General features: G+C 40.6%; 2 protein-coding genes and 1 long non-coding RNA gene across 6 annotated transcripts in view; 2 read left to right on the top strand and 1 right to left on the bottom strand.

The window, feature by feature from the left end:
• Nucleotides 1-13,387, top strand: part of OXTR (oxytocin receptor) — a 21,936-nt gene extending 8,549 nt beyond the window's left edge. The window contains exon 3 of the mRNA XM_072989470.2: nt 7,965-13,387. Within this exon, the coding sequence (XP_072845571.2) occupies nt 7,965-8,212 (248 nt within the window). The 3' untranslated portion in view covers nt 8,213-13,387. The remainder of the gene's footprint in view (nt 1-7,964) is intronic.
• A 19,175-nt stretch (nt 13,388-32,562) lies between these two features.
• On the bottom strand, nt 32,563-45,427 carry LOC144586670 (uncharacterized). The gene is made up of 2 exons (XR_013541616.1): nt 41,585-45,427; nt 32,563-40,982 (listed from the first exon to the last, which is right to left on the bottom strand). It is a non-coding gene; the product is annotated as an uncharacterized LOC144586670 (long non-coding RNA).
• Nucleotides 45,428-52,464: 7,037 nt separating this feature from the next.
• Nucleotides 52,465-69,838, top strand: LOC110077867 (protein SSUH2 homolog). 4 transcript variants are annotated; one of them, XM_072989468.2, is made up of 13 exons: nt 52,465-52,520; nt 53,669-53,727; nt 54,636-54,725; nt 56,717-56,795; nt 58,144-58,273; nt 59,295-59,355; nt 61,614-61,738; nt 64,117-64,179; nt 64,981-65,063; nt 65,817-65,909; nt 66,375-66,480; nt 66,955-67,062; nt 68,951-69,838. In XM_072989468.2, the coding sequence occupies exons 2-13, from the start codon at nt 53,697-53,699 to the stop codon at nt 69,089-69,091; spliced, it is 1,110 nt and encodes a 369-aa protein (XP_072845569.1). In that variant the 5' UTR covers nt 52,465-52,520; nt 53,669-53,696; the 3' UTR covers nt 69,092-69,838. The 4 variants fall into 4 exon arrangements, with proteins under 4 accessions (XP_072845569.1, XP_020647069.3, XP_072845570.2 ...); XM_020791410.3 differs by lacking the exon at nt 52,465-52,520 and adding an exon at nt 52,709-52,859; XM_072989467.2 differs by lacking the exon at nt 52,465-52,520 and adding an exon at nt 52,886-53,057.
• Nucleotides 69,839-72,089: the final 2,251 nt, after the last annotated feature.

Raw genomic sequence — 72,089 nt, 5'->3', positions numbered from 1 at the left:
TGTGTATGTATATGTATATATGTATATATATATATGTATATGTATATGTAGTATATATATATACTACAAGGTGATGGAGAAGGAGGGGGAAGTGTGGCCCTTGTACAAAATTAGAAACAAGTATGAGTAACACTTTCATTGATTATTAAAACTCAGGGAAGCTTGTGAGTCCTTCTTCAAGCTAGGCATTACAATTTGCACACAGGATGAATAGAAAAGTCCAAAAATCCTCCTTGCTGGGATGATATTTGAATTTTTCTCCTCTTGCTTTCTGCCAAGTTATGGAATGGCCAGCCTACAAAAGAGTCCTGCAGGCCTCAAAAATGTTTGCCTGTTTTTGATTTTTCAGTGGTCAATAAAGATATCATCCACCCTCAGGTTATGCATTGACAGTAAACTGTCTTTTTATTGCTTCACCGATGTAAAAATGGCTTCACATTTGCAGGGTAAGCTGAGGTAAGGTGATGGTGCTACAAAATTTTGCCAGTCCTGGAAAAAAAAGGTCTTTCTAACTATTGATTGGGTCGGAGATGTTTATGGCTCCATTTTTGGATACTTTAGTGGCCACGTTTCTGGGATTTGTTAAAAAAATTATGGAAGAATTCTTTACTATTGCTTTATTTACGTTACAAGTATGTGCACCCATCCATAATGAATTAGTTGTATTTGGTTGACAATATGAGGATGCTGAAGAGCCATTCAAGAAATTCATTCAAGGAGCTCAACCAGTGAAGAGAAGTCTCTTAAAACAGCACTACTATCTGTGCAGTAAGTCCTTCAGACTTAACAACAATTAACAATAATTATAAGTTCTGACTTACGGTGACCCTCCTCAAATTTTTCTAAGGGTGCTCAGAAGTGGTTTACTAGTGCCTTCTTCCAAGTGGATTCTGGGATCATGTAGTTTGCCCAAGGTCACACAAGCTGGCTCCTAGGAAGCAGGGTGGGAAATTAAATTCTCAGTGCTCTAACTCAGTAGTTCTTAACCTTTGTTACTCAGATGTTTTTGAACTGCAACTCCCAGAAACCCCAGCCAGCACAGTTGGTGGTGAAGGCTTCTGGGAGTTGCAGTCCAAAACTTCTGAGTAACCCAAGGTTAAGAACCAGTGCTCTAACTCACTGAGCTTCTTGCTATGGGCTCAATCCAGTGGTGCTCAGTAGAAATGTTTGCTGTGAAAGCTAACTTTGGATTCTGTTATTCTTTTCATTAGAGCACTCATTAAGTGGTGCTACGCAGAATTCCCCCAAAAACATTTTGCTGCCTGAGGCAAAACAATAAATGTGTCTCTCTTTATCTTCTTCAGTCAGGCCCCAGAGGCCCAAGAACCACTCAAGTTCTCCTGCCACATGAAACAGAAACCCCCATAAGCGCTTCTCTCCCACTGGCAGTATAAATTTTCATAGCCATCAACATTCCTATCAATTCATACAAATTCACAGTCTCTTCATAACAATATGAAGTTCCCTCTGCATAATGGTAGAGCTGGCACTAGCGCTGTGCAGTCAGATAAAAAGGTGTATGTATAAAGGGCACAGGCTAAAAATCCACCTGGCAAAGCATTTAAATTGAAAGCAGCTTGGCTGCGTCTGATGTTTGGAACACAAAAACACATTTAAGAGAGCAACAGGAGGAAAAGTTTCCTAGGGTGTGCTACCGTAATGTTTATCTTCCTCTACATGTGGAGCCAGCAAGAACCTTTCTGGACAGCGTTGTTGTCCTATATTAATGAATGTGCGTCAGAAATGTTTTTATCATCTCCTCTGCCCACTTCACATACACATTATCTGCCTCTCCGTTTTTGTTAATGGAGCCTCAGATTTTTTTTCCTGTTTGTTTGGTTTTCACTGTGACTAAGTCATATGAGCTTTTAGTCTGTAATAATATTTGCCCCAGCTACACACGACATGTGTAAAATGCCCCATGAGTGACATTTTACGAGATGGTACTCCTACTCAAAGGAAGGGAGGTGAGATAGGATGCCAAGACTTCCTCTTCCCCTGGACCCCCTTTACATCCTCAAAAGCCGATACAGAGTATTTGGGGACCTTCTTGAACAATGTGGTTGGTGGTAGGAGACGCTTCAGGTTCAGGGCCTGAACTGAAAGGATGCCCTGGATCCAGCCCTATGTGTTACATAATAAAGCAGGGGTTGATTGTGAGCATTCCTGTTAAAAGATGTGGCCATTCTGATTTTAGCTATTCCTGTTCTTAGCCATAGAGAAGTCACAAAATTCATGTCCATCATCTGGCTGTTTTGAATGCTCACCAACATATAGTACAGCAGAATGTTTGAAGCCTTTTGTGTACATTATGCTTAAAGCAAGTGATATGGGCAGTGGTAAGGGGTGATAGGAACTGCAGTCTAGCAACAGATGAGATCCAGAAGTTGTTCCCCATCACTGCTTAAAGTCATGTGATCAGTACACTTTATGGTGGACACGAGCTCTGAAGGAACTGAGATCTAGAGTATTTTGTTGTGGGTTTTTTCCCCCTACAAATATCATAATTCTCTTTCCAGGTGTCCCACTTACAGGACCCAGATCTTATAGACAACTAAATTGGACTCATCAAAGGAGAAGATCCAGATGGCAGACTTCTTGCCTTGGCTAGATCTACCTTCCTGTTTGAAAAGGAAGCTGCCTTAATGGTTGACGGGAAGTCCCCCTTTCAAAGTCTATCCAAGGCATGAAGCTTGGCACTTGGGCTTTCTTTCCAGGTGAGCAGAATTTAAGTGTCTGTATGGACTGGGTCCTGCAGATGGGACTCCCAAAAAGGAAAATTATGTAATTTTTAGTATAGTACAAGAAAAAAAATGCACATCCCTAGTACATTTAGGGTGCATCTTTAGGGTGACGCTATTCCGAATTCCTAACTATTTCATTATATCTGCTCTTTTCAACCTTTTGAACAGAAAATTAAGTTTTGCAATGGGAATGGGGCAGTTTGGAGGCAATTGTCAGTTCTTGTGACACTCTGGGAATCCATGGATCTAAAAAATGCAAAAAGGGAGGAAGACAGAACTAGACGTCACTCACTGCATGGATGCCATCAACATGGGCTGAGTAAGGGACAAAATCAGAGGTCCATTTATTTCCATTTAAATAAAGGTTTTTCTTTATGTAAAATGCTCAGAAAGCTTAAATTTTGCCAAAAAAATTTTTTGCCAAGAATTTGGGGGGAGGGGGAGGGTGTTTGAAGGACCCACAGAATGCAAAAACATCGATCAATCGTCTATGCTGTGCTGTACCTTTTTTCCACATGAAGTTTTCTGCGTCCCACACTATCGCATTGTCTCCCTGCCACAGTTATCCAATGATTTGGAAATAAACCTGACGGCCATAATCATAACAGCTTCAAACACCCTGTTTTAGAAGAGGTCACCATGTTAGTCTGTGCTAATGTATCAGAAAAAAACAAAAATTTTACAAAATAAATAAATAAGGCAAAAAACATTATGGCACCTTAAAGACAAACTGCTATATTTTAGCTTTGGAAGAAGTAGGCGTGTGCAATCTTTGGATTTGGCCTAATATGCTATATTTTAATGTGAGCTTTCATGGAACCAGTCCACTTCCTCAGACAGAAGAGTGGAACACTATAACATTGTTGTTCAAAGTAGCTTGGCATTTGCTCCTTCTGGAAATATTTATATTCACCAATATTGACTGACATGATATTAAATATTTCTAAAAAGCCCTTTTGTGCAGAAGTCTGCTTATAGCAGTGTATATGTGTGGAAGATTTCTGATAACCTGTAAATATTACTTAATACTTTCACTATAAAACATGCATAAACTTTGGTAAAGAGAAGTAACCGGTTATGAATTTGGTTCAGCATTGTTAACATTATATTTGTCCAGATATTGTGCTGTTTTCCTTTGTTATGTAACTGACTGAAGTTAGTTGTCATTGCCATACTAATGAAAATGCATGAGCTGTGTATATCCGTTTCTGCTGGGTCAAGCAACAATGCGATGAAAAGCCATCCTCTTATGGGTCACTGAAACATTAATAACTATCTATCCATCCGCCTGTCTGAGTAAATTTCAGAGCTTCAGGACTCAAATGTCACACTCCTGTGTCATCATGAAACAAGCAGAAGGGCAACTTATATATATTGAAAAGGCATGCCCCTGCAAACAAAGCAGATCTGACTCCAGAACAATGGTGACCCTGCATATACATGTTGCTTTTTTTCACATATTAAGGGAAATGAAAACACTTCACTTAAAGAATATAGTCCTCCACCCGGTCACTAAATGGCCAAATTCTCATTTACAGTTTATAAATATGATATAGTGGCCTCACAGGATCAAAAGCCTATTTTTTTCAAGCTATCCCTGTTGTAATACAATGTACTTAGGAGTGGTTTGGTCTTGAATGGGTAGTTAAGAGCCATTGTCTTTACAAAAGCCTTGTCTGTCAATTGCTAACGTGGACTGATCCAGACAGCCTTCTTCTTGTGCAAAGTCATCCTTCATTTGAAGGGCTGGCCAGCCCATATCTGATTTAAAGATTTAAAAAATCATAAAGGGGGGAGATTGCAGTGCACACCTGCAGTGAGCAGCACCTGGACAACAGCCTCAGAAGGCATACAAGTCATTTTGTCACAGTCCTTGGATGAGAAGCACTGTAATTTTGTTTAAATGATTAAAAATAACTTTTAATTTCGTACTTGGTATAAATAGGTTGAAGCATAGTGACTGCGGTGTCAGAACAAGACTTAGGGGGCCTTGAGTTCAAATCCCTGCTCACCTACCTTGAAAACATTTGGGTAGCCATATGTAGGAGGCAACTTGACAGCAGTGTTTTGCCCTTTCCGTTGGTGATGCATGTCTTCCTTTTTGGTCTTGTGTCAATGGCCAGATAAGCTGTTTTCTGAAAACTGAAAATAATTTTTACAAGGCTCTTTCCTTTTTGTTGTGTGAGTAGATTTTACTTACATACAATCAATTCCTTCTGTTGTTAGAAATCTTTAGCTTTAATGCAGTTTTTTGAAATCTCGGACCTGGGCAATTGCTTAAAGGCGTGAGGAATTTACTTTCATTATATCTCCACTGTTGTTGTTTTTAATCTGTGTACTGAGTGTTGAACAGTTCTTTGTGAGTGTGGAGAACAGGCAATTTCACACCTCTGTCCCTCAGTGTGTACCATGGAAGACTTGATGTTAGCTGTCCCAAACACCCTCAATCTTGCCTGTTACGGGGTGTGTGTGTGTGGAATCTGCTATATTTATAAATTGTTCAGTGGTGCTTCCAACATGATCAAAGAAAATAAATGTATTTGCAAAGGCTTTCACGGCCGGATCTAGTGGTTGTCATGGGTTTGTCGGGCTCTTTGGCCGTGTTCTGAAAGTTGTTCTTCCTGACGTTTCGCCAGTCTCTGTGGCCGGCATCTTCAGAGGACTGGAGTAGGAACTCTGTCCATGCTCTGTTGGTGTTTGTTGGTATCATTAGCTGGTCTTTTTTGTGCAATGATCTCCGGCCCTTGTGGCTGGGTAAGAGTTCGCTGACCTTTTGCAGGTTGTATTTTTCAGAATGGGGTGCCAGGCCGTGTTTAGTTTCAGGCCTTCTTCTTTCCTGTTGAAGTTTTCTTTATGTTTATGGATTTCAATGGCTTCCCTGTGCAGTCTAACATACAGATTGCTGTTGTTGTCCAGTACTTCAGTATTTTGAAATAGAATTTCAGAACACGGCCAAAGAGCCCGAAAAACCCACAACAACCAAAAGAAAATAAAGCAATAGTTTTTAGTTCAATTGGTTGTGAATGGGCTTTAGTTTGGCTTTACATAATAGTTTGTCCATGTTTTTCCCTTTGTGGATATGAGTATCCCTTATTAAGCTTTTGAGTTTAAGTGGGCATGCTTAGAAAATAGGATGTCACAGAAAATATAAGTTATTGCTGGGTTGACAAAATGGCTCCAAGGCTTAAATTTGTCATGGACAAGGACATTCCTTCTTTTGATGGTTGTTGTGGGTTTTTTTGGGCCCTTTGGCCGTGTTCTGAAGGTTGTTCTTCCTAATGTTTTGCCAGTCTCTGTGGCCGGCATCTTCAGAGGACAGGAGTAGCACTCTGTACTCTGGTCTACTCTTGTCCTCTGAAGATGCCTGCCACAGAGACTGGCAAAAATGTTAGGAAGAACAACCTTCAGAACACGGCTAAAAAGCCCGAAAAACCCACAACCACCAGTAGATCCCGGCCATGAAAGCCTTCACGAATACATTCCTTCTTTTGCTTTTTTAATTTTTCTCTCTCTGGGATGCATATATAGTGTTTCAAAGAGGCCTGCTTTCCTTGAACATTAAACTGTAGAAAGGGTTCATCCTGTAATTGCTTGTTAGTGATTTTATACTGTTACTGCACTGCAAGCAAACAAATAAGTCATATATTCTGAGATATTGTATAAACATTGTTTTGGCGTTGCAGTAAAAGTTTATTGCAGGGCTATTCAAATACAGGTTTTTGGTTCATCTTATTATTTAATGTGGGTTGTTTATACAATACCCTACTGTGCGCTTGCTAAGGCTGCATATCGGAATAAGACCTAGGATTTCCTGGTCTCTAGGGCACCAGCTGAAATTTCAGGGAATGGCCCTGCTTCTTTGAATCTCTAGGTAGTGTGGCCAATTTCATGGTGAAGTATAATGGATGCAGATATTTTTTAACATGAAGTGGTTTAAAAAGCTGGGCACCCATCTCTCCAACTATTTCCAGTTGGCACCACAGCATACAGACACTGTGTGAAGACATTTATACATGCACTTTCTCTACAGAAAGTCAGCTCATCAAAAAGCCAGAACAAGGGAAGGGTGCTGGGCAGAAGAAAGAGCTGGTGGGTGTATGTAACTGTGCCTATCAAGTCAGTTCTCACCTTCGTTCCCTTCCCTTGCATCTGACTTTTTGGTATGCTGACATGGTACAGACAAAATGCTGAGTGCATGTAACTGAGCCCAAGAAAGCACCATGTTCTGACTCATCCTGTTACAGATGGCCTTGCATCACCAGCGCAGGGCCCATTTTGAGAAATAGTTGACCAAGAAGCTGTTTTAGCACACTTCTGTACCATCTTGCTACCCTACCTGAGTGACATCAAAAGAAGCCTCCTTCTGTGATGTCTGAAACCCCCAATCCCATGATCTTTGTCCCCAATCCCATGATCTGGCATTGAAATCTCATGTAGTAGGATGTTGCTGACTTAGCAACTTTAGTTGGATGTCAGTTTTGGGAACCAGAGCCAGGGGATTTCCAAAGGAGAGGCCATATATCTATAGATTGATTTTGTTGTCTTTGTTGTTCCCTGATGCTCTGTGTTCTTGTGGTGCCAAGAGTCATTAGCTGTTTCATACTGTCACTCTTTGCTTCTTGCTACCACTTAGGCCATAGTTCCTATCATTTTGAAATTCATGAACATATATAGAAGAGTGAGTAAGCAGGCAAGTTTGCAGATCAAACAGAGGTGAGAGTACTTTCCTCTCATTAATAACACTAGATTACATGCAACTTTCCTCTCATTAATAACACTAGATTACATGTTAGGTGCCTGACACAAAATATCCAGACAGCACACCTGTTTGGCACACCTTTGAGTGAAGGCATCATTATCCATCAGAGGACAAGTTCTTGCACTTTAAAGATAATGTGCAAATGTTTCTGTTTTGGTTACATAGCCTCATCGTGTCAGTTCTCCTGTCACAAATGCTACAGAGTCACTGTATTCTGGCATCCTAGATCGGCTTTTATAATTTTTCTTGTCTTCAGCTTTTGTCATTATTGAAAATGCTGTAGGACATGGAGATAATGTTGGAAAGCCAAATCTAGACCTATTTATTCACTCCAAGTTTGTCTCTCACCTTCAGAGCACTGGCGAGATGTGGGTGAGATTCTTTTCTGTGGCAAGTCTGTCAACCTTAAAAATCCACAGAACCAGACCCTTTTCATTTTACCATTTTTCTTTCTCCCACAGAACTGCCGTTCATCATCACGACACTCCTCGCAAGTCTGAACAGCTGCTGTAATCCCTGGATCTACATGCTTTTCACAGGTCATCTTTTCCATGACCTCTTGCACCGGTTTCTCTGCTGCTCCTCACGGTACTTAAAATCTCGGCAAGGGTGCGATCTGAGTGTCAGCAAGAAAAGCAACTCCTCCACTTTTGTCTTGAGTCTTAAAAGCTCCAGCCAGAGGAGCTTCACCCAGCCATCCACAGCATGAAGAACAACCCAGTTCTCCATAAACTCTGCCAAAGTGAATCGAGTAGACTGATTTCAGTATGTACATAGTGAATGTTGTGAGGCAGATATATACAGGGATGTTTGGATGTAAATATGTATATACATATCATATATATAATATGAGCTATACAATGTATTTATAATGTGTGTGTGTGTGTGTACACGTGCCTATTTCTTATTTCACAGAGAGGAACAGTTTGTGGATCAGGTGGATGAAGGCCCTGCCTCAAAATTTCAGAGAAAGTGTGTTCCCTGTCCTGGTCACGAGCACCTATGAAGGCAGGATTGACAGAAAGTCAACTTTCTGTGAGTAACAGGAATAAAATGAATAACCACATAATTCAAGGCTCTAATAGTGTAGTTTCCAAACACACATTAGGTTCCACAAATCAGTGAAGTTGTGAGTGTAGTACCTGCCTTCACAAAGAGCAGGAATGGAGGGAGAGAGGTTTCTTCTATTGCAGTGATAACAGAGTATGGATCCGATGGCTGTGGTGGAGTTTTTGTTTTCTTTTCTTTTTGAGCCAATTCATAAGTGCAGCAAAATAATAATGTATTTTTTTCTCCTGGACTGAAGCATTCAGACTGCAATGGTTGAGCTGAAATGTTGAATGCCCCACTCTAAAAGAAGCTTCCAGAAAAATACTAGTTGTGCAAATATCATAATCTAGCCCCAGACATTAGCTTTGGAAAGTACAGAAGCTACATGCCAGGAGGATGTTTTTTAAAAAGTACATCCGGTGAGCTGAAATGAATGGTCACAAAGTTTCAAATATTTAAGAACTTTTCCAGTCACACTATTTCTATTATTCAGGGTTTTAAAAATGAATTGAAATTTCTGTCCAACTCCCAGACCTTGTCAGTATAATTCCAGGTGTAAAAATAAATACTGTACTAAATACCAAGCATTGAATTTGCCAAATATGATACACCAGTTCCCTAATTATGAAAACATGGAAACCTATCTAAGGGTCCTCGATTAGAAGAGCAGCCGCTTGCTGGCTAGTATTGAAGTGTCCTTGGCATATACAACTCACATATTAATGCTGAGGGTTTTAGGAGCAGGAGTTAGGACACATTTTCAGTTCACAATAGGCAACAAGAAGGCCCAACAAAGCTCATGACAATTGTGTCGTTAGTATATAAAATGATCCTGCATCCTTTTCAACATAAGGTTTTTCTGTTGTTTCATATTTTAAAAAGCACTATGTATCTACTATCAAATATCATGATAGCAGTCTTCAGATACATTATGTGTATTTGTTACAACATTTTGGGGCCTCTGGATGCCTTCTCCCGAACCAGCATGCTGAAGATACTGTAGAACATAGGAAGCTGCTTTATATCAAGGCAGCCCACTGGTCCATCTAACCAAATATTGTCAACTCTGATTGGCAGCTGCTCTCTAAGCTGTTAGGCTGGACTTTATAATACTTTCAGCCAAGGATGAAGGGGAAGAAACCTGGTTCAGTGCTTTGGACATAGAGCTGTACTGTGGGTTCCCTGGCTTTTGTGGGTGCTCCGGTGGGCACACACTCAGAAACCAGGGCACCTGCAGAATAGCTGTGGGTCTGAAGTGCTGAACTGGCACAAACATCCGAACCGGTGGTTCGTGCCCATCTCTTAATGTAAACCATTGTAAACGTGTATAATCAGACACTCTCATTTTAAAAGTAAATTAGGTGGGGTTTTTTGTGTGTGTTCATTTTCTAAGAAAGGAGACAGACGACACACACTGATAGAATTATTGATGAATGGCAGGAAAGATGTGCCATGTCATGTCAATTCTGTGTGAACTTCTTATATGACGACAGTCCCAGGACATTCTGAAAGCGTTGTCCAGACCATTCCTCTGACATAAATGGTTGTTTCCTAGCTAGATATTTCAGCATAACTACAGTGATTTCTGTTTATTTTCTTTCCATACACTTTCATTTTCAGTAAACTGCAGGAAATACATGGTACAGAACATTTCAAATCGTTGCTAAGCATGATGTCTTATTTATTCGTTTGATTTACTTTTTTTTTTTTTTTTGCTTAGTGCTGTGTCCCACGGTGGTTACCAAGTACAGTCTTGTGCAATATGGTGAACAGTAGTGTTTTTCTATAAAATTATAGTAATAATGGCTAATTGTGATATCTTTGCATATATTGGTTTAAATGAGCACATGCAAATGTCACCCTTTTTTTGTGTAAAGCATCCTTTAAAAAAAAAAGTCCCCTGTCATCCACATCATCCTTTTTGGTGATGTCTTATCTTCATTTTGGCAATCAAGCTGTAGCCACCCTAGTTAACAAACACACCTAGAAATGTTTATTTTCTCATTGTCTTTCCCTAAACTTGTAGAGTAGATAAGTGTGTAGACACCGAACCCAGCATGAAAGCTTAGCTTAGGAGTTCATTGGCATTCCCAACGTAGTTCGTTCATGAAGATTTAGAACACAGGGACAGACTACAGATGAAAGTGGACTTTCTTTAGATGTAAACAAAGTCATATTTTTGAGCCTTTCATATTTGGAAGGAAAACATATATAAAAGGGGAAGACAATTCACCAAATGACATTTCATTCACATCTGAAGAACAGTGACGGGTGTAATTTTGAGCAAGAACGGTTACAGAAATATACGTAAATGGTTGAGGAATTCTCTGTCAGCTGTTACAGCGTTCTACTATGCTTCATTGAAATTTCTATTCACATTTGTCAAAAAGAGCTGTCTTTATTTGAACAAATTTCAAGGACTGGAAACTTGAAGAATAAAAAGCCCAGTGCCTCCCTATTGACATTCCCCAGCTGTCAATGGGGATCCTTCACCTAACAAATGGTTACAGGGCTGCATTCAACCCTAATTGCAGATCTGCAATGCTATGAAAGATCAGATATCACAGCCTGCTAAATCCATCATTCAGACACTATATGGAGAATATCTGAACATCTTAACAAAGTTTGCAAACATGAATGTTGAGAACAATTTTTGGATGCAAAATTGTTTCTGTTCTGGGGCTTCTCCATCTTCAGACTGGTATGGTACAGATCTGTAGAATCTGAATCTTGTGATTGTGCGATGGACTCTTTCATCTTCACAAGCATGAGCCTCTTAATGGCCAGAGCTCAGAACCATTACTTTTTTTAGACTAAAACTACCAACAGTGGCAGGGGGATTCTGGCAGTACAAAGTGATAACATTTCTGAGCTCTGTTATTTGCTTGGAACAAGGCTGAAGATAGCATAGTTGTTCATTTTTACCTGCATTTCTGTAGGTTTCCTCTTGTTTTGTATTGTAAAAGACTATTAAGGATGGAACAGGACAGCCAAGTAGCAATAAATAAATAATGCTAATAGTGAAATAGTTATCTTGTTTGAAAGGATCCCAGCAACAAATTCAGAGGCAAATGCTTCCCATCTGGCTCCAAAGTACCACAGTTCAAGCTTACCACATCAGTAAAAAATTGATTTAGAAATCTGTCTTGTAATCTTTGTTTTTATCAATGGAAGTTTGTATTGAAAGGCATGTACATTGCGTAAGGTTGAATCGTACGAAACCTAAATTGAGGTAATGCATATGATACCTTGGGCAACAGATCTACTGTGCTTTTCAGGTGCCGCATACGACAATATCACCATAATTATTCGGGATAATCAGCTATATCTGAATAGGAGCAATTTCACTGACTGCTACTATCAGCAGTAACAATTTGGAGATCATTCCTTATACATCCATACATTTTTGAAAAATCTGAAAAACCTTTATAAAATATGCAACATTATCCATTGATTTCAGCAAATGGTTGTGCATGGTTCCGATGTGGTTGTGTTTTCAAATTTACAGTTGTGGTAGGGATCTTGACATGTCCAAGCAGAAGACAGCAGAAGGAATGGTACCCATGTCTTTCTTCCCTGCACCGTGCATCCCTTAAATTTATCTTCTGAGGATTTGGGGAAGCCCAGAATTATCAGGGAATCAGCCTGGGGCATTGCAACATGAAGAAAGATTGGCTAAAGTCTCAGAGATAAAAAGGTTAGGTCATGGCATTTTCGTGCCAAGGGTGAAGGACGAGACAGTGCCCCTTCCTCAGTCTACAAGCAAAAGCTGAGTGACTGGTGGTTGGATCTTCTCTGAACGCTGGTGATGGGATGAAGTTCTCTAGCACAATTGAGGACAATAGCTTTGTTGGGATGTTTTTTAAAGCAACCTAGGGAGTTTGGGACACCATTCCCTGAGATTTCAGTGCCAAAGCCTGAGACCTAAGGAAAGGCCCTCGGTATGTTCACAGGACACAGATGCTTGTGATGTAACTGGGGGATGGAGCCTTATGCAACAATTCTCAAACAATACATATACAGTACAGCACACACAGAGTCTATGTAGCTCTATAGCAAGCAACATAATGACAAAAACAAGGGTGCTTCTGAGCATGTCTAAATGGCATGCCCTGAAAGCCATGAAATAGGTCCCCCTAAATTTTCCCAATTGGCAGCATCCCAGTCTTGGAGATTTCACCTTGAAAGACTGCGACTGAGAAAATGCACACCAAACCTAGGTTCTCAGGGCTAAAATCTGAGAGCTGCCAACCTGGAAGGAGCTGCAGGGGGATTTGAGACCAGTGCAGTCACCTTTCTGTGAATTTCCTTCTGCTCATGGTTTCTTAGGATCCTGCTCTCCTTATAAGTGAATGGTTAACTACATTTTAAAAGCTCCATGTGAAATGGTTTCTTCTTTTATTGTAAATACCTTTGATAAATATCCAATGGATGTATTTTCCTTGTTGTGTAACTCACGAACTACTTTAAAAAGATATTACGTGAATAAATGGTGACATTTTAAAAGGAAAACAGGTCAAATAAAAGAAATGAGCAGAAGCCTAAGAAAAGCAAACAAATGGCATTGCACACAAAATGTAAAGGAAATGTAAACTGAAAATGTAAAACAGTCGTGCAGCAGGCATACATGTTACCATTTCCTTCTTACAGATGCACTCATTTTTAAGTGATATATTAGCAGTTGCGCTTCCCCCCCCCCCTTCCTGGTCACTTTTCCAGAGAGATGTCCAAGTGCTATATTTGCTGGGAAGGGTGCAAAATATTAATTCTTCTGACCACCATAAAAGAGGGGGAATGAGTGGATATCACCAATAAAGAAATCGAACATATTCCAGTACAGTTGCATCTCGTCTTATTTGGCCTACAGCTTTTAAAGTTATCCTATATCTCAGTCACTCAATATGGGATCCAGGTTGTACCCATGAGTGGCTTGTGGTAACGTACCTGACTGGGCACCTCACTCCAAAACTCTGGAGAACCACATTATCTATAACTAGTGTTGAACAGCCTTGTTTATGCAAATTGACATCCGTCCCTTCCATGTAGCAGGATTCAAATGACAAAAATAACCTCTAATCCTGAAGATTAATTATTATACAAAAAGTGTCATATACATTTGTGATGTGGGTTTTTAATCCTACGATGATTCTAGGATTTAAGGCCCATGGCATCTGACCACCAATGATGCTGTTGAAGTGCTCCTCATGAACTTGAGATGTTGTAACATTAGATGTAATGCTACCTGCTGTTCTTTCTCACTCCTGCTACTACTTGTTTCATCAGGAACAGCAGGAGAAACGGTCCGAGTAGCAACATGGACAAGAACCAGCGAGGATCTCCGGGAGCTGTCAGTGAGTCCCCTGTTAAGGCACGAGCCTTGACAGGTGGTGAGTCCTACTGATCACTCTAAGACTTGAGCCTTTTTGTCAGGCCTCTGGTAGTCCGTGGCTCAAAGTAGATTACACATTTATAATGTCTTCGTTCTGTCTTCTTTGTCAAGTTGCTTCCACAAGTGATGAAAGATGTTTTTTTCACCTCTGTATCTTGCATTCACCATGCTTTATTTTGTGATTGACCATAGGAAAGTAACAGGCCTAATTAGTGTGTGGGTTTGCTGAGGCATGGTAATCCTATTGGCATGAAATAAAATGGGTTAATTGTAGGAAATACTGATGTCCTTTAATATCCAGCTTGATATTGAGCAAAAAGGTTTTTTTTGTATGGTTTACATGCATGCATTGCACTGTACTTCAGGCCAGAAAGCAAATTCATCACTAGGCCATCATTTTAACCATCTCTGAATTTATTCAGGTTATAATAAGGTTGTGATAAAGCTCCTTTGGATTTAAATTTTGGATTTAATTTTCATCTATCTAGCCTGATGCCTCAAGGCACTTTTATCAGTAAGCTTCTCACAGCAACTGGTCTGCCCTTGAAGGAGTGTGCCAGCAACATTAGGTATACCCACAAACAGGAAATAATAATCTTCCTAAAATTCAGAGCATGTCTTGTTTTTGAGCTACTTGAAGACATTCCCAGGTGTTGTCAATGCTCATTTTCAGAACTCTTCTTGATTACCATGAAGACAGTACAGTACATGCATTTCCTTGCCAGTTGGTCAAAGCAGAACAATTACCAATCAATTAACATTTGGTGTGCCACTACCACAGAATACTGGCATTCAGTTACATTCTTAATCTCTTCATTCTCAAGTCCTTCTTGCTGGTGAAAGCCTCCATTTTGTTAAGTCAGCTGAAGGTAATAAAGGGAAGTGGTTAAAAAAATTCACAAAATATAACTGTCCATAGTTGTCATTAGGCAGGCATGGTTCAAATGCCATATCACAAAAACTTTGGTCATCCAGAAGAACCATTTGCATGAACTAATAACTGCATACCATGAAGTCAATACTGACTTATGGTGACCATTTTCAGGGTTCTAGGCTGAATGCTCAGCTGTCAAGGTTTCCCATCTGTCCATTCCAAAGGCCTTCAGATCCCGCTTGCAGATCTCCTTGTATCACAGCTGTGGTCTCCCTCTGGGGCGCTTTCCCTGCACTAATTCTCCATACAGGAGATACAGTTGTGTTCAAAATTATTCAACCCCCACTGAAATTGAATGTTTTGGCCATTTTGACATTGATTTTGATCATTCAGTCATCTTGCTTACATTTACATGAAAGAGGCACTTGTAGGTCAGAGAAATATAACCTTAAGTTTATAATGAAATAACCACAAATGTCTTTTCTGTGCTCACATCATTATTAGTTTTTATTCAACCCCCAAGTGACATTCAATCTTAGTACTTAGTACAACATCCTTTTACAGTTATAACAGCTTTTAAACGTGAAGCATAGCTTGACACAAGTGTCTTGCAGCGATCTACGGGTATCTTCGCCCATTCTTCATGGGCAAAAGCCTCCAGTTCAGTCAAATTCTTAGGCTTGCGCACTGCAACTGCTTTCTTTAAGTCCCACCAGAGGTTCTCAATCGGATTTAAGTCTGGTGACTGCGATGGCCACTCCAAAATGTTCCAGCCTTTCCTCTGCAACCATGCTCTAGTGGACTTGGAGGTATGCTTGGGATCATTGTCCTGTTGAAAGGTCCAACGTCTCCCAAGCCTCAGGTGTGTGACGGACTGCATCACATTTTCATCCAATATCTCCTGGTACTGAAGAGAATTCATGGTACCTTGTACACGCTGAAGCTTCCCTGTACCTGCAGAAGCAAAACAGCCCCAAAGCATTATTGACCCTCCGCCATGCTTCACAGTAGGCAAGGTGTTCTTTTCGTCATATGCCTTGTTCTTCCTCCTCCAAACATAGTGTTGATCCATGGGCCCAAACAGTTCTAATTTTGTTTCATCAGTCCACAGAACACTATCCCACAACTTTTGTGGTTTGCCCACATGACTTTTGGCATACTGCAGTCGACTCTTCTTATTCTTGGGAGACAGCCTGGGGGTTCTGGCATGGAGACCTTCATTACGCAGTGTGCGCCTTATTGTCTGAGCTGAAACTTCTATACCCACATCTGACAAATCTTTTTTCAGTTCCTCAGCAGTCACACGGGGACTTTTCACCACTCTACGCTTTAGGTAGCGCACAGCAGTCGAAGTCAGCATCTTCTTTCTTCCACGACCAGGTAGCATTTCAACAGTGCCCTTTGCCTTGAATTTGTGAATGATGCTTCCTATGGTGTCTCTTGGTATGTTTAACTTCTTTGCAATCTTCTTATAGCCATTGCCCTTCCTGTGAAGACAAATCACCTCTTCTCTTGTCTTCCTGGACCATTCTCTTGACTTCACCATGTTTGTAACCACACCAGTAAATGTCTAGAAGGAGTATCACAGTCATTTTAAAGCTGCCTAATTGGTGCTTATTATGCTTGATTGGTGCTCGGTGACATCCACAGGTGTTTTCAATACCTGATCGAAAACACCTGAATGAACCTCTCTTCTTCAGAGTGGTAGTCTTTAAGGGGTTGAATAATTGTGGCAATGAAGAAACCACAAAAGAAACATTTACTACTGTATTACATAAACAATTGATGTTATTTTAGTTGCATTTGGTTCTTTAAAACGTCCTTGTAGGATTTCATTCTGAATACAATTCCAAATGTACACTATAGTCCCTAAACCCCTTTACAGCATTGGGGGTTGAATAATTTTGAACACAACTGTATTTTGGAATCCGACCGTCAGCCATTCTCACGACAAATATACACGTGCAGTTTCCCCACATACCCTGGACAGATGGCCACATATATAGGAGCACAGGAGTAAAGGGGAATGCTTTGGTCACCATTAGAGAGGGAGATTAATTTATGTCTGCTATGGGGAGCTGGACCTATGGGTTCCATAGAGTTTGGACAAAGAGCAGAGAACTTGTCTGCCATATGCATGACCCCTCACATGGCTCTGCCATTATTTCCTCAGTTTTCTTAACTCACTGTGACAATGCAGTGAAACTCTAGGAGAGTTTTTAAAAATACAGTTAGCACACAGAATTCAGCTATTGGAAGAGATACTTAGGAGCCTCGTGGCGCACTGCTTAAATGCTGTACTGCAGTAAAGACTGCTCATGATCTGGGCTTGATCCTGATGGGCTCAGGTACCTGGCTCAAGGTTCACTCAGCCTTCTATCCTTCTGAATTTGCTAAATTGAGTATCCAGCTTGCAGTAGGGGGCAATATGTAGCCTGCATAATTAAGTTGCAAAACCATCCAGATAATGCTTTAAGCACTATGGGGAGGCATATAAAGCAGCGCACTTCGCTTTTGCTTTGCTTTCCCACCACAAACTACTGATACATACTCAATGAGAAAAAAAAATCCATCTGTTTGGGTAGCTCAATAAGCTGTAGCACGCAGGCTTGATGATTAGGATCACCAATTTCTTATACGACAGCTGATATATTTTATTTGCTTTAGAGACTCTCTTTATTACATTCAATTTGGCGAGACATAATTAAAGTCATTTTTATGTGTGTTTATTGTGATGCGTGAATCCATCTTCTGCGCTAATGTCTTCCCTAGTGCTTTTGGTAACTCTGTATCTTTTGTGTACTGTGTATGTATATGAAAATGAGAAAGGTGGCAGGGGAGGGTTCTGGACAACATTAGCATTTGTTGTACATAATGAATAAAATTTGCCTCAATGCAATGTTTAGATCGATTTCAACAAAGTCAGTATTTTTCAGACCAAAAGAACACATTAGCAAGTCAAAGGCTTCAAGATATTGCTTTGGGTGACATACAAAGGCATCCATTTTTAAAGTTACCGATTCAGTAACAGTGAATATTTTGGATGGGTGGAAATAAAGGTGGGGAGATGGGAGTGGAGGAGATCAAACATATGTTCGAAACTCTTGATGAACAAAAGCCAGTGAAAATAGAAATGATTCTATTTATTTGGTGGAGCCCATGCATTTAGGAGCTAGCTTCAAAGCGAGGTAATTAGGATGAAATGCAATCGTAAGGCGGACCTACCAACAGAAGGGGAGCTGCAGGGAATTGCTGATCTGAAGATTATACTTGAAAGGCAAGGTGGGGAGAGGAAAAGCTTGGCGGTTTTCTTTTTAGAGGGAAGCCATCCTTGAAGTTTAAAGTGTATTAAAGGTGGTGCAAAGTTTTGAAGATTTTATCAGATCACAGCCAGATTAAGAGATTTTGCTGCTCAAAGGAAAGTATTCTGCTTATATACCACCCCATAGTGCTTAAAGCAATCTCTGGGTGGTTTACATTTTAATTATGTAAGCTACACACTGGCCCCACCCCAGTGAGCTGAGTACTCAGTTTACTGACTTCAGGAGGATAGAAGGCTGAGTCAACCTTGAACCAGCTACCTTGAATCCATTGCGATCAAACTCAGGTTGTGAGCAGAGTTTTCACTCCAGTACTGCAGTTTAACCAATGTGGCAAGAGAGGTACCTCCCCTTTTTTCACAGAAGCTACAGACAGTCAATTCTTACTTCAGCACTAGCAAAGGATGTGGGGTAGGTACAGTAGGGCAGCTTGCCGGCTTTTTTATCTGGATTACCCACTTTTTCCTTTCTGTTGAAGGGCAACACAACCATTCTTTGTGCTGCCTCAACTATTCTACTACCTGAGGAAAGGTGGTGTTAGACACCGTTCCACCACTACTCTTGAAGTCAGATGAAATGGCCACTCCAGCTGTTATGTGGAAGATGTGCCCTCTTATCCTTTGGATTAGGCAGCAAAATATCTTTAGCTAGCCCTAATGCTGCTCAAAGAAAGGAACTCCAATCCCTTTCAGCCAACAAAGTTTGAAAATGGCTAGCAAACCGTCCAAAGAATCATTTCTACCTGCAGAGTAAGGGTGCAGTTGTAGTTAGCCAAGATTATTGTGTGTGGGAGGTTACCTCTGACAGAAGTAGGCCAGCTGAATTTGTGTTGAATCCAAAGCTCTTCCAATGAAGGATGTGGAAAATTATTTAGAACCTCACATAGCCCTAACTTTGTGCTGGCCTAGTGATTGGGTCCCTGAGGGGAAGGAGGTTTGCATCTGATGTACTTCAGTTTTACGCTCATCCTGCCCCTTCACACTTCCTCCCTTTTTTGGTACTCTGACTGGCTGATCTTCACATTTGTCATGGATATGCCACCTCCATTCTGAAGTGCTATCTTCTTATGAAAACTTCACTATTTGCTTCTTTTCTGAGCTTGTGGCTTGACCCTGATGTGCAAGCTGGTTTGTAACTGCAGGTTTCATATCTGCATATTGAATCTAAACTTTCTTTTGGCATAGCTTTATGGGAGTTACCCCAAATAAACAATTTCAATTCTGTTCCTCAAGGTTAAGCAATCCACTTTTAAAACATTCCCTCGTGAGTTATGTTAAATCAATGGTCCTCTCACAGGCTGTAGCCCTCGGATGAATCACTTGATCTGGAAATGGCCCTGGACTCAAGCGGTGTTGTTGATTTTTATTGGCACTTTAAGGAGAATATTGTGGTATCAATGGCTTGAGCGTTAACATGCAATGTGATTGCAGCTCAGGCTATTGAATATAGATGAAAGCTGTTTGTAATCTCTTTAAACAAGAGGACTGAATTGGCTTCATCTAACAGATTCATTTTATCATGACTGTGGATTAGATTTTGAGTCTTTTCTTCCAGTTGTGACTGAAAGCCCTGAGATTTCTGGTTTAATGTACAGTGGCGCCTCGCTTTACGATTGCCCCACATTACAACGAATCTGCTTTATGACAATCTTTTTGCAATTGCAATTGCAACCACAAAACGATGGTCTAAATGGGGGAACGGATTCTTCGCAAAACAATGATTTTTCAAAAGCTGATCGGCGGTTTCAAAATGGCCGCCGGGTAAATAAAATGGCTCCCCGCTGTGTTTAGGGACGGATTCCTCGCTATACAGGCAGCGAAAATGGCTGCCGTATGGAGGATCTTTGCTAGACGGTCAGTTTTAAGCCCATTGGAACACATTGAAAGGTTTTAAATGTGTTTCAATGGGTTTTTTATTTTCGCTTAATGAATGTTCGCTTAACGATGTTTTCGCTTAACGGCGATTTTCCTGGAACGGATCATCGCTGTTAAGCGAGGCACCACTGTAATATTTTGGAGTTCATAAACATGGCAAAAAAGACAGGAAGGAAGGAAGAAAAGTAGTAGGCCAAAAACTGCTTTATTCTCCAGAGTGTCCAGAATCTTCACTGACAACCATCCTTTCTGTGGGGATTGAACACCACCACTCCAGGGCAGTTTCAAAACAATTCCCTACAGGAAATTCCCCAACATCCTCTTAGGACTGGGGTGGGCTCAGCATAACTGCAACTGCAGCACTACTTTGTTTTGTTTGTTTGTTTGTTTGTTTTCTTTTGGCTCCAAAATATTTTTTGGGTTTTTTTTTTTTGCACTGCTATCACTAAGTGGAAATGACAGCAATACTATTAACATCCTAGCTACCATTTTTTTGTATTGTCTATTCCCTTTTACAGTGGTACTGTGGTGATGATGGCAGGGAGACAGTAATTCTGCAAAAGTGGCCTTTTGTTTTTAAGGGAATAAGAAAAAGAAGAAATATCGATGCTTCTTAGGAAAATGTTTTCTGAGACATTCTGGCTCACCACCTTCCCCAGGCAGGCCCTCCTAAATATTACAGTGCAGAGATACACACGGTCTTTCCTGCCATTGCATATGGTGCAGCTTATTTGGGTGAATGTATATCAGGCATGAGGAAGGGCACTGTTATATTTACCAAAGAAGGAGACAGGACTGCAGCTGGAGATAAATGAACAAATAGTCAAGGAATACTTTGCCACCTTGAATGTGTTCAACTCTCCAGGGCCAGATGAACTGCATCCAAGAGTACTGAAGGAATCGGCTGAAGAACTTTCAGAACCGCTATCCATTATTATCTTGAAATCATGGGAAACGGGTGAGGTGCCAGAGGAATGGAGGAGGGCTAATGTTGTCCCTATCTTCAAAATTGGCAAAAAGAGGAACCGGGGAACTACAGGTCCATAGGTCTGACATCACTCCCAGGCAAAATTCTGGAATAGATCATAAAGTGGTCATTGTGCAAGCATCTAGAAAACAAAGCAGTAATAACTAGAAGCCAGCACGGATTTGTCAAGAAAAAATCCTACCAAACTAATTTGATCTTGTTTTTTGATCAGGTCACCTCCCTGATAAACAGAGGGAATGCTGTAGATGTCGTATATCTTGATTTCAGCAAAGCTTTTGACAAAGTGCCCCATGATATCCTGATTAGCAAGCTAACTAGGTGTGGGCTGGACAGATCAAGTGTCAGGTGGATACACGATTAGCTACAGAATCATATTCAGAGGGTGATGATTAATGGGTCCTTCTCAAACTGGGAGGAGGTCACAAGTGGGGTACCCCAAGGATCAGTACTGGACCCAGTGACTTGGATGAGGGAGTGCAGAGAATGCTTGTCAGATTTGCAGATGATACCAAATTGGGTGGAATAGCTAATGCCCTATAAGACATAAACAACATTCAAAATGACCTTGATAGGATTGAGCACTGGGCTGAAAGCATTAGAGTGAAATTCAAGAGGGATAAGTGCAAATTACTGCACCTGGGGAAAAATAAATCAATTGCATAATTACAAGATGGGGGATACCTGGCTCAGCAAAACTACAAGCGAGAAGGATCTTGGAGTTATTGTAGATCACAAGCTAAATATGAGCCAACAGTGTGATGTGGCTACAAAAAAAGCTAATGCTATCTTAGGCTGCATTAATAGAAATATGGTTTCCAAATTCTGCAAGGTGCTAGTTCCCCTCTGTCATGAGATTGAAGGAGAGTGGGGCTTGTAGTCAGAGATTAAAGGACAGTGGGAATTGTAGTCAAGGAAGAATAGAGAAAATGGAGTCTGTTAGGCTTTAAAAATGAAAGGAAGACATGGGAATATGAGAAAGGCAGAGTGGTTGTTGTGGGTTTTTCGGGCTCTTTGGCCGTGTTCTGAAGGTTGTTCTTCCAGCAAATTGTGCACAATTTGCTGTCTTCTGAAGATGCCGGCCACAGAGACTGGTGAAACGTCAGGAAGAACAACCTTCAGAACACGGCCAAAGAGCCCGAAAAACCCACAACAACCATTAGATCCTGGCCGTGAAAGCCTTCGCAAATACAAAGGCAGAGTGGTTTTTTTCTTAATTTACAGCCAGCCTGGTACAGCGTGAATCATGATAAGTGTACAAGGAGGCTCAGAGAGCAAGAAGACTCAACAAATTCTTTTCTAATTGGAATGAAGATAAACCTCCTTCATGAGAATTGTGGGTTGACAGAGAGTTACGCCTCTTTGAGTTGATTGGTTTATGGTCATGAAGAAGGACGTCCGAGTAACGTAGAAAATGGACAATGGGTCATGGGGGAGAGGTTTGATTCAATTCATGATGATGGAGAGAGAGAACTTGATGGTTTGAGTATGTAGCTTGGAGGAGAAAGAGAATGTAAGTAAGGGAAAGAAGGAGGTGGGGCTAGCCCACCTTAGCCCAGATTAGTGTTTGTTATTTTTAATGGGAATTAGTTGTTGTATTCAACTGTGGTAATCTTTTGAACATGTTCTTTATGCTATTCTGGAGCAAAAACAAACTTTCTGTGAAACTATATATTTTCTTAATAAAAAATCAATTATAAAAATCTTCAACAAGGATTGTCTCTTGGATCAGCAGGGTTTGGCTAAATCCAGAGGAGTGGTAAGAGTCATTGACTAGCTACCAGATAAGATCTAATAAACTGAGCTGTTGTGAGTTCTTAAGAACTACAAAGCCCATGTGTTGGTACTTGCAAACTACTGAGCAAAAGTAAAGTGTTCTTTTAAGGTCAGGCTTATTCTAGGCGCAAAGGCTATGCACTGCTGGAGGTTGAGGACTTGCCCCAGCATAAAAGTGGTAGATTTATGGCTGAGGAATTCCCTGACCGAAGGACCCATGTTCCTTACGGAGATTCGGTCCTGACACTCTCTATTCAGCACTGGTTAGGCCTCACCTTGAGTACTATGTCCAATTCTGGCCACCACACTTCAAGAAGGATGCTAACAAATTGTAACAAATTCAGAGGGGGGTGACAAGGATGATGAGGGGACTGGAAACCAAGCCTTATGAGGAAAGGTTGAAATACATGGGCATGCTTAATGAGAAAAGAAGACTGAGGAGTGATATGATAGCACTTTTCAAATATTTGAAAGGCTGTCATACAGAGGAGGGGCAAGATCTGTTCTCGATCATCCCAGAGTGCAGGACACGCAACAATGGGCTCAAGTTAAAGGAAGCCAGATTTTGGTTGAATATCAGGAAACCTTAACTGTTAAAGCAATACAACAGTAGAACTAGTTACCTCGGGAGTTGGTGAGTGCTCTAACAGTGGAGGCGTTCAAGAAAAACTTAGATAATCACCTGGCAGATATGCTTTGATTGTATTCCTGCCTTGAGCAAGGGGTTGGACATGATGGCCTTGTAGGCCCCTTACAACTTCACTTTTCTATGATTCTATGATTCTAAGATGAAGCTTGCACTCTGCCAGCTTACTGAGTAGGTCAGCGGGTTGGAATACTTGCTTGCAGGGCCCACAATACATTGTAGAGAAAAACAGCCTGCGTGGCATCCTAGAAGGCCTTAGAAGAAGGTAATATTCTGAGTATACTATATGCCTAGAAAATCTGGAAAGGATTTCTTAAATCAGGTTTGATTTGACAGCATGAAATCCACCCATCAAGCAGTACTGTGCCACAATCTGTCCTCCAGCTTCCCCAATGTTTTATTTCCCCTTCTTCCAAGTGCTCATGATTAGAGCACTTCATAATGCATTTTGGCTGTATTTCTGAACTCAGTACAGAATAGTCAAGGGTGCTGCATTTCTTTCTTTCTTTCTTTCTTTCTTTCTTTCTTTCTTTCTTCCTTCCTTCCTTCCTTCCTTCCTTCCTTCCTTCCTTCCTTCCTTCCTTCCTTCCTTCCTTCCTTCCTTCCTTCCTTCCTTCCTTCCTTCCTTCCTTCCTTCCTTCCTTCCTTCCTTCCTTCCTTCCTTCCTTCCTTCCTTCCTTCCTTCCTTCCTTCCTTCCTTCCTTCCTTCCTTCCGGCTGTCAACCATCACAGAGATTATTGCACAAAGACACACACTTTAGAGTACTCAGAGTATGCCTCAGCCACCTCTCTAATATGATTGATAAGCACAAGAATGCTGAACCTCACCCATGAAAAATTCTCTGACGTTTTTACTTCTTTTAAATTATTTTTGAAAGCAGTTTCTTTTCTATCAAATTGAATGGAAATGATTGAAATTCTCACAGGATAAAGTTCCTGCATGACCCTGTATGAAAGTGAGCACATTACTCATTTTTTGGGTACTGAATTTGTATATCAGTTGGATGGCAGAAATGAACAGAGCTCGGAAGCTGACTTTTGAAAAGAATGACTCCATTGCTACTGGAGCCCTGCAGAACTGAAAAGCAGTCAGTTATGAATAGCTTCAACACATTATATTCATTCTTCTGAAAAGTAATGTTCCAAGGAGCAAATATATGTTTAATATCATTGCTACTAGTGTAAGGTTTTTGTGCTTTCCCTGTATGTGGGGCAGGAGACAGTATTTTATCACAGTGTTTCTCAAAATGTGCAGCACCACAGGCACTGTCAAACTCAGTCAGGGATGCTGTAGAATACTTGGATGTACTTCTGAAAAATCCACAAAAGTACTACTCAGGTTCGGCTTCCCTGCTGCCTTCTCTATCCCTCACTCAAAGTACAGTGGGGTCTCTACTTAAGAACTTAATCCGTATTGGAAGGTGGTTCTCAAGTTGAAAAGTTCTTATGTTGAATCTGCATTTCCCATAGGAATGCATTGAAAACCATTTAATCCGTATCTGCTCTTTTCCGTCCATAGAAACTACAGTGGAACCTCTACTTAAGAACTTAATCTGTTTTGGAATGGTGTTCTTAAGTTGAAACGTTCTTAAGTTGAAGCAAAATTTCCCATAGGAATGGACTGAAAGCCAATTAATCCATTCTGGCTGTTTTTTTGTTTTGTAGAGGTGCGTTCGTACATTGAAGCATTAGTTCCCATAGGAACTAATGCAAAGCTGGTTAATACGTACTCTACCACTAGGGGGAGAATTTTTTTTTTTTAACCTAAGATGACCTAAGGTTAAAAAAAGAGCAGGAAAGGTTTTTTTTCCTGTTCTTATCTTGGATTTCTGTTCTCAAGTAGAAGCAAAATTTAGCACATGGAGCTGTTCTTAAGTTGGATTGTTCTTAAGTAGGGACGTTCTTAAGTAGAGACCCCACTGTATCATATTGGGGAGCTGCCATCAGTGGCTAGTAAATCAAGGAAGCCTCAAGTCAAAAAAGTTTGAGAATCACTGCTTTATTAGATTGCTGTCCATGAAGTGACTGATGAACATCTCAGAAAGAAACCTCCTTCCTCTGTACTTCCTTTGCCAAATTTTAACATTTCATTCTGTTCACCTACCACAAGACATGTCTACACTTTGCATCCTCCTTTTTATACTGTAGCTTTTGAGAAACTCTGACCCCTCTGCTCAAGCCAGCCCAGACTTAACGATGCCTGTTAAGTATTATTTATATTGTCAGTTCTTCTGAATTATACTGGGAATTCTTTCCATTGCTCATGAGAACAGCACAAGCACTGTTCTATTAATACGCAGTGGAAGGTTTGAATGAAAACCTCCTTTCATTGATGTCTCCATTGATGTGCTTTGGCCTCTTCTTTTCAGCAGATCTATTTTTTTCTGTGTGAAAAGTCTCTATTGCCTTCTTTTCAAGCACACATTTGTTCCTCCGGCATTGTTTTCCCCACTGATGAAACGTGTCAAATTGCTTCAAACAATCCAGACCTTGCGTGGATTGAGGAAACTAAAACAACACCAATACCTTCATTCTGGCACCACCTTTGTAGTCGTTTTTCACAGACGTAAACGGCTATGAAGAATTTCTGTGCATAAGCCCATCAAACTTTCTGTCAAAACTTGCCGGTATACCAAGTCTCTAACCCCGAATTAGGATGATTACTCACACAGTGATTTGAAAACATTCCTTCGGGGAGGAGACTGCTACTCCTGCGCTTTAATAACAAAAACAACAAAGGGCCTTCTGCCTCTTTAAAGGCTAGCAAGTTCTGCTTGTCTTAAACTTTAAAGTGCTTCCAGACACTGCTGTTTTTGGTGCAGCAGAACTGCAGATTAACACAGTAAACCTTCCGGACATATCTTTTCTAATAGGATTCCACTTTACAATAATCATTGCATGCAATCAAATCAATTTGATTCGGACTTACGGTGACCTTCTCCGTGGTTTTCCAGCTAGACAAAACTTAGAGGTGGTTCCCCACTCCTTTCTTCTGGAGCCATCCCGGGACTGTGCAGCTTACCCAAAGCCACCCAGGCTGGCTCTTTTCACAGGAGGCACAGTGGGGGAAATCACATTCCCAACCTCTGGCTCTACAGCCAGATATCAAAACCATCGAGCCATCTAGACGATTCCTCTTTGTAATGAATGATATACTACAATCTTGTTCTATTTTTGTTGTATTTTGTTTGTAGTTGATAGCTGATAGTGAGGGGATGCAACTATAAACTAATAAACACGAGCTGCATTGTTTAGGATGAAATCCACTTACTGAAAATATAGCAGATGAGCATCCATAGGATCTGGTCTTCCCGCTTCGCATTGTATGGATCAGGCTTTCAGAGAGCACAGGGACCTAGCAACAGATGCAGCCAATACTTCCCGTGGCTCAGCAAGCATTCCACATGATCTAACAAAGATTTAGGAACAGGTAGTGGATTTGGCCATTACACTTTCTTTATGAGTATGAGCGGGGTGAAGAGGTTGGACCCATTCCTTGAGAGTAGAGATTCACTGCTTCAGGTCATGCCTGAGGTGTAGCAGAATGTGTGGAGCACCTGATACTAGACAGCATCACTCCCATGTGAGTTTTGTGGCCACAGGGATAGTGGCTAGAGCTTTCGTTGCCTCTTTCTGAGGTTCCTGATAGTTTGTAATTTGTTGATACTCCTTTGGTGTTAAAGAGATCTGTGATTGTGCTCACACAGTTGTTTTCTGCGAATGCGAGAGAGGGGTGGCTCGCCAGAGTCTCCTGCCAAAGCCCTGCCAGCTATCCTAGTCTTAGCAATGCTCTCCGCCACAAAATAGGTGAACACTGGGAATGCAAAAGCTGAGTCAGCTGAAAGAGAAACAGGATAATGTCAATTAACTAAGGAGAATTCAAAATGTGAGTCCAATGATAGTCCAGGGTCTGACCAATCTAGTTCTAAGTAGCAAACAGGCCATGAGATTGCAAATGGCAAAGTCAAAAAGAGTCCAAGAAAGGCAGGGGTAGCAGGCAGGCTCTGGAGTTCAGGAGAGAAACTGCCTGCAACAGTCTTGCAGTCTTTACGCTTATGCTTGTACAGTATTATTGAGCTGCAGAGTTTCAGCTGTATGCAGGGTCTTCCCGGAAAGAGTTTTCCCTCACTGAGACTCTCTGCTGCTGGGAAATGTCTTCTCTTGTGAAGTTCTTCAAGGGATAAGTGGAGGGTGGCAACATGCCATTGCTCCTCTCATTTAGTGTGTTGCGCAGAGATTGCTTTCACAGTGCTGTTGCTTTTATCCTGCCCTTATGAGACAATTGCTGCAAACACCGACCGACCGACCGACCGACCGACCGACCGACCGACCGACCGACCTATCTATCTATCTATCTATCTATCTATCTATCTATCTATCTATCTATCTATCTATCTATCTATCTATCTATCTATCTATCTATCTATCTATCTATCTATCTATCTATCTATCTATCTATCTATCTAGCTGCTTCCCCCCCTCCCTCCCTGCCGGCCGGCTGGCTGGCTGGCTTCCTGGCTGGCTGGCTTCCTGGATGGGTGGGTGGATGGGTGGGTGGATAGGGGTCATATCCCACCCCACAGAAGAGAGTGCCAAAGCCAGATTGCAATTGAACATTAAGAATACAAAAATCATTATTACAGAAGAACTACACAACTTAATGTTAGCAAAGAATAAATTTTAATAGTGAAATATTTTGTATACCCTTGGTTCAGTCATCAGTCCGAGAGGAGACAGCAGCCAAGGAATCAGAAGAAGACTGGGACCAGGAAGAGCAACAATGAAGGAAGTAGGAAAAGATCATCAAGTGTAAAGATGTGTCACTGGAGATCAAGACCAAGATCATCCACACTATCATATTTCCAAGCACCATGTATGAATATGAAAGCTGAACAATAAAGAAAGCTGTCAGGGGCAAAGACTGATTTGTTTGAAATGAGGTGCTGAAGGAGAGCTTTGCAGATACTCTGGATTGCCAGAAAGAGAAGCAAGTGGGTCAAATCAAGCCTGAATTATCTCTGGAGGCAAAAATGATGAAATTGAAGCAGTCATACTTCAGGCACATCATGAGAATGTAAGATTCTTTGGAAAAGACAGTAATGATGAGAAAGCTTGCAAGCAACAGGAAAAGAGGATGAGAAAATATGGGATGGGTCACAGGCCTGAGGTTACAAGAGCTGAGCAGGACTGTTGAGGGCAGGACATGTTGGAGGTCTCTCATTCAGAGGGCCACCATAAGTCAGAGGCAACTTGATGGCACATAACAGTGGCATTTATTTTGATTCTGTAGAGTTTCTACCATTTACATGCCTTTTGTTTTGCTTTACTTAATTTCATCTTGCATTTCTACTCCCGGTCATGGTGTCATATATGTTTTTCCCCCATTTGTAGCTTCATATCAACCCTGTGAGGTTATGTAGGTTAGACGGTGTGATAATGACTGTTCAATGACCGCCCATGAACTTCATGGCACAGTCGGATCTGAAGAGAGGTCTCACTGGTCTTAGTCCAACTATTGTTTCATGCTGTATCTATTTTTCCTATTTTTTTGGCTGTGATTATACTCTCTCTCCTGAGATGAGCCCCCGTGATGTCAGCACTGGACTGCTCTATAAGGAGAAATTTTTTTCCTCCCTGAAGTAACAGAACAAGTGGAGAGGGAGGGAGAGATAGAAGAAGAAAAAAAAGAGAAATCAAAGGATAATGTTGTACGTATCTGAGATATGAGAAGGAGATCAGCTTATTTGAAGGTATGGGCAAAATCTTCAAAGAACTCTTTAAAAAAAGTAAAGGTGGGAAAAACACCCGCCCAATAAATCACAAAAGAGCAGAACAAATTTCTGAAGATCTGATAGGAGCTGAAAGACCAATACTTTCTCTGCTCGGCTTCTAGATTTTTATCACTGGCATTTTCCTGGAAAAGAAAGCTAAGCCTGAGAAAAATATAATTGAAGGAAGTCCCAAATCAGTAGGGCTGCACTAATTTCACAGCAGCCTTTAGAAATCTGGCAACAGCAGCATTCTACTTAATTAAACACCAAATGAAGACTGTTTACCCCAAATGTACTGTCTCCTGTTTGATGTCAGCTACCACCTTGTTAGAGCTTTTAATATCTGATTAAAGAAAGAAAGGGGAAAAAAGCATATGTGGGCCCTAATGTTAAATGGAAATATTGGCACCCTATGGGGAGAAGACAATTTACAAGCTAAGACACAAGGGAGCATTTCCAACATCACACATTGCTTTCAACTCGCCCCATACAGAGCAATTTAATCAAGTTCACATATAGTTCCTTGGGTGGAGGAACGCAGAATTGTTAAATGGTTTATTATTCATGCAGCCACTGTAGTTCTGGAAGTACAGAAGCAGCTGCATGGGGAAAAGACAGTCCCATTTCTTTATGGGAATAGGATGTGAACTTGAAAAGAATTTTTCAGCTTGCTATAGATTCAGTGAACCTCTGAGCAACCAGTTATGGTGCCTACTTCATTTCTGGAGCTTGGAAACCATACTAGTTTGGGTGACAGCCGCTAGATTCCCAAAGCAAACGTTCTTTCTTTTTTCTAGGTAGGGGTTTGTTTTCAGCCGTCAGATATGACCCAAATCCCCCTGGCTGCTCTCTTCTTTCCAGGATACACAAGGTACATGGCCCACATGAAGAAAAAAAGGGAGGACATGTAAAGAAAAAAGGAGATGAACACTCAAAAGGAGGTTTGCTTCTTTTCAAATGAAGCAAAACAAAAGTTTCTATTTTGCCAGAAGGTGGTGACAAAGAATCCCCTTGGAATATTTTTCTTTTGATGTTAACTTTGCCAAGTTCTTCACCATAGGCCATTAAAACAGTTTTCCATTGTCCATGTTTTTTGAGGTCTGAATATTTTTATGAATCCTCAAAATTTTTAGGCAGGTGTTAATGCAGCTGTATCACAATGAGTCAAATGCCTTTTTATGGTCTGTCCAGGCCATTTTAAAATTTATTCATCTTTTTGCATTCTTTAATAATATTTTATCAATAAGCAGCTGATCTTTTGTGCCTTTTGACTTTTTAAAGTCCCCTTTCTGTTCATTGGGTATAAGTGGTGCCTCGACTCACGAATGTCCTGACATATGATCATTTTCGAGTTACGACCAGCTCTGGCCGCAAAATTTTGCTTCGACTTGAGGCGAAGCATCCAGTTACGAACAGAAAAAGGCAGAGGGAAAAAGGCGGGGAATTCAAATTGCTAACCGTTGATAGGTGAAGAAGCTGCTTCTTTGTAGCTCTTTTGCTTCAGCAGTTAGAGAGTGTGTGATCGGAGGAGGCTTCGGACTGCCTGGTAAGGTAAGGTGCTGCTTTCTTCTTTTAAAAACTGTTCTGTGTGGCTTTTGCAGTGTGGTTTTGGGCTGGGTGGTGGGATTATGTTTCTATGCTGTGATGGGTCTTGCGGGGTTTGTTTGCTTTTTCGCTTTGCTTTTTTTGCATTGAGGGTCTTGCATGGTTTGCTTGCTTTTCTTTTCTTTTCTTTCTTTCTTTTTTTCTTTTTTGGTAATTTTTTTTTCTTCGGCCGGAATGGATTAATTGCATTTCAATGAATTCCTATGGGAAATGGTGCTTCAACTTATGACAATTTTGAATTACAACCAGAGTTCTGAAACCAATTAAGTTTGTAAGTCAAGGCACCACTGTAGCAAGTTTTCAATTAAGTAATTCTTGATCTTGCAAGTACTCCTGTGAGGATGTATTCTTGAAGGCTTTCATGGCTGGGATCTGATGGTTGTTGTAGGTTTTTTCAGTTGTCCAGTATTTCAAAGAACATGAGAGACACTGCAAACTAAAACAACTGGAAAAATTGTCAGTAGCTGAACATGCCCTGAAACAAGCTGGACATGAAATTCTGTTTTAAAACACAGAAGTACTGGACAACACCAGCAATCATTATGTTAGAAAAGGAAGTCATTGAAATCCACGAATGCCAGCAGAGCTTCAACAAAAAAGAAGAAAGTCTAAAACTCATCAAAGCCTGGCTCCCAGCACTGAAAAACACAGCCTGCAAATGGTCAACGAACAAGGACCGGTGATCACTGCACACAAAGGACCAGCCAACGACACCCATTAGTCACAGTGACGTATCATCTCTCCCCCTTATCACAAGAAAAAGCACGCTTATCACCATAATCACCCAATCTCCTGAAAAGGACAAAAAACTGATCCCACAGCTATAAACACTCCACAAACTCCACCAGAGCACAGACAGAGTTTTGACTCCTGTGTTCAGAAGATGCCGGCCACAGAGACTGGTGAAATGTTAGGAAGAAAACCCTCCAAAACATGGCCAAACAGCCTGAAAAACCTATAATAACCACTCCTGTGAGAAGCTTGAACATTGTTGTCAGGCATACAATTGGTTGATAATTACTGGGTTTTTATTATCTTTTATTATTAGGAATGTGTAGCCTGTTGTCATCTAATCTTCAGCTGCAGAATTTTAAAGTGATTAAATTGCATTGCTATACATTGATGAAGACTCCATCTCATGAGAAGAGAAGACTCCTTGGAAAAAACCTTGATGTTAGGAAAGTGTGATGGCAAGAGGAGAAGGAGACGACCGAGGATGAGATGGCTGGACAGTGTCTGTGAAGCAACCAACATGAATTTGACACAACTCTGGGAGACAGTAGAAGATAGGAGGGCCTGGCGTGCTCTGGTCCATGGGGTCACGAAGAGTCGGACATGACTAGACGACGACGATACATTGATGAAGACTTGTTAAATGCTTTAACCAAACTCCATGCAGTTCATGTGGACCAGGTGCACTCCAATTTCTCACAGCCTTTACTTGTCGCTTAATCATTGCAGCTGTTATTACAATATCATCCATGTGTTCCTTGAGTTTGTTTACAAATGTCTTTAATCCACAAGGCATCTTTGTTTTGTCCAGCTGGCCTTTCCCAAATTTCTTTCCAAAATTTTAGAGCATAATCTTTACATGGACCTAATTTATTTTGCTCTGCATTTTTTCCTAATGACTTATAGAATAATTCTTGGTTATTTCAAACTTGCATGTTTTCTCTATATTGTTTCAAGCATCCATCATATCTTTCAATTTTCTTTGCTGTAGGTGTTACCCGCTGTTTTAATTTTTCCAGTTTCAGAAATTGTTTTCCTTTCTAGATCATATATTTTGCATAGTCTGGTTTTACTTTTTCATTTTTAAGTTTGGAATCTTTCAAGTTGCTAATACCTACACATAACTTGTTATTTTTTTCCCAACCAAATTTTCCACTTCAGAGTGCCGGGAGTTTTCTATTTTTTGCAGCCTGTAACCAAGTTCCGTGGTTATTATGGTAGCTGTGATATACATGAACTGGTTTACTTTCTTTATCATACTGGTTGAGATTGCTCTGATGACTACATTTGCATCATTCAGTAGATATTTTACTGGTTTACTTTGTAATTGGCATAAAATGAGAAGCCTTTGTCTTTCTGTGTTTTGAATAATATAGTTTACTATTTTTTCTCTCAGTGATGTCTGCCATTCTGTCAACTCATAATTTCTGGGTTATTCATCTACTGATACATTCTCTTCCACTATTGCATCTACCTCTACCCTCCCTTTGTCGTCCATACTGTGAACATTGCTCTGTGTTGATTTTTCTTCTGCCAGCTTTTCTAGTTCTTGCAATTCCAATTCTGAAAACACTTTATTTTGGATGATAAACCTTATCCGGTCCACTAAACACAAGTGGACGTGAACTTTTATGTTTTAAGCCAAACCATGATCTCAGTGATCCATAGATCATATCTACTGTATGTGCTTGCTTGGAGAGACTCTGTGATAATAAATTAATGACTATCCATTTCCTGCCATCTGGGAACACTAAGAAATCTGCTGCCTGAAGTAATTGCTTCACTCTCAAATGGTAGGACTGACTCTGAGTCCGTGCATCTGGAATCTTAAGAATATATTTCATTAGGTATCCCTTCCCAAATTCAATAAATTAATCATAGGTTCATTATTACACAGGCCCCTGCTTTTGTAGCAAGGTCTCGTAGCAGTATGTGGTGCTGAAGGCTGGGGAATACTGAATTATGGCTAGACAAGCATACAGTATTCGATCTAGGTCATAAGGCAGCACTCTGGATCGTTAGAATGCATAATATGCAACACAGACCTTAAAATGTGATTAGACTTCCAGTACTATAAGGCAGTGATAAAGCACACAAACATTCTGGAGTAACAGGTAGTAGATCTGAGAATTGCTGCAGCTTAGGGTCAAGCTGCTATTATATGTGTGTTCTGTACTGTCAAATCAGAACTGACTTATTTTAACAAGTTCCACTCCCTCAGTGAGTTTCCATGGACTAGTGGGGATTTGAACCCTGTTCTCCAGAGTCTTAATTTGTCACTTTATCCACAGCATCACAATGAGAATCAGTGCTGCTGCTATTATAAAGTACATATTCAAGATTGGTTGACCTGCTTCTACTTTGGATCAGTGTTAGAATCAACACTCACTGCGTCCTAAGCAATTAGCATTTATACTGTCAGTACAAATAACTCACGGGATCATAGCCTTGACGCTCCTTGGAAACAAATAGGCAACCCCATTGCAACCCAATATTTAATGGCTAGAAACAGCCGCATTCCTTCTACTGAGCTATCTTGGGTTATTTAAGCAGCAAGTCTCTCCCTCAGATGGAAGGAGTTGGAAAGGTTAATCTGGCCACACATGGCAGGTAATATTTTTGGCTCCAGTAATCTGTGAGAGCTGCTGATTAGGATGAATACCTCTAATAATTTCTTCTCCCAGAAGGAAGATTAGCTGCTTTGGGGTGCTGCTCCGGGGGGGGGGGGGAGGGAAAGAGAGCGAGCGAGAAAGGGGGGGGTGTTCTTTCCACATTGCTCAGGGTGCCGTGTGCAGACAGGATATATTTAGCTGTATTTTGTTTCTCTTAACCATATTTTTGTGCCATTAATTGATATGCCAACTATAAGTGATTTTTTGAGGTAATCAAGGATTTGACAAACATTGATATTAGCACCAGACTGAGGTGGAGGGGGGGGCAGCTGTTGCCTAGAGCTAGTTTACATTGCTGTGTTTTGCATTTACTTAAGGGTCCCATCTACTAAGATGCACAATCTAATGTTTAAGGAATACTTCTCACACAGCTTGGAAGTTTCTGCCTTGTTTTGTGTCTCTTGTTGGAATGTTTTATCAAACTTCAAAAGAATAGAGGTCATAAGTCATTGCAGGTGTGAAATGCAATCATACTACATACCACTGTCCCTTAGATTCTGACATTAAATGTTATACTGTATGATCTCTGTACTCTACCTCACAGATCTGAAGAAGTGGGTGAAGTTTCACAAAAGGTTACTTTATGACAGTGGTTCTTAACCTTTGTTATTCGGATGCTTTTGAACTGCAACTCCCAGAAACCCCAGTCAGGACAGCTGGTGGTGAAGGCTTCTGGAAGTTGCAGTCCAAAACTCCTGAGTAACCCAAGGTTAAGAACCAGTGCTTTAAAATATAATAGTCTTTAAGGTGCCACAATGTTTTTGTCTTTTTCTTTTTTCTTTTCTTTTTGCCTCATATGCTAGCAAAGACTAACACAACTACCTCGTCTAAAACTGCAACTATGGTTGCTCAGTAAACTGAATGAAAAAATGTAAGTACCGTAACAAAACTTAGCATGTTTCTTCAGAGTGTAATAATACAACTTCAGCTAATGTGTTACAAATACATAAGTACTACAAAAGTATATTAACTAAGTTAGAAAAAAATCTTGTTTAACTCACATCTATGTATCTTAACAGACTATGTAATTGGTAGACTACAGCATAAACAATTATAAAATCACATCAGCATTTAGTAAAAAAAAAAAAAGCCTTACCCCTCCCCCCAGCAATTTTCTCCCCTCTAATGGGGCTGTCCTGTCATCCTTTGAACTTTGCCCCAACTAGTGTTTAGGACGATTAATTATACTTCCCTCCTATCAACTGTCAATATTCCCTTCTGCTGGGTCAGTAACTCCTGTAAGATACAAGTCCTATAAATCAGAATCTGGCAGGCTGCATCCCTGACAATTTGCGTTATTTTGAGTAATAGTTACTAAGGTAAAGGTAAAGGTTCCCCTTGACATTAGTCCTGTTGTGTCTGACTCTAGGGCGCGGTGCTCATCCCCGTTTCCAAGCCGTAAAGGCAGCATTTGTCCAAAGACAGTTTCCGTGGTCACGTGGCCAGCGCGACTAGACACAGCATGCCATTACCTTCCACCATGGTGGTACCTATTTATCAACTTGCATTTTTACATGCTTTCGAACTGCTAGGTTGGCAGGAGCTGGGACAAGCAATGGGAGCTCTCTCCGTCATGTGGATTCGATCTTACAGCTGCTGGTCTTTCAACCTTGCAGCACAGAGGCTTCTGTGGTTTAACCCACAGCGCCACCACGTCCCCTTAATAGTTACTAAGCCAGTGAATAAATTATTTTTCTTGTCCTCCCTCCCCCAGTTACAGCTTCAAAACCAGAACAAAGTACAATAACATTTATCAATCTACAAATAAAAACCTTTATTAAACCAGAAGACAGCTTTCTTTGACAAGTCAAATACAAACATACTTTTCACTAAAAGCTAAAAGAAATACACAATAACTTTGAGGAAGAATGGAATAAAAAATATGATGTCTTAATTTTCAGCAATTTCTAACTTGCACTATTAGTGTAATTTTTTTTTACTGGATTGAAGTACTGTATGAGAAAACAGTAACTTCATCAGTTATATCATGGATGCCATGTTTCCACATTACAAGCTCAACAGGCATTTTTTATAGGTAAAAGAATTTTGATTTACCATGCTTGAACCTGACCCCCTCTCTCATTTTGTAATTCACCTTAATGAAAGAGGCGTTCCTATGCCCCTTTAATACATAATTTGGTTATCAATTCCTAGTTGAACATGTTCCCCCAGAAGATAAAATCTACATTATTTTGATTATTTATACAGACAAATTGCTTGACGATAACATAGTGTTTTAAGAAAAAATAATAAAGCTTTTAGAAAGTCAAGCAAATACACTGTAGATGGAGACACATGGCAAAGAATTATTCATAAAGGAGAGTTCATCAAGAGCTCCTGAGTCATCCTTTCATCAACTGATGATGCATTTGTAATTGCAATTATTATTTAAGAGATCTCTGTGAGGTCATTCAGAGGCTTAAGACTGACTTTAAAATTTCATTCAGCAAGGTACAATTAGTCTGACTTTGACCAAAGATAACACAGCACTATTATATAGTGATTACGAAGGATGTCCTTAGAAAAAAGGTTGTATATGTCAGGGGACCTTAACCTTGGGTTACTCGGGTGTTTTTGGACTGCAACTCCCAGAAACCCCAGCCAGCACAGCTGGTGGTGAAGGCTTCTGGGAGTCGCAGTCCAAAAACACCAGAGTAACTCAAGGTTAAGAACCACTGGTATATGTGACTTTAAAGAAATCACTTGTATAGAATGTATCACGAAGTAAGTACAAAATGGTCATTAAATGTGACGGTTATTTAACACAGTGTTCATAATGTTCCAACTAGTGAGGCTAATTGTGTGGAAATGAGATCAACTGACCATCCACAAGCTTATGTTTTTACCATGATCTTGGTGCTGAACAAGTTACTCTCCTGTGATGAGACATATCTCATCTGTGAGCTGTGACTGTGAGCTGTGGAAATTATGTTAGACATGTACTGTATGACTACAGTCACTGATCAACTCATTTTTAATTACTTTGTTACCATCTATTAGCTTGATAAACTCTGGCAGAAAACACTGGGCCTTTATTTGCTAACAGTAGATTCTGAAAACAGGAGACCTTCCAGATTGTGTAATATCATATTTGCAGTGTTTTAACAGAGGCATTCTGCATGAATGCATGATGTACTTCCTGATCTCCATTGTTTTCTTTACAAGACTTGCTGCAATAAAACACATGGTAAATACACATGCTTTCTATTAATATTTACACTGTTTCTTGATAACAAAAAGAAGATGTGAAGTCAACATATCTATTGCACTGAAAACATTGGCTAGGTGCCAGAGATCTGTTAAGTTAGTAAACAGAATGTTCAAAAGAAGAAAAGAAAAATATCTTCAAGGGGCTACTTTATCTGATTTGGCCACAAATCACAAGTGTGTTCAAGCATGGATTTCCTACTACTGTCTATAGCCGGTGATAGTGTACCAATCAGAATACAATTAGTTTTCTACAGAATTAGTGTATCTCTTAGCCGCTGATATCACTGCAGTGTTCCCTGAAAAGGAGAAAAATCCAAATAAATCACGCCTCCAGCAAAATGTGTATACAGTAACTCGTATTCCAGTCTTCAGCCACTCCATATAATTTCTTCCCCAAACTGATTTTGGGTTCCACTTCTTTAAAAATAGTCACTGTACTCTAGCCACCGAGCATGACGATTCTTTCATCAGGCTGCTCTCTATCTGATTTTTTTTTGTTGGTGGGTGGGTAGGAGTAGACACTGAAAAAAATTCTCTCTCTCTCTTTCTCTCTTTCTCTTTGGACTACAAATCTCAGAATTCTTCAGCTAGTCTGGCAGAGCTCCTGAATAGGAGGAGGATGTGTCTATGTATTCATGTTGATTTACTGACTGTATTCAGATCTAACAGTAAACCATGGTTATTATGTGCATAAGCAACCAAGAGCCAGAACCTTGGGGACTCTCTTCTTGGCCTGCAAATGTAATTTCACCCACACCTGGGTGAAATTCCTAGGCTGGAAAAAGGCCTATTTTTAGAACAGGAAGTGATTGGCGGTGGGGGGGAGGACATGTGGCTTGCAAGTTGCACTTTGATACATGCTAATACAAGGGCTGCAATTACTTCTCCTGAATGGCCTTTCTCTGCCTTTATTCTGCATTTACCTCATCACTGCTTGCTTCACTGATTACCGAGAGGTTCTCCAGGAGATGAACATGGAGTGATCAATTTGGACTTGTGCAGGCAAGTCAGAATTCAGCTGTTCTTGGGTTGTACAAATGTCTAGACACATCACTGAGAGGGTATGACGTGCTTTCTAGAATCTGCTGCTTCAGTGACCAGGGCTGGTGTGAAAATGGCCAATCACCGGTTCCTGCCCAAGGTAGCTCGTTGTGAAGGTTAAATCCCTGGCAGCTGCTGATGCAGTTGAAGAGGACTTCTTCATGCATGGACTTCTGATGAATTCACAGCAGGATGTTTTAAAGAAAGAAGAACAGCAAGTCAAAGGTTGGAATGGTTATCTTTTCAACCACGTCTCCCATCTTCCCTTAGCCAACAGAGCCCCTGGCTCTGCTAGGACTTGTAGTCTAACAGTAACTCTTTCATGCTGGGGTGACCTTAACAAAACAAAGAAACATAAAATGGCATAACAACAAGCAAGCATCACTTTCTTTGAACAACAAGACCTGGGGTTTGTGAAGCAGATATTTCAAGAGTTGCTGACACCCAGAGAGCAGGTTTTGCTGGCAGAGGTATTCAATGGTTGGAGTGGATTGAACTCCTCTCCTGATCAGAATTCAGACTACAGTACCTCTAAGAGGTCAAGAAAGGGCTCTATATGGACATCCAATTGTCGCTTGAACTTTTGCATGTGGCCTTTCAAAGTGCTTTTGGCAAAAGTCACTTTCTGGAGCTAGCTCCTGACAGAACTTTGGAATTGTAGGATAAGAGGAGAGGGGCCTCTGCTATTAAATTTGTTCCCAAATGCTCTCATGTTAGGGGCTGGACATTAGCAGATGGTACCAAACTATGTAGGATGGTAAAAACAAAAAGGGAGAGCAAAGAACTCATGCCTCCACAGTGGAGAAATGTACAAAAAAGTTCAGTGCAAGTACAAAATGATGCACACTAGAATAGAAAACTCTGATTTCACACATAACATTGAGGTATGTTATGAAGCTCAAACTAGACAAGATGCTTAGCTTTCATTTCGGGTATGACTACACTGGATTTGATTTGCCGCCCGTAAATCATGTTGGTTGCTTCACAGTGTCTGTGAAGCAACCAACCTGAATTTGACCCAACTCCGGGAGGCAGTGGAAGATAGGAGGGCCTGGCATGCTCTGGTCCATGGGGTCACGAAGAGTCGGACACGACTAAACAATTAAATGAATGAACGAATGAATTACACTCGAAATCACAGTCAGTGCTCACATGGGGTGGGGGTTTGATTCAAGAGTTCACTTTCATACTGGTTGCAATTAACCATCACCTACTCATAGCACTGCTTCCTGGATATAAGTCCCACCTTGGCGCAAATTCCACAACAACTTACACAGCTTCAAATTACAAGGCATAGTCATGCAACAGGATTTAAACTAATGTACTAATGGCGATTTGAACTCTAAATTCACTTATGGTTGGGCTGTATTTCTTTTGGCTATCTCTAATTTGGTACCATGAAGTGGCTTGGATTTCTTGTTATTGTAAAGAAAGGAGAAATGCATACGCATAGAAATGAAAGAAATGTAATGTGTAGCCTAGATGCATGGAAACTTGACAAGGTAAGGTGTGTGACACAATTATCGCAATCTCCATGCTAGCAGCTCAGTATTAAACCTGTCTACATGGAAACAAGTGCCACTGAGTTCAGTGTGACTTATTTCCAAGTAAGTACGCTTTGGGTTTTATGTATTCATCCAATTCTTCTTGAATCAACCTTTTAATTTTTCTTTCATTATACAGCTGCATCATCACACTGAATACAATAAATTTGTGTTTAGAAAAGCCCAGGCTTTCCTAGAAAAGCCCCTGTTCTTCCATATGTATTCAAATCAGCAATACATTTGACAGGCAACAATTAACCACAGATGGCATATTTGCTTATACAGGCAGGAGTTGATTAACCCACTGCTGATTATATAAAGGCAAATAATGACAGACTATATTTAGCAAGTCAGAATGAAAATAATGAAGCTCAAACATCTAGTTAAAAATGTTTTTCAACACATGCAGACATGGCATCTAGCTGTTATTTATTCGAAAACATAACATTTAATCGAAAGGACAGCTGTATTTTCAGACTTTCACAGCACAAAGTTTTTTGCTGCCTTGTTGCTCTTTGACCGTCCATCTTTCTATAATGTAAAGCAAATAGTTTCTCCTACAGTTTTTCAGGAAGCAGCATTTTTTTCAGCGTATTGCACCTAGCTACAATACTTTACACACTCACCTGAGAGTTAATTTGGATGGGATTTGTCAAGGATTTGGCGACAGGAAAACACAGAGTTATTGAAGACACTTACAAGTTCTTCTTCTTTTGCAAGACGGTTGTATTTACAATATTTACAAGTATGTACAGGCAGGCATCATATCAGCATGGCAGGAAATCATCACACAAACTGGCATAGAGTATAGCAGCAAATGGTGGAGAGAGAAGAGAATGATACAAAGACACTGTTCACTTATATACATATACATGGCTTCTCTAGTCCAATTAGAAGACACATGACTTCATCTTCTGCACCTGGGTGTCTTCTCATTTTCAGACATTGCATCATCTTCTCAGTAGTCAGAGTGACTCAGCATACACACATCTGTGCACAATGGCAGCTCGTTAATAACATTTATCCAGGTTCAGGCCTATAAAATTTCTATATTCTGACAGGATTTAATTCTGATTATATAGACATATAGTACCTGGCTGGACAGTTTAGTGAGCCAGGTATCTGACTGTGGAGCCAGAGCTTGGGAGTTTAATTCTGCACAGTGCCTCCTGGGAGAAGAGCCAGCCTATGTAGCCATGGGGGAACTGCACAATCCTAGAGCAACCTCAGAAAAATGGTAACCCGCATCAGTATATTCTTTACCTAGAAAATCTGGGAAAGGGTAACTCTAGGTCAGAATTGACTTGATAGCAAACAGGTATTATTAATTAGACATATAGTGATACTGTAAAGCACTTTCCACTTTTCTGCATTCTGTGAGGCAGTTCATCTCACTGCACCACAAGGTGGCAGGAAAATATAAACCAGTTTTCTTACTTTAAAAAAATCTCCCATGATCAATGTTACTGTTATACTGATCAAGACACCAACAGTAAGGCATTTCAGCTTCTATGTGAAACATTCTTAGGCCCTAGAGCCTGAAAAACCCACAACGACCTTTCTTAGGCCTGTTTTGTTAACCACCATTTTACCTCAGGTCTTTGATTCCATTGATGAAGTAGTGTTTGCTTCTTCCTTCCTTCACTTGTTGTGCGAAGGATTCCTGAGTTCCTGGCACAGCTTAGGATGTTATTCTGTTAAAAAAAAGGACTCATTCTATTACTCATTACTTTGAGAAATCAAGAAGTAATTAGAGTTAGCATTAGCCAGTCTGCAAAAATAAAATGTTCCTGCCCATTTTTTTTTGTTAGTTTGGACTGTTAGGTATTGAGCTGCAGAGCCAGATGTTGGGAGTCCATATCTTCACTGTGCTTCTTGCAAGTACTGTGGCCTTGGGCAAGCTGCACAGTCCCAGGGTGCCCCCAGAAGAAGAGAATGGCAAATCACTTCTAATTACTCTTTACCTAAAAAGCCCTGAACAGGTTCACCCTAAATCAGAATGGATTTGATGGCAAATTACTACTACTACTGCTGCTGCTGCTGCTGCTGCTACTACTACTACTACTACTACTACCACCCTGTTTCCCCGAAAATAAAACCTAACTTGAAAATAAGCCCTAGTATGATTTTTAGGATGCTTGTAATATAAGCCCTACCCCCAAAATAAACCCCAGTTAATTGAAACCCCACCCTCCATCACTGTGCAGCAACCAGAAGACAATGACATGACTGTAAAATAAAACATCCCCTGTAAATAAGCCCTAGTGTGTATGTGTGTGGGGGTTTTTTTTTTTTTTTGGAGCAAAAATTAATAGAAGACTTGTCTTATTTTCTACTGAGGTGGTCATTAGAAAATATGTGAAAATGCTCAGTGGTTACAGCAAAGTAAACAGATACAGTGGTGCCTCGCATAGCAATCGCTCCATTTAGCGACGAAATCACTTTGTGACACATTTTTTGCGATCGCAAAAGTGATCTCTTTGTGATGTCCCCTATGGTGTAATTTAGCTTTGTGATAATCGGTTCCCTGCTTCGGGAACCGAGCATCGCGAAGCGATGATTTTAAAACAGCTGATTGGTGGTTTCAAAATGGCCACCGGGTAAACAAAATGGCCACCCACTGTTTTCTGGGACGGATTCCTCACTTAACAGGCAGCGAAAATGGCCACGCTATGGAGGATCTTCGCTGAACTGTGAGTTTCCAGCCCATAGGAACACATTGAAGGGGGTTCGATGCGTTTCTATAGGCTTTTTAATATCGCATAGCGATGTTTTCATTCTGCAGTGATTTTTGCGGAACGAATTGTCGCAATGCGAGGCACCACTGTATATAAAATGCCAAGCTTTCCTTGACATTTTCTACTGATATTCCTTGAACTATAGCCTCTGCAACACTAAGCCACTGCCCGCCAGAGACTGATATGGAATATCTTTTATAAGCTTTGTTAACTCCAATGACAACTTCTAAAATGCAACCCGAGCAATCACCTTCATCCTAGACTTTTGTGAGAGAAAGCAAAAGTGGACTTAATAGGTGACACCAGCTCTCTGATTAAGTCAGGCCACTTTGTCTGCATGTGTATTAGCAGTCCAGTGCACTTATCTGCCAAAAACACAGATCCTAAGCATGCAATTGTTGCCATTCCAGTCAAAGGGACCACTTTTTAATGATATTAGATGCGTGGAATGTTTTGTTTTGTACTAAATGGAAATCTGATGGAGATGGCCATCCTCAAAAATGGACAAACTTCAACCTACCAATGAATAATGATGATGGATGTGTTTTAAGGAAATCAAAGTTGCATACTGGTAGCCCTCCCCAAGAGCCACTCACTCCAATCTAGCAATTAACACTTAAGATGACAATTTAAAGAAAAAAACATGTTTGCCAGGAATGTGCATAGAACATGTATGTACAATGCAAGTAAATTTTGCTCAGAAGTCCACATTTCATTTCAGTGTTGGAGTCTGATGTTGAACAAAAGTCTGGACTCCAGTTTTCGTAGCAACACGACAATACCATTTACTTTACATGCACAGAAACATCCTATAACAGGAAGCAGATGAGCAGTTGCTCCATACTGCTGCACAGTCTTTATATTACAATTAACAGTGGACATAAGGCAATGGAGAACGATTAAATTCAAACACTGAGGCATTGTCAAACTATCCAGCAAAAATAAGCTAGATATGACAGGAACTGAAACTGGTAGTTACTCGGTGCTCAAAAATAACTAAACACTTTTCTGCTTATTATTTTGATTTAATAAGCACTTCACCCGAGGTGGTACACTTTTAAAGCCACTACCACAGTCATCTGCATTTCTATAGATATGGTTTATCTCTATGCTGCAGAAGAACTATCATGCTTCAGATAACCAGGTGGTAAAACTAATAAGAACGGTTGTTTAAATCCCATACTGCTTCAGAATTTATGTTTCCCAGAAAGTATTTCGTCTTGATCATGCCGCCAAACCTTAGCTATTTTCCTTTTCTGAAATCCTTTTTTGCATTTTATGGCAACGTTTAGCTTCTTGCATGTCATCTACATCATTAAAATACTCTGGCATCTTGCATTTCATAGAATATTTTACATCACTGAAATATTCTAGTTTCTTGCATTCTATGGCCAGTATGCTATAGGGAATTTCTGTGTGCATGGTCAGCATTGCATAAGCAATTGTATTGTTTGCTGAAATGTCTGTTTCATGACACTTGCCCAGTAAAACAAAAGGAACTGGTACATCTATGGAAGTCCAGATTATAAATGAGAGACGAAGTCTCAGGATGTAGAAAATAGAATTGAGCTCTTTATTCTGTATTTCTTTAAATGAGTTGTTAAAAAGCTCTGGCTCAACATGTTTCGGTGAAGCCTTCTTCAGGAGCTAAGCATAACACAAAACCACACATTAGATACTGAATCATTCACTTTTTAAAAAAATATAAATATGTGAATACACACAGATATATTTACATGTATATATATGCATGTATATGTATATGTATATGTATTTATATAGAGTCCCAAGCCCTGGGTTCAGGATTTGTGTGTGTGTGTGTGTGTGTGTGTGTGTAATGCATTGAGCCAGAGCTTTTTAGCGACTCATTTAAAGAAATAAAGAGCTTGATTCTGTTTTCTACATCCTGAGACTTCCTCTCTCATTTCATAATCATGACACTTCCCAACAGACAACTCACTAGATAATGCAACCACTTCCCCAATGATAGTTGCAGAAATAGAAAGTTTGAGCAAGATCATGCATTTTGTCTTTTTAAACTATTTCTTAGTGCTTATTTGTAGGTTATCTCGGATCTGAGAATTTTTTATCACCCTATAATAAATCCACATAAGCATGTTCTGATCACAGGCAATCTTCCCTGGTGTGTTATACAGATGTTTAGTAAGCCCCCTATATTCCTGTTTTTGTAATTTTTTGAAGTGCATTATTTTAATATTTTATTACAATCTTTAATAATTTTATTAAAATTTATAATTATTTACTGTGAAGCACAGAGGTCTAATTGATTGGTGGTAGAATGCAAGACAAGAGTGGAATATAAGTGGTGTGAGAAAATACATTCATATTATGTCTATGGAAATGAACACAAGGTGCATACAAAGGATTATCCTTGAAAATGTTGCTGTATCATTGGGTGATTTTTTTATTATTCCATCATCCATAGAGGAAATATTCTTCATAGAGGAAATATTCTTCTGGGCAACTGACATGCCATCTCAGTTGCTGAGGATGCCTGCCATCATGCCCATCATCTTCACCTATCTATTGCTGTGTGGATTAGTTGTTCATTAGGCTCCAGCCAGCCTCCGATGTAACTTATCCAAGAAATCCATCTTCTTCTTCTTCCACGGCCAATTCTGATTTTCCCTTTAGTGATGCATTACAGCAGTGGTCCCCAACTTTTTTGGGACTGTGGACTGACTGTGCCTCTGAGGGAGGTAGGGCATCCCCCCGCGCACTCACACAGCGCTATTTTAGGTGCATGCTCTTGGGTGCAGGCGCAAAGTGGTGGGGGAGCGCTCCCTCACCCCTTCACACATGCGCAAGAGTGCCTGCCCGCCCGCCCACAGGCCTTCCCACTCCTTCACGCAGGTGCTGGCACATGTGCATGTGCACAAAGCAGCGGTGAGGAGGGGAGTGCATGCGGGGTGTGTGAGGTCTTTCTTCGTGACCTGGTCTGGCTCACCAGGCCACAGACCTCTGCATTACAGTATATTTGTCATGATAACTTATTTGTCCAAGGAATGAAAGCTTCTGTTTCGTAATAATTCATTCTATTTCCCCCTAGCCAGTGAAGTACCTCTTCATTCTTTATTCTATCAATCCATGACGTGAGGGATCCTTCTGTGGTCCAGTGTAAAACTGCTGGATAAGTTAGTGATTCAGGTATCTGGTTGTGGAGTGAGAATTTAGTTCAATTCTCCACTGTGCCTCCTTGACAGCAGCTGGACTTGCTGATTCATTGTTGTTGTTGTTTAGGGTCCCTTCAAGCTCTAGAGTTCTAAGATGATGATGGTAATGATTAATATGAGCAGTGTAACTTTGGGTGTCACATTGTTTCAGGCTGAGAAACAACAGTAGACATTATCTGTTGCCTGCTGAGTTCCTGTACAGTGGTGCCCCACTTGACGATTACCCCGCTCCACAATGAACCTGCTTTACAATGGGGTTTTTGCTATTGCTTTTGCAATTGCAAAACGATGTCTCAAAGGGCAATTTTCACTTCATGACGATCGGTTCCCTGCTTCGGGAACCGATTCTTCGCATTACGACAATCTAAAAACAGCTGATAGTCGGGTTTCAAAATGGCCACCCACTGTGCAAAATGGCTCCCTGCTGTGTTTAGGACAGATTCCTCACTTAACAGGCACCAGAAAATGGCCGCCCCATGGAGGATCTTCGCTGGACGATGAGGTATTTCACCCATTAGAACGCATTAACCAGTTGTTAATGCATTCTAATGGGCTTTTTACTTTCGCTTGATGACGATTTCATTGTACAATGATTTTGCTGGAATGGATTATCGTCGTTAAGCAAGACACCACTGTATTTATATTTCCCTGATTTGTTTACATTTCTCTTCAACTATCAAAAACTGAAGCTTGCCAGTAGACCAAACCACTAATCTATGAAACACAGCTCTTGGAATTTCTATGGAAATTTACATTGCTTTTGCTAAGCTAGAACTTGCTGTCTTTGCATACTACAAACACAGCAAACCACAATGACACCAAGAGATTGTTTTTATTTTGACTTTTCTCCTTCACCTCTGTGAACTCAGTAAACTCTGGGGAGTATGAATGGCTGGTGTATGAATTTGGTGAAGAACCAATGGACCTCATCAGATGGGAAACTCTGTCAAGGAAAATTACAGGCCTGAGCAGAATGGAGTGTATTAATGAGAATCCATAATGATCAGGTGTGTTAAAACTGAGTCAGGATGAATCAGCAGTGCTGATGCAACTCATGGATGATGCAACTCAGGGATGATACAATGTGTGATCTGTTTGGTCCTGTATATGTATATATGTGTGAATTGTACAGTCAGTTCTTCCTGCTTGAAGATCACTTCTACACGTTATATTGCCAGACTGCTGTAAATACTGTTGCAAATACACGTTGCTGAAGGAAATGCTGCTGGACTGTGTGTGAGTTATTTCTGGACTGCCTGGACTGTGAATCACTCTGCTAAAACCGCGATTTGCATTAAGAAACGCTGACAAACCCTGACAGCAGGTGGTGCATCACAGTCTCTCCCAATTTGAAGAGACCCTTGTCCAGCAGGCCGAGGCAAAGAGGCAGTCACGAAATCAGCAAAATCAGGGAGCTGGACAGGGAACAGATTGTATTTGTCTTCAGCGTGGAAGAGATTGTCACTCTCGAATTGGCCTTCTCAGCCACACTAGACGCGGCTCCAAGTCCTCCATACAGAGCATGTTACCATAGTCCCTTGAGACCGAAGGATGCCTAATCTAATTTCAGCACTCAAAAGGTTTCATGATCTAGGACCCTTTTTCTCCATTGTTTTCCTATTGCTTATCAATGTTTACATGTTGATGCTCAAATGCTAGCTTACTAGACAAGAGATACTTTACAAGGCAATGTTCTATCACATTCACTTTGCTTTTCCTGTGATGGCTTTGGCTTGCAGTGACTTTTATCACTGTTGTTCAGACCTCGTTTTTTTTTTTTTAATTGTACAGTCCCCGACTGCCCCGAGAAGAAGGGAAGGGTAAACCACTTCTGAGTGTTTTCTATCTGGAAACCCCTGAAAAGGGTCGCCATAAGTCCAGATTGACTTGATGGCACATGATTATTATTTAATTATTTTGGCACTTAGTACATACAGAATTTCAAAGTTTGATAACCAGTGCATAAAAAAATATGAAAAGAGCCTGAGAGAACATGAAATGAAAGAAATACAAAAAAGTTCACTACTGAAAAGCTGAGAGTGTAAGCAGGCTCAAAAGGCAAGGAGTGGTCTTTCAGAACCCCTAGCCCCAAGCTCTTTAGCGTACTGTAGGCAATCTAAAATGTTGTAACTACTAGACCATGGGGGGAAAACATATGTGTTCCAGATGTTTAGGACTATAGTTCCCAGAATCTGCATATAGCATTGTGGGAACTGTAGCCCAAAACACCTGGAGTGCCAAAGATTTGCCATTTTTGGACAAGGAAGTGGTAGTTTCTCATTCAGTGTGAAGGATATAAAGTGTACCATCTTCAGGGTAAAACTGCAAAAGAAAAAGTTAATACCAAGTGACAGAACATGGGGCTTTTAATGAGACAATAGGATCTACACTCTGCTTACCCCTATAGAAAATTCTAAAGCTGTTCATATGTGCCTGCTCTTTATGAATGAAAGGAAAAGATGGAAACAATTTTCCTGTCACTGCCGATGGCATAGCAACTGCCCATCAAGATCTCAAATTGTATCCCTTGATTTGCCTATATTCTATCCTTTTATTTAGTGGAAACCTTGGCCAATGTTACACTGGCTCTGCCTGGGATTAATGATTATTAAGATGACTTATTTGCTAGTTGTTCCTTATCCACATACAAAGTACTTTGTAACTGGGAACTCTTTAAGGAATGTGTCACACACTGAAGAACAAAGTACAATGCCTTTCTTTTTTTCTTTTCAATCTTTTTTTTAAAAAATATTTTATTAAAAGAACATCAAACATAGACAACATAAACCTACCACAACAATAATATACAATTACATAATACACCAGTGCCACATTCACCCTCAGGGCTAGTATTAATAATGTTTTCAAATTTCGTTCAAACCATTTTCTCTCCAAAAATTCATCATTTCTTCCTTCGGTGTATACCCCTTCCCTCTCCGAAATACATATTCCAGAAATATATTCCCATGTTTCCTTAAAATCATTACCATCCCCACACAAGAATTTGAGGTTTTTCATGAGTTTGTTTACCTTGGCTCAACAATCTCTGACACCCTCTCCCTAGAAGTCGAGCTGGATAAATACATTGGCAAAGCAGCTACCATGTTCTCTAGACTCACGAAGAGAGTACGACTTAATGAGAAGCTGACGGCATACACCAAGATCCAGGTCTATAGAGCCTGTGTCCTGAGCACACTCCTGTACTGCAGTGAGTCCTGGACCCTTTGTGCATGGCAGGAGAGGAAGCTGAACATGTTCCATATGCGTTTTTGGTATCATCTGACAGGACAAAGTTCCAAATAGAGTAGTCCTAGAACGAGCTGGAATTTTTAACATGTATACATTACTGAAACAGTGACATCTACGTTGGCTCGGGCATGTCGTGAGAATGGCTGATGGTTGGATTCCAAAATATATCCTGTATGGAGAATTAGTACAGTGAAAGCACCCCAGAGAGCGACAACAGCTGTGATACAATGATATCTGCAAGCGGGATCTGAAGGTCTTAGGAATGGACCTCAACAGATGGGAAACCTTGACATCTGAGCGTTCAGCCTGGAGGCATGTGGTGCATCACGGCCTCTCGCATTCTGAAGAGACACTTGTCTAGCAGGCCGAGGCAAAGAGGCAGCCTAGAAACCAGGGAGCTGAACAGGGAACAGATTGTGTTTGTCTTCAGTGTGGAAGGGATTGTCACTCTTGAATTGGCCTTCTCAGCCACAATAGACGCTTTTCCAAGTCCTCTATTCAGAGCATGTTTTCCCAGTCTCTTGAGACTGAAGGATGCCTAGTCTAAATCAAAATTATTTTTATAAACCTCTTTTTATTTTCTTATCACATGTCAGTTTATCATTAATTGCCATATCCCATATACCATTCCTCTAAATTAATTTGGTTATCCTTTTTCCATTTTCTTGCAAATATTAACCTAGCTGCCGTAACCATTATTACAATTAAATCCCTATTTTATTTCAGCAATTGATCCTCCTTGGCCATATTCAATAAGGCCAATAACAGGGATATTTGAATATTTAATCCAGCTATTTCCCTTATTTCTTTAAATATCTGCTTACATTCTTTCTTTCTTACCACGTAAATACGTCCCCTTCTCTTTTTTACACCTCCAACATAATGATGATAAATTTGTATTTATTGTATTAGGTACAATACAATTAGTATACCATAGGTACTCTGCCTTTCTGAGGAACTACAATTATCTCAACTTCTCAAGCAAATCTCACAGGATCTGGAAAACACCTATGTTATTGTTGCATTCCTCCAGCGTCTCATTTGTTTTCCCTCAGACACAGGTCCACCTTTGGACACGATATACTATTTACTCCCTTTACACACTGCCACAAGTGGATCTTTATCCACACTGTGCCAAATATATTTCTTAGACTTGGGCTGCCAAATATAACAGGTTTATTTATTGTTTGATTGGTAAATCACAGAAGTAACATCATAGATGTTCTTTTATTGTTCAGTCATTAAACTTGGATAGGATTACACGTTTGCTTGCTTGTATTCATTCAACATTAACCACTGTAACAATATCTTAGGGCCGTCTATCTATTTTCTATCACATTTATCTCTTATCTATTCCCTAACACACACCATTTTTTCAATCTCTCTCTTAACCCTACAAACTCTCCTCTCTAACTCCTCTCAGTCTCCAACTGTTCTCCTGACTCTATCCCTCCTGTCCTGCCCTAGAGCTCCCCATGATGGACAGGCGTGGCTTGGGCATTCCACCACAATATTGTGTCATCAAATTCCACCTGACTCATAGTGACTGTAATAGGGATTTCTAGGTAAGGGAGATATTTTAGGATTAGTTTCACCAGTGCCACCTGTCATGAACCAGCATTCCTCCAGGGAGCGCTGTTCGTTGGCCAGAGAGCATCCAGGCGTCTGAGTACCCCTTTTCAGCTGGCTGGAGTCCTATTCACCACAGCTAGGGTGTATTGGATGACAGAGGATGAGATGGTTTGACAGTGTCATCAAAGCAACCAACACGAATTTGACACAACTCCGGGAGGCAGTGGAAGACAGGAGGGCCTGGCATGCTCTGGTCCATTGGGGTCACGAAGAGTCGGACACGACTGAACGACTAAACAACAACAAGGGCATATCACAGACCCTTTCCCGCAAGTCTAGCCTGAAAGATTTACTCCTGCACTTAGTTACACTTAACAAGTACAGGCACCTGGGCTTTGTAGTCTCCCAAGATCTACTAAAGCTCAGAAAGATAGGACTTTGATACTAGCAATCTCGTGACCGTGCAATCCCCCTGGAAGCAGGCTCAGCAGACTTGCTATTCAAGAACATTCTTAAGGATTTTTAAGAATAATTTTTAGTCTTTATAGATTCAGTTTGTTGCATAAGCAAAGCATGGATTACATTTCCATAGAATATTACAGTTAAATAAATAGAAAGTTCCGGCTAAGTCAAAATAACTAACTTCTTAAAAAAGAGGCTTTTCCTTAGGGCAGGCAAAAGGCACAAAGCCCCCCTCTTTCTTTCTCTTGCTCCTTACATACCTAAGCTCTTACTCTCAAATAAGAAAAAAGGCAAAGAATAGATCCCAAGCCTCTCTAAAGACCAAGGGAACAATCAACATAGCAAAACCTCCATTTTTCTACCCGCTAAGCACCACCTTTCTTCTTCATCCTTTGAGGAGTTGACCAATCGTGATTTAGGGCTGTCCGTTCTCCTTCCGCCCTCCGTTCCCAAGGGAATCCAAGGGAATCCAGGTGTTTTCTTCCTTTAATCTTGGTCCCAATTAGGATGGAAAGTTTTGACTTCACTCCTTATCTTGTCGTTGCCTTGCTGGGCAGAAGAAACTTTTCTCCCCGTCTCTTCAGAAAATCTGCCCACCGTTCAAAATTAACTTCACACAGAACCATTCTGAATCCATTTTTCTCACAAATTACATGCTTTGTTTAAAACACATATTCATGATCATGATGCCACCCACTCACCTCTGAGTTTCCATGGCCGAGCAGGGATTCAAACCAAGAGGCTAACTACATGGACTGTTTAACTCCCTGTTTGGAGGGCCCGGCTGGTGTGTACTGAAAGACAGTGGTCAGACCAGACGTCTTTGCTAGGTTGCACCAGCCGGCCCCCCACAGCAGTGGTCCCCAGCCTTGGAACTCCAGATGTTCTTGGACTACAACTCCCAAAAGCCTTCACCACCTCTGCTGGCCAGGATTTCTGGGAGCTGAAGTCCAAGAACATCTGGAAGCCGAAGGCTGGGGACCACTGCCCCAGAGCATTCCTACCCCCCCACCCCCACCCCACCCCCACACACCAAAGCCTTACATCCCAGTTGCCACTGTTCGGGCTTCCTTGTGTTACAGTGAAGACACGGAGCTTTCTTCAGCTGCCATCCCTTTCCTGCTGTTCTGTCCTTCCTTTGTTCTCTCCTCTTTCCTTGCTTTGCTGCTCTCCCCCACTTCCCTGAAAGCGAAGTCCCCTGACGGGCCCACTGCTTTCCGCTCAGTTCTCTGAGTCAGTCTTGACATGCTCGCTTTCAAAGTCCTAGCAGGCACCATCCCACGCGTGGTATTCTAGGGATGGTGGTTCCCAAGGTGAGGTGAAAGAGGGGACTCGCCAGTGTGTTTTGTAAAAAGGTCTCCTTGGCCACTTCAGAGCAACTCGCCCCCCACCCTGCCTTTGTGGGGGAAAGGCTGGCAACGTTTACTCGGATTGCCAAAGTAAACGGGAGACTTCCGCAACGCACGGAGCTCTCGTCGACGGCTTCGCAAGCGGGGGTGGTGGTGGTGGATCGGGCCAGGCGTAAACGAAAGCGAAAGCAGAAACAGCTACACACGGGCGGGCGGACGGGCGAGGCAAGAGGACAGCCGCGGAGCCGACGCTTTTCTCTGCCATTTCCGAGCAGCCATGGCACAAAGGAGCCAAGCCGTCGGGTGAGAGCCTTCGCGCCTTCTGCTTCTCTCGGCCGGGCGCCCTTCCCGTCTTTCCATCCGTCCCTCCGTTTTTTCTGAGGGTTGGCTCCGCGCCTGGCAAGCTGTAACCCCCGCGGGACTCAGCCTGCTTGGCCTTGTGCTTTTTGCAGAACTGCTACGGAAAAGGAAGGGGGAAAAGCCTACTGGATCGAACCTTTGGTGTGTATGTGTGTATGTTGGCGGGTGTGTGTGTGTGTTGAAATTCTGCTGCGTTTTGAGACGTTTACACGGGGCCTCTCCGCTTGGTCAGAGATGTTCCTCTTACTTCCTGATTTACAAAGGCAGGCGTTTATGGAGTCCATTCTAATCTAATCCCACATTGTTGCCTACACCCGAGGTGGGTGACCTTTAGTTCTTGGACTCCAACGCCTATAGTCCTTTATTATTGGCTGCGGAGACTGGGCCTTTCGGGAGTTGAAGGCCACTGGTCTGGAACTGACTGGGAAACTGCTGAAGTTGAATTCTGGGCTGAGCAAATACCTTTATTGGATTTCTAAGAAGTTACCAACAGCTTTAGGTTTCTCAAGTAACCTTCACCAGGCAAAGTTGGTGATAAACTGGGTGTGTGTGTATGTGTGCGTGTGTGTGTTTCAAGCAAAATATCCAATCTGAGAACTCTCTATGTCCCTTCTAGTGGAGTGATCAAGATGTTACCCTATCAAGAACTTTGCTTCTATGAATGGACCAGCAGCTACTTGGTGTAGATGCTGAAGTTGTTTCTTTATCCCCAGCTCCTTATCTTTTATAACCGTTTCTGTTTTTCCTAACAGAATACAGACTCCCTACAATTACGGAACTATGAATCCGATACCTGCGCAAGGGACATACGGTATGCATATTAAGATGTTATCAACAACATCCCCAACATTGCAAGTTTGACCTATTGTGAATTGCACTTACATTTTACTTAACAGTGCACATCCTTACTCACCTAACCTGTACCTAAACCCTACTGAACACATTGGCTCATGTTCTGTTTGAGGAAACTATTCACATAACTGTAGCTGTACAATCAGTCCCTGTCCTCATTGTGTTCCTGGGTGTGTGACCTCTTTTTTCAACCGTACAAGAGAGAGTGATGGACGGCCAGCTATGCAGGTAAGGTGACTTACACAATTGAACATTTGGTGCTGTGTGATCTTATAAGATCCTGGCTAATGGGGTTTCTGATCCTTATGGGTAGGATGGCTTTCTGGGTTTGTGTGTTGAAGTAATGAACAGAATACATTTGGACTAATTATCACCCCTCTTTCCTGAAAACTTGAATTGTTACCTTTTTTTGTTGAACATGCATTAAAATGGAGAATGTAATGGAACTTTGTCTATTAGCACAACAAGATCTGTAATAGATGAAACTAGGATTATAGTTCTTTTTGTCGCCACAGATACTGGCTGTGTGTCTAACAGTGCCAGCAGCAATCCAATTCTGTTCTGGTCAAACTGTTGTGTGTAACTAGTCTTGGACTAGGATGAATATTCTCATCTGCATTAGATGTATATACAGTATCCTGAAAGTTTCCACTGACAGAACACTGTGATGCTGTATGATCTTGCTGAATGTCACAGTTATGGTCAACTAACTCGTCCTGTTAGTTGAACATAACTGTTGTGCGATAAGGAAGAAATCATTCCTGGATGCTCAGTAATTACATGGTGGAAAAGTATGACAATAGTATTTTATGGTGCACCAAGGCAACAGTATTTTACAGTTTTCTGTTATCTGTCTTTGCTCTCTAGATTTCATCCCTGGTGCGGGAATGGCCCAAGGCCCAGAACCTTCTGCCCCTCCTATCTCTGGCTATGAAGGCACCACATTTGGAGATGGTGGCAAGTACTCTTTGTGGGCGATGCAGCTGCAGTAAATTGTACTCTACAAACGGCTTGTAGCTTCTGATGTGATAAATATGGCCGTCTTTAACATGCTTTAGGAGGCCTTGTTTGTTTCACAAACCATTCTAGAACAGCTGTGTCATGGCTGATGAATAATTATTTCAATCTGATGGACTTGTGTCAAGATTAGACTGTGTTAGAGAGGTCTGAAGTAACCACTAAGCTACACTGCCCAGACTTTCCCAATGTGGGTAAGTTCCAGGAAGGGCAGATATGCTAATGGCTGGTGAAAATCTTCCTACCAGGTACCTCTCCTGACACCTTGAGTCACTCTGACTACTCAGTGCTCTAGGGAGTTACTAAAAATTTAAGCTTCTTTGACCTTTATGCTAACCTTGCAAAGTAGGACAACCGAAATATCCACAAAATATAAAGGCACCCGGTAGGTGGTTGAGGCAAGGTCTTTCTTTAGTACTCAAAACCCTCCTTTCCCCCCAAAAAGAGAACCAAGCTGCATTAAAATATTATATCCTATTAAAGATGTTGAAGGGAAAAGACAAAATAAAGTTTCCAAATAGTTTTTTTAAAAAAATCACAAAATGGTAAAAAAACTGGAGAAAAAAAGCATTCAAAAATGGTTTGAGGCAAGAACACTTCCAGAACAGATCTCAGATGAAAATAAGAAAACTAGCTGTCCTAGGCTGATACTTTTGCATATTGAGAAAATGTCAACATAACTTCAGAGTGTACACATAGGTCAGACAGCAAGGTAACAGTTGAACTCAGGAATCTCCTTAGAGATACTAGAGTAAAACTAAGTAACATCTCTCTTGCTTTCATACCCATCATTCAATTTTCTGGACTCTGTGAGGGGCTGCACCAATCATGTGTTGAATCATCCGGAACCTTCTAGAACAGTGGTTCCCAACCTTGGGTAACACAGATGTTCTTGGATAACAACTCCTGGAAACCACTGTTCTAGAAGAAAAAAGTTACTTCTCAATAGTAACTTCTCTCCCCTTCCTCCTCAGCTAAAATTATTCCTTGCTAATTTGCTCTGTACCAAGGAGTGGGCCTTGGAGATTCCTTTCTTATAGCAGTCAGGCAAAGAAGCCTATAAATTAATAAGCCTTTTTTTTTTGCTCTTCTCCTGGCCTGCTCAAGCCAGGCGCAAACTATCAGGCCTGTGTTTCAAAAGGGCAGCCCAAACCACAGTCCCCTATTTTCCAGTTTCTTCACAAGTTGCGTGATCATAAGACATAAGAAATTAGAAATTTATTGTCATTGCACTCACAAGTAGGTGCAACGAAATGAGGTGCTCTTCCCCAAGGTAAAACTGGACAACACCACTACAAAAAAAAAAAAAAAAAAAAAAAAAAAAAAAAAAGTTAAAATATACACAACACTCACCATACCAATATAGATACCCCATTTCTCCCAGCAATTAAAATTCCACCAAAAACTTATGACCCCGCATTTAAACTCAATGCTGCACTTGGGTAAAAGCTGTTCTTGAATCTGCTTGTCCTTGCTTTCAATACCCTGAATCTCCTTCCTGATGGTAATAGTTTAAAGAGCTGATATCCCGGATGAGAGGAGTCTTTCAGTTATCTTCCTCTTACATCTGTTCTCATACAATTCTTCCAAAGAGGGGAATGAACAGCCAATGATGTTTTGGGCCGTCTTGATCACCCCTTGAATTGCCTTTTTCTCTGCCACTGTGCAGCTCGTAAACCATACACAGAGACGGTAGGATAATCCTAAACCATGATTGTGAATGAAAGAATGACCTCTGATGGGCCTCAGGCTCATGTACTCTTTGGGAGCTGTTTTTTTTTCCAGACTCATCATCGCAGTTTAGTGTCTCACCTAAGCCTTTATGATTAACCTTAGAAGAACTTGGACACTTGTTGCTTCTGGCGGGGGACAAGATACTAAACTGGTTATTCCCCATATCTTTTTTCTTACTCTCATCTTTTCATTTACAGGAGGAAAATATTTCCCTCCTCCGCCTGATTTGGTCCCTGATCGTGGAGGCAATGCACATCCAGAACATACAGACTGGAGGTAAGGTCTACCCACATTACAAAGAGTTGTCCCTTTTTGTTTATATATAAACAAATATATATTTTTTGTTTATAGAGAGTTTTTTTTATCCTTTTAATAGATTGGAATGATATGATTCCAACTATTTGGGATAATTGGCTTGTTTTATTATTCATACTTATTTCATACTTATTTCTGACTTTCCTCCACTGAACTTCAGGCAGTACATACGGTTCTTCTCTTCATAGTTCTCCCATAACAGCCTAGTATGGTGGGAAAGGGAGGGACAATAACTAGTCTAAAGTTGACCCTGAGTTTCATTGTATCAAATGAGAGGAAGGGGACTTAAACCGACTCTCCTAAGTGCTAGGGCAATATGAACCATTGTATCAAATGGAGTAGTGTCTATCTTATTTATTTATTTATTTTATTGGATTTCTAGCCCACCCATCTAGACCAAAGGTTTACTCGGGGGGGGGGAAATCTTGTATATTTCTGTGAATTTATTTTAATTTGCTTCTGTTTTTGTAATGTCCTGGTTTCTCCTCAGCCTTGTTAGAATATGATGGTCTTGGGTTTATAATAATAAACTAAAATTATATTGTTCAGATTTGTGGTCTGGATTATGTTTATGCAACAAGAGTATGAAAATGAGCACCCCAGTTTTCTATGAAAGCTAGAGGAACTCCATTCAGTACTTCCCAGCCAACTGGATAACCCAAAATTTGGACTCAATTCACTCTCTGGAAACTCTGGCCACAAGTATGGAAGCAAAATTTATCACAATTGCCAAGAAAAGAAACAAAATGAAACCAGGAAAATCAAAACGAGCAAGTCATGAGGTTCTTCCACAAAACTAAGAACTTATAAGCAGCAGAGAGAAAAGAGGAAGCCAGGACTATACCGTGATCTCCATAATGAGCCAGAGAAGCCTGTTCATTCTCTTGTGTCAACAGTTAGAAGTGACTGTTACAACATCATGTTCTTGCTAGATCTAAATAATCATGAGCAGATTTGAGTGATAGTTTCATATAAACCAAGCCCAGCATATGCCCAGCCTCTCAATAGGGTAATTTGTTCAAGCATGAAATGACTTCTGTGGTCAACATTCACTTCCATAAATAGTCTAACTTAACAGTCAAGTGTATTGTTTCGTTTCCAGCATTACTGGGGCTTCTGACCCAGTGAAACCGTAGTGGTTATTTCTTCCGTGTCAGAAGATCTGAGTGACTTCTAGCCTCATCAGCAAGGTAGCCTTGTTCTTTTCAAAGCATAAGAACTTAGGTTTCTAAAAGTAAGTGTCTGTGGAGGCCCTTGAGAAGTGTGAGAAATTTGTGATGTTACTCCTACTCATTTTTGCTTTCTTCAGTATTCCTGCCATTACAGAAGATGAGGCCCAAGAAGCTTTGGTTCAATATGCTGCAAGCAAATGCTGCTATAGCTCAGCTCCAGCCAAAGACATGCTATTTCAGGATCTACATTCATTCAATACCTACAGGGTAAGTCCCATGCATCTGCTCAGGCCAGTCCCATAGTGTCTTTTCAGAAGGAAGTTTCATGGAGTTTTTTCCAAGGATGTAGTCAGGGATTACATCCTAAGTTTCTTTGTAAAAATTATGGCCATCGTCATATATGGAGATCAGTTTTTCTGAACATTGTCAAATTATACCTAAACATTTTCAGTTCAGTCTTCAAATACTAAGAATCGGTGCCACAGATGCCCTTATTTCAGCAGTGGAACACGTGGCTTGCACACCAACTAAGTCCTCCACTCAACCCTGACTATCTACAATTAAAAGATTACAGGTAGCAAGTGCTGGTAATGTTTACTTCCTTAGTCTTTGAAGATATGATACTAATCAGACGAGGTAGTAAAGAGTGAGATGGACCAATGAGATGGCAGCTTCAAATGAACACTGCATTGTGAATTAATGAATTCCCAAGCTATCTTTTGTTTTTATTGCAGCAATTTATATATTGCTATATATATATAGGTGACCTTTGCAGTTTCTTCCAACTCTACAATTCCATGCTTCTACATATGCTCATAGTTGCAGCCTGGAACAGTTACTCTTTTTTTCAACATTACCAAACAGTGTCCATCATCCATATTTTTGGCCTACCTAAAGAGGTATAAAGAGGATAGTTTACTATATCCAATTATTGCATCGTTTCTTATTGGAGATACCATGAGCTTCTTGTAACTGATGTGTATTTATAGATTTCTTGTCTGAGATTTTGCAACACATTTTTTTGTCTATAAGAATGAATATTATACATTGATCTTCTTATACATGAGTATGTGCCATCCTCTATAGCACTATTTGGAATTATTACTTCCATATGGTTGTTGTGAAGACATAACATGTTGTTACTCTCTGTAAATAAAGGGGAGTTAGCTATTTCCTAAATGTGATTACAAGGCTCATTATACTTCCTGTGGATATTTCTACAGATCTACAGGTTTTTTTAAATGGGAATGTGTTGCTTCTTATTTAATTGTTGCAAATGATTTCCTAGTATCGTTTGGAGACCTTCACTGAATCAAGGTCCTCTTTGTGGAAAACAGAACCGTATACTGGTGAGTTGTGCTCTTTTACATAAGAACGTGGGCTCTTCTTCTGCTATAGACTTAACTGGAAGGATAATGTAGGAATAACTCCTTTTTAAATATCAAACTGCAAATGTAAGTTATAATAAGCCCTACAGTGGGGTCTTGACTTGAGAACTTAATCCGTATTGGAAGGCGGTTCTCAAGTCAAAAAGTCTGTAAGTCAAGTCTCCATTGACCTACAGTGCATTGAAAACTGATTAATCCCGTAACAGGCCGTTTTTGTTCCATTTTGGTTTTTTTCTGGTCTGTAAGTCAAATCTCAGTCTGCAAGTCAAACCTAAATTTTGCGGCCAGAGAAGTCTGTAACTCAAAAAGTCTGTAAGTCAAGCCATCTGTAAGTCAAGGGTCCACTGTATTACAGAATAATACTGTTCTGCTGTGTAGCAGTAAAGATGATAGGACATTGGTCAGAAATAGGCAAGACATTGGTATTTTTGGCCGCCTATGGTATCCACTATTGGATTTTTCCATTTCTGGACATTTATTACTGGAGTAATGGAAGAAAAATCCTGAATTTTCCTCTAGGAGAGGACGACATCCACAAGAGACAGTGTTGTCCCTCCTATTCGCTTCCACAGGCAGAAGTGATCAGCAAATCAGGTGGTGGTAGGACTGCCTTAAGAGGAAGGGACCAACCATGGCTGAAGCAGTGTCAGTTTCTGCCAGTGCTTCGTACAGGCCTGACTCAGTGTTGTCTTCAGGTCACTTCCTCTCAGTCATCTCTGTTTAGGTGGCTGATAGCATTTGTGCTACCAGAGTTTTGGTTCAAGGCTGTCGCAAGGCATCCCTGCCCAAGTCTCCTAGAAATGTGGCCGCCTCAACCACATGTTGTACCAGCTGTGCACTGGAGGAAGTTTGCAAGGTGGCCACTTGGAAGGTGCATGAACTGCTAACCTCAGCTAAGGTAGTGTTGGGGAAAGAGTCCTCCAGCAGGTAAAAGAGCTTTCCAGAGTCCAGCTCAAGTGGTCTATAGGCCTGTAGGTGAATCTCTCCTCGGCTCCATCTTAGCACATTAAGCTTTGGCAAATCCCATCTCTTGAGGATGTCCTCCTCTGTTACAGGAAAAAAGGAAGACTGGTACGCGCCATGAGATGTTCCTTTTATGTAGCAGGAGGAGGACATCCTTCCCCTCCCTTGAGTTACTATGACCAGCTCCTCTGAGGGGCACCTACCATGTCTGTTTTTTCTCAACTGTACTGTATTGTTTATATTATTCCCTGTTTCTGGTGGCTGGAGACGAAGACTGGTTCAGCCACGGTTGGTCCTTCCGTCTTAAGGGAGTCCTACTGCCACCTGATTGGCTGATTAGTTCTGCCTGTGGCCGTGAGTAGGAGGGACAACCCCATCTCTTGGGGATGTCTTCTGTCTGCTACGTAAAATGAACAACACACAGTGGGTACCAATGTTCCTTTCTTGCTAAATATTTCAAGTTTCTACACAATATACAATTTTTAAGACAGTGTGTCAAGATGGTGTGTGACATGTATTGCTGTCTACTTAGGGGATTTAAGCAAGAACTGTCCTATAAACCTATGGAAAGTGGTGGCGTTGTAGATGATTTTATGTAGATCAACATGAGCAATGGATTGTAAAATAGTAAATAGTTCTGCAGCCGCAAAGAACCAGATAATAATATTGAAAATGAACTCACACCAATTTCAGCTCAGTAATCCAGGTCGTTGTCTAATTCTGTCTCAACTAGCATTTCTTGCACACAGGAAATACGCTTCAAGCCTATTATTGACAGCATACAAGCAAACTGGAGTTTCAGCTATTCATTACAAGTAGGAAAATGTGTGTTTTTGTGTATATGAAATAAAAGACATTTTATTAAAGCTAGGATGGCTTTATTGGCCTGATAAAAACAAAAACCTAGTTCCTGGCAAGCCGTAGTTATTAAATAGTTTAAATGGGAAGCCATAATACTTATTTTATGCATAGTTTATGTTACTTTCCATGTAACCTCGAGCTATGGTTTATCCTAAGAGAGTACAGTGGAATATGATAGAGAAATGAGGGGATAGGACTTCACAGTTCTGCTGCCGGCTCCCATTTGCAAAGGGTGGTTTGTATAGGAGTCAGCATAATATCTGAATTGAGCCAGATATTTTGTTCTGTCTGTTTTAATGTCTTGAAGTTTGCTAATTATTTTATTCAGGATGACCCCAGCTGATAGCTTGATGTAAAGCTAAAAAATAGTTCAAGCCAGCTTTCTTCTGCCTTAGGTGAAGCAGTAGATTCCTGTTTGTATAGCACACCTCCTTTACCTTGGGATATGAATGTTGAAGTTCCTGAGATGTTCAAAGACAGTGTCAAGAGAGTCAGAGTGCCTTGCACATCATCAGTTAAGGTATACAGCTAACATACATAAATACGATTGCATATAGCAAGGGTGGACAACATCAGTTGGGGGCCAAAATGACTCATCAGCTAATTTACTTTTTCCTTTTAAATACATACATACATACATACATACAGTGGGGATATGGTAAGCCAGCTCCTCTATAGGCCCTTTTGTTTCTAGTGGACCTACAATACTTTGATTGCAGCTTTCTTTAGCATAGTAAATTGAAATTATAGTAATTCCATTTGAATTAAAGGAATTTGAGGACAAATTTAGTTATTAAATTTCCACTGATTCAGTGCAACAGGATTTTGATCAACACCTCAGTACTTAATGAATAACATATTTTTAAAATGTAAAATCCCTCCCCTCTTCTCATTCTGTGAAAATGAAATTTGTCCTACCAGCAAAATCATTCACTGAGTAATTTCCATTATTACCATATTTTTCCATTTATAAGCTGACCCGCCCTTTTCTAACCCCAAATTAGAAAAAGCAGGGATCAAAGGCCTCCCTTTTTGCTAAGCCCCATGCCAAGGCAAAAGGCAAGGCAAGCGGCTGTCACAGTGATTGCTACTTTTGCTTGCTTTTTGAGAAGGCACGGAGCTTAGCAAAAAGGAGGGGAGCAACGCTTCCCCGTCCTTTTTGCTAAGCCCTGTGCCTTCGCAAAAGGCAGCAGTAAGCTGCCTTCTGTGTATAAAATGATCCTCATTTTTTATCAAATTAGTTAAGGAAAAAGTGTCATTTTATACACAGACAAATATGGTATTTTAGATATTTACGTTTACTCTAGTTAGGAAGCAGCATCGCCATGAGAGAACTGCACATCTGTGATTCTTCAGTGGTTACTAGTGCCACAGATTTAAGCCTTTTAATTAACTATTAACACTTAAGCGGTTAAATAGCAAAAGATTAAATCCTCCAATCAGTAGTCAAGGTTAATGGAACAGAGCTATTGGGGAAGTAGTTGGTAGGAGTAATTGAAATTTCCCTGCTTAAATTCATGGTGTCAGAAAACCAGCATGTGGTTTGATTGAGCCCCCTCCATAGACTCTGCAGTTTACCACTGAATTTCAGCAGCAAACCATTACTGTGGGGCACTGGGGATCCTGGGAGGCACTGAGGGGAAGCAGAAAATGGCTTGGGGGCCATATTGACCCAAGGACAATACATGACCCATCCCTAATTTGCAGAGATCTATACATTTTGGGTGGTCTTGGTGACAAAGTCTAAGTCTGGAGCCTCCAGGACCCTGTTTGTTCTCTTCAGTACAATGTGGAGGTTGTACTGGGGGCTTGTGTTGCTGTTGGGCCATAGTGCTCCTTAGAGAGCATGAATATTCAGTTGCCAAAATGACCCGGCTCAGTTCTCTTTCTAGCCTGGGGAAGAAGAGAGATGCAAGGTTTTCATGGATTTTATACTGAACTTTCTGATGTTTGGTGTGTGTTAGCCCTCTGTCATGTTTCTTGCTAGAGGGGGGACTAGATTGCCTTTTATTGCCACTACTAGAGGACAAAGAAACAACTGCTGTGAGATGATGATCGTCATAGCATGGTAGTAACAGTGTTGTTAAAAGCTGTAAGGAAGGAAGAACAGTGAGAACAAATTCAGTTTTCAATTGTTAGCTGCTGCCATAAATAGGAAATACAAAAGAGACGGAACCCCTATGAATTTACTAGGCGTAACAAAAGTCTCCCTGAGTGTAAATTCAAATATGGGTGTTTCATAAAAAGACTTAAAGGGGAGGATTAATGACATGGTAAGAAACAATGGTCAGACTCCTACAATATAAATGACAGTGCACAAGGTTAATGATATCACAAGCAGGAGTAGATTGCTGGTCATTAAAGAGTCCTCTTTTCAATTCTAAAGTTTGCACAACCCTCCCAAACCTTGCCCACCATCAGTCTCATTGTAGGCATGTTGATGAAGCCACTAAGCAAACATTGGGGCAGCTTACTTCTTAAATTCGAAGCTAGGCCATGAAGCCTCCATGCCAGGCCTTTCTCCAGGTGAGCCATATTTAAGTGTCCGTTGAAGTAGAGCTTCCAGAATAGATATTTCTGGGAGTTGAAGTCCCCCCCTCCAAAATATCCAAATGGACTCTCCCCACTGAGAAATAGGAAGGTATACTACACAAAATATGGTTAAGGCAAGTGAAATGGAAAGTCAGTGCTCTTAAGGGCCATTGCCTACTCTGAGACTAATTAACTATATTTCTAGTGAGATTGTGATTGCTGTATACCATTACGTTGCCTCTAACACAGGGTGATCCAACAAATGTGTGAACTCTAAAATGTCTGATCATTAAGAACTAGTCAAATGAGACCTGCTTAAAAGCAAATAATTATGTTTTGATGGCTTTTTTGTTCTTTTATTTGAAGGGATGCCCAGTGTGTGCATGTTCAGGTAGACGTCCTTGCAGCACATGCCATGGCTGCTCTAGAGTAAGTGTTTGTGAATAAAGCACATGTCTTGCTTAGCATATTATTGTGATGTAAGACCATAGATTGAAAAATGAAGGGACAGGTGTTTTTGAACTGGTGTAGGAGGTAAATGGCTGTTTCTTGCAACATTGGAGTTCTAATTTCAGATCAATCCCAGGGTTATTCCAACAGCTCATCTCTGCTTCCTTAGACAAACTAAAATAAAATCTCAGAAGTGCAAACCAGCAAGTCAATTGGAGTTTGAGCCAGTCAGTGCACTAGACATAGAGGTCTCTGTTATTTTACACTCATTAATTATATCATGGATTTTTAGTCCAGTCCTCAAAGCTCAAACAGTGACGATCACGATGCAGTAATCTACATGTTAAATGTAAAATTATATAAGTGATAAATAAAATGAAAAATTGTTGTAAAATACATGTGTGGAAACAAAGGTACCAGCCTGTTCCTAGCTGGTTTAGTTTAAAATACCAAAACTCAATTTTTAACATCACACTTGGGAGGCATGCATTGAATATTAAATTAAAATTTACCTTATTGCAAAACATAGAAATGTGACTGATGGGTGTGGATCTAAGGACTGGATTGTGGCTGTAGTCATGGTATGTTAAGTTGTTTGTTTGCTTGTTTTTATATCCTGTCCAACTAGTAGCTGAGCTACTACTCTGAGTGATTAACAAAAGGACTTGTTGTTGTGCACCGAGGACACTGTGAAGTTACTAACCCCTATACTAATAAACATTTTGTTTGGGAAATCATGTGAAATTCTGATTTAATTAGGAGTGTTCATTAATTCAACAGGAACAGTGCTGGGTATGTAATGGAAAAGGATTCCAGTTTAGTGATCAGAGATGCAGCAGCTGTGGTGGAATTGGAAATATCATGTACGTGAATCATGTTTATGAGACCTGTTCAGTGTTTATGGGCTTGAAGCATTGCATGATTGGAGAATTGCCATGCTTGGTTGTCTGGTCTTGGACTGAATAGTTTTATAAGCTCAAAGTGACTTTGACTTGAGGTTTAATTATAAACAATATTTACTGTTTTTAGTATAATATTTGCATAATATTTGTTTAATTCTTGGGTCCTGAGATGATCATGGACTAAAACTCCCTGAAGCCTTAAGCACTAGCTTGCTGGTCAGAATTTCTGGGAGTTGAACATTTGAGGGCATCTGGGGATCTGAGGTTGGGAATCGCTGGTTTAATTATTTTGTTCCTGCACTGAGCAGGGAGTTGGATTCGATGGCTTTATAGCCCCTTCCAACCTCATGATTCTATGAATGCGTTCCTAATATTTGTATACTTGCTGTTTTTAACTTTTCACTACTGTCTTTTTAATGTGAGCCACCTTGAGTCCTTTTCTAGGAGAAAGGTGAGGTATAAATAAATAAATAAATAAATAAATAAATAAATAAATAAATAAATAAATAAATAAATATCTTCAGAATAATATGGGGTAGGAAATCAAACTGTAAAAAGGTTGCTTAAAGGATATGGTTCAGAATAGCAGTCTTTCAGTCAAGTGATAAGCCATTGACAGAATTAAAAATATGTATAAATATGTATCTCTTGATAAATATGTTGATGGTTTGTCCCCAAGAAGACGACTGATGTTCTTACCACATTTCTTGACAGGTGCCGTACATGTTCAGGTATGGGAACAACAGCATGCACCAATTGCAAAGGAAAAGGACAGTTGTTGCAATACATTGAACTTCAAGTTGAATGGCAAGTCTCGCCAATATTTAATATGGTGGAAGGGAGAGGGAACATTTGGCTTTGTTGCCCACCTGTTGTTTTTTTTCCAAGGATGGCTGTTTGGGCCTGACTTTTGGTTTGCCAAGTAAAAAGATCTTTGGTGTAAGGGCAATCCTGTGGAACTGGGCTTGAGAGCTGTATTCAACGTACATTGGCTGTGCAATGAGCAATGAGGCCATGATAGTGATCATCAGTAGTATCATAACTGATGTGACTTTCTAATTTATAAACACAGAGAACCCCAAAGAAGTAACATCTTCTCACGTAACTGCATAATCTGTGGTAAATCTCAGAGGTTGGGGTGGGCTGTTGAACCCCACATTGAACGTTACAGGCAAACCGTTTGAAAGAGCTTGGTATGACAGAATTACCTCATGCACTATGAAAATAAGAAAAAGAAGACATCATGGCAACAGTTGTCTTTTGTCTTCCCAGGAAGAATAACGTTTTTGAACATGTTGTGGACCAAAGAACTGGATTTCCTACTGAACTCTTCAAAGAAGTTAATGGGAAGAAGTTGTTTGTCGATGAACAATATATGGTAAAGAAGCATTTCAGTAATAGCAAAACATCCAGAGGGGCTTTAATATCTACAGATACAATCTGTCCCATCAGATCAACCCATTCATATTTTATCATGTTGCACCTGAGCTGCCCAAGAGGCAAATTCTAGATTCTCTGAAGTGCTAGGAGTGGTTGTATATCCCACGGCCAGAACAGGTAAACCCAGCCTTCCTCTTCAGCTCAGGAAACTTTCCAGATTCGAGAAGATGGACCAAGTGTGCAGGGTGGTTTTTATTTAAATGGTGTATATCACCTCTTGCTAGAGTATACCATGCGGTGCAGAAGCAGTCTGGATTATATAATCCCATATTTCCACCAGTGATTTCCTTTCTGTTCGTAGCCCGTATTTAAATGGAGTTTTAGGAGCCCACCATAGTTTGTGGCTCCCTAGCATAATTAAATAATGGTCGCCCCCTTCTTGTTCATTGGTGTGGGCTTTTTATATCCATAGGTTTATCCAGTGGTAGATTTTCCTGATAATGACATCAATCAAGCATCCCGGAATGCCGTTCAACAGCATCAGACTCGTTTTGCTTCCACAGCTCGCATCGTGAGGCAGGTGAGCACAGTGAAGATTAACTATTTAATTCTTCAAAAAACAAATGGGGAAAATCCTCTGTTTTACATTTGTGGGCTTGTCCTTCTCTGTCTATGATTCAAAATGCCAAGAAATGATCTGATACTGGTACACAGTATTGTGTCCATGTTGCCAATAGGGAAAAGGACGTGAAACTTTATATAGCAAAGGCTAGCCTGAATGTTGACAACACTCAATGGTAGCAGACAAGATGGTCTACAGGCTCCCCTCTGGTGCTCCCTATCATTCACAAAGAGACACCAAACAAGAGAAAACCCCAGAAGCTGACTCTTCCCCTCCTGCCCCCCAGTTAACTGCTTCACAGACCAACACAAAGCAATTGTCAGGGATGGTTCTCAACAAGTTCTTTGTATATGTGTTCCTTGGAAAATATGGATCATCATCAAGTTCTATGATGATATATCTGTTGGGGGGGCAGTTGACATTCATGTATACATTTAGGTGATCAGTCACACTCATAAGCAAACTGGTCCTTGGTTACAGATGTGTATGTGGCTTTGTCTTTACGTTTTAGATCATTTGGGCTTTGCAGATACAGAGATGGAGGTCTTTCCTCTACTCATCTGCATCAGGAAATCATCTTTTCCCAAAGGATAATTGCAGTATTTCACCACTGTCTCCACAAGCAGTATAGCATAATGATGATCTTAACTGAAATGTGACATATCTCTAAGTAACAGGCAAACATTTGTCCAGGGACTTTTTGTTCCCCATAAACTGAAGAACTCTCCCCATCAGTTCCATTCTTAAAATGCTGAAAGCGCACATTCCTGATGCCTACAGTGTTGTATGTTGTAGAGCTGGGAGGCAATTTTTGCTTGTGTTTGTTCACCTTCCTCAGTTTCTCTAAAAAAGTCATTAAATGTGAGATGTGGCTTATCTCCAGTTCTTATCATAGCTTTTATTTTATGTCTAGCATATACTACCCGGAAAGCTGAATATTAGTGGTCAACATCAAAGCTGCTAGTATTGGAAATAGGCCAATGGGCTAATGGCCTTCTAGAGATTTAGGGACATAAGCTGTCATACGGAGTGACTGCTGTCTTGTCATTGTGGCAGTGCTCCCAGTATGAGTCTTGCAAGTCAACTGAATGTGCAGTTTACTGTGTAATTAATTACGATGGGTTATCCATGGCTAAGGGTTTTTTCATTCCTCAAGGCTTCCAGCCACTGTCTTATGCCATAATGATGCTGTTATTTAGTGATATTATTAGGCAATCCAACACAAATTATGGCCAAAATCCTGTTAGTATAATAAATCAAGCTAGAGCAGTTCCATTGAATCAGTAGGGATTTGGTGAGTCAACTCCTTGATAATTTCCATGGATTCAGTGGGCCTTTTCTAGTTTGATTATGCTAAGCAGCAGGATTTTGGCCTATATATACTACTAATACATATTGGCTACATGCTAATAAAATATTGGCTTCTTGAGCCTTCGGAATTCTGCTTCATAGACAGGTTTTGCCCCGTGAAATGTCATATTTCCTCTGCTGACCCTTCTGTAGGCTGCGTCAATGAAAATTAGATGATTGTGTCTGTCACGACCAAGGTGGTAAATCAAGCTTTAGGCTGCTGCCGTCATCATGCTTGGGTCCTTTTGGAGAGAAAGGCGGCATAAAAATGTTTTAAATAAATAAAATGATAAATCAATGCTGTACTAGTACATAGTTCCCATAATCTAACCAAAGTATAGGACACTTTTCATGTTTAGAAATCAATCACAGTCTAATACTTAAAAAACAGAGTCAAGCATGTTCTTGTACTTCAGGAGTGAGTTTTAATGACAAATTAATCCAGAGTTGGAAGTTGCGGTTTGGACCTTAAAGTATCATCTTTGCTTTTTTACAGAGGCAGACGATTGAGCTCATATTTCTTACTAAGGTGGAATACGAGTGGCGTGGAAAATCCCATTCCTATTATGTGTATGGAAATGAGCACAGGGTGCATGTAGAAGATTACCCTGCAACTTGTTGCTGTACCATCATATGATTCATAGATTATTCCAACCACTGTAAAGAAAACTTTCTTTGTTATTCTGCATCATTGGTCCCTTGCAGCCCTGCATTGTTTAAATGACTGATAAAAGAATGATGATATGCGAGTGTGTCGTGTAGTGGATAGAGTAACAAATTAGGAGTCCAGAGAACAGGGTTTGAATCCCCACTTGGTCATGGACACTCACCGGGGTAACAAAATTGGTAAAACCACTCCTTAAATATCTAAGGTACCTTGAAAACCTTATTAGGGTCACTGGAAGTCAGTTCCAACTTGATAACACATAACACACACACACACACACACACACACACAAGAATGATGGAAGACTATGCCTTTGTAAAAGTATCACAGCATAATTATCCAGCTTGCTTAAAAAGTTACGGAACTCCAGGAATGCATTTTGCATGAAGTCTGATGCTCAGTTGAACATGTCATTCTGTTTCCTTTGTAGGAAGGAAATCTTTACATAACGATTTACACCTTATATCATTATATACTTGGTTAGGGCTTTATATATTATAATCTTGGAATATATATATGACTTTTGCTGCCATTGTAGGGATAACAAACAGAATCATTTTCAGATTTTTATTTTAATTATTATATTTTCTTACCCTGTTCTATTGGAAATTAGACCCAATAAAGTATGTTGATTCTTCATATGTCTTATATTAACATTGGTAGTCCAGTGGTCTTGAAGTCTGTACAATTAAGCATTAAAGATGATTTCCCTCCTTTTATCATGGTTATGTGCCAAAAATTATGCCAGTGGCATCGCCGCTACAGAAAAGGGTGTCTTCGACGCACATAGGAAGTGCAACAAGCCTTCAGGAAAGTACTGGCGGAATGAAATTTTCTGAAACTAAATTATCCATGGGAGACAGCCAAGCTCATAATTTCTAGTCTTGAACATTTCTATGTAGTGGGGGGGGGGGGAAATTGTACACAATTGATCCTTATAGCCATGTAAGTCAGTAGCTGGTTGGAGGATCTGAGGAACATCTGTATCATACTGTAATTTTAGGGCTGGCTTCTATTTTGCCCTGCATGAAAAGCAGATTTGAAAGTGGATACATACATTGTTGGCTATGAATTGAGCTAGTCTTTTCTGGGAATGGTGTGGGTATTTTTTTCCTCTGGTGGTGGGGAGACATGACCCCATGCTTGAGGACAGATGGCCTTTCTAGTCAGTCACACAGATTTCAGAGATACTGGATTGCGTTGATCTTGGCTACCAGTTGTGTTGTCGCCTTTGTAGCCCACATGAAAAGAGTGCCAGGTTAGGTGAGGTGATTTTAAAAGCAACAAAAAGAGCACTGCTGAAGCAACGAAATGTGCCACTAAAGATCAGTGATGACAGTCTCCATGCCACTGCTGATTTCAAAATTGATTATTTGATTACTGAATTAATGTTAGCCGAACAAATTAAATGATTTCAGTATTAAATATTAAGAGGAATAAATTAATCTCTCAGTTCTAGCGCTTAGCAGTAATAGATTTTTCATACTCATTAATCCAAGTTCCAAAAATTGCATAACAATGAGAATTATCTTAATGCAAATTTTTGAGCTACTCTCACAAGTTTGGCCAAAGAAAAAGTTTGCTCAGCTTTAAGATTGCAAACGTCAAGAGGCCCATGGGCACAGGAGGCCAGGCTGACCCCATCTCTGCTGTCCTTCCAAAAGCAGGCTTTCCCTCAGTGAGTGACTTTGGGACGGGCTTTTAAATAGAGTGTAGCTCCTTGTTGCTTCGAATCTATTTTGGGTGTTATATTTTGCACTGTTTGGTGTTGATTTTGTTTACTTTTATTTGTATGGTATTTGTTTGAGTCTTTTTAATATCTGTATCATTACTGTTTTTAGATTTCACATGCTGTCTTTCATGATGTAAGCCACTTCGGGTCCTTTTTAAGGAGAAAGGCGGGGTAAAATATTTTAAATAAACAAAATACAGTGGTGCCTCGCTTAACGAGTGCACCGTATAGCGATGTTTCCATATAGCGATCCCTTTTTCGGGATCGCTATACGGAAACATACCCGATCGTCGCAATGGGGAAAACCCGCATTGCGAAGATCGGGTATTGTGGCGGCCATTTTGGAGCCGCCGAACAGCTGATCGGTGGTTCCAAAATGGCCGCCGGAAGCCCGCTTAGCGAAGGCGCGAAAATGGCTGCCGGCAATTGGAATCCTCGCTGAACGGGTAAGTAACAAAGGTATTGGAACGCATTAAACGAAGTTTAATGCGTTTCAATACATTTCCCCTACCCGTTTAGCGACGATTTCGCATAGCGAGGGTTAATCCGGAACGGATTAACCCTCGCTATGCGGGGCACCACTGTAGCTGGAAATATTGGAGTCATTATCTCTGCAACACATAAATTTAATTGCAGAGCACATGAAAGGAAAAAAGTCTTTTGATTGGGAGGCATGAAAATATATTCAACATAAAAATTATCCCACAGACCTAGTATAAATTCAGGAGATTTAAATGCAAAACCGTTGGTATTACAGTTCAGGTTTAATCAATCATAGGGAGAACTGTTCACATCTTCAAGGAACAGCTGGTGCTTAATGATGCTTTAAAGTAATGTCATGGTCGCGGTTATATTCTGAATAACTACACATTCTGCAAGTTCTTATTGTGGACCCACACTGTTTGTTTGTTTGTTTGTTTATTAACCTTGTATGCCACCCATCTAGACAATGTTTACTCTGGGCGGCTCACAGCAAACAGAATAAAAGCAATTGAAAAATAACAATATCTCAACAATAAACAGTCATTCAAGATGCAGGAAATAATAAGAAGCTGATGGCATATACCAGGATCCAGGTGTATAGAGCCTGTGTCCTGAGAACAGTCCTGTACTGCAGTGAGTCCTGGAGCATTTGTGCTTGGCAGGGGAGGAAGCTGAACACATTCCATATGCGTTGTCTCCCACACATTTTTTGTATCACCTGGCAGGACAAAGTTCCAAATAGAGTAGTCCTAG

Source organism: Pogona vitticeps, chromosome 2 (genome assembly GCF_051106095.1).
Source record: "Pogona vitticeps strain Pit_001003342236 chromosome 2, PviZW2.1, whole genome shotgun sequence".
Classification (NCBI taxonomy): Eukaryota; Metazoa; Chordata; class Lepidosauria; order Squamata; family Agamidae; genus Pogona; species Pogona vitticeps.
The sequence above is the reverse complement of the archived record's forward strand: the minus strand, read 5'-3'. Positions and strand labels throughout refer to the sequence as shown.

Excerpts from the sequence above, each read along its gene's own strand:
- LOC110077867 (XM_020791410.3), top strand. The coding sequence starts at position 52,834 with ATGGCACAAAGGAGCCAAGCCGTCGG. Across the intron at positions 65,064-65,816 it reads GGTGGAATTGGAAATATCAT|GTGCCGTACATGTTCAGGTA; the intron begins GTACGTGAATCA and ends ATTTCTTGACAG. Across the intron at positions 67,063-68,950 it reads CAGCTCGCATCGTGAGGCAG|AGGCAGACGATTGAGCTCAT; the intron begins GTGAGCACAGTG and ends GCTTTTTTACAG.